Genomic DNA, 68066 nt, shown 5'->3' on the forward strand with positions numbered 1-68066 from the left:
GTCAGATGAGTGAGAAAGGAATAGCAGAATCCCTCACAGCAATTCAGTAGTACAAGGAGGAATCATCCCAGGAAAGACCAGGCAGATGGAAAATATCTGAGGCAGAAAAGTCAGAGAGATCCAGCCACTCCGTTTCCAGGTGGATGTTCTCCCATTGCTGCCAACCCTGAAGTAAATGGTTTTATTTTATTAGAAAAACAGTCATTTCTTCATAAAAGTAAACAAAACCAGCACACGACAAAATCTCTTAAGTGCCCTAAGAGAGGCACTAAATGCCATTAAGATTTAAAGGATTAAAAGCTTACATTCCATTGGACTGATTGGGAATCACTGCAATGAGATGGGTCTTGAGAAACCAAGCAAAGGAAACTAGCAAGTGAAAGATATGAAGGATTTCCAGTCACCATTCAAGCTTCCTGGTGTGGTGCTGTGGACTAGTGCATCAGGCTGCCGAGTCGTTTAAACTGCAAGGTCAGTGGGTCAAGCTCACCAGCTGCTCCTTGGAAACCCTATACAGGGTAGCTATGGGTCAGAACTGACTCAATGACACTTAACAACAAAAACCTCCCACAACCAGATTGAACTAGCTTGAAGTTTCTAAATGATAATGTTCCTATCTCCTCAGTAGACCATGTTTTCAGAGGACAAGCAACATTCTATTGCATCGTAAGTTTCAGGAACATTTGTTGTTAATGTTAGGTGCTGTTGAATTGATCCAAACTCATAACAACCCTGTATAGAGTTTCTGAGGAGTGACTGGTGAGGTTGAACCGCCAGCCTTGAGGTCAAGTGTTTAATCCTAAAGTGCCACACAGGACTCCTCAGGAGCATAATGGATTCAAAATGTTTGTCAGCTGACTGAAGCAATAAAGACGTGATTAAAAACATATGCAGTGCAGTGAGCTAGAATATCATCATGTAGAAGGGGGCTTCAAAAAGTTCATGGAAAAATTCCACTATCTTTTAATTCAAAATTTCCCTGAGCATTTTGAAACCCCCTCATATATCACATGTAAAAGGAAGAGTTACCATGAGAAGGTATCAAACACTTGAAGATAGATAAATCTAGAATTGGGAGACAGTATAAAAAATGCAATGGGGTTGGTGTCTGAGTTATCTAGGGCTGTTATGACAGATGTACCACAAATGGGTCGATTTAACAAATAGAAATTCATTCTCGCACAATTTCGAGAATATAGAAGTCCGAATTCAGAGTACTGACTATGGGAAAACATCTTTGTTTCTTTCAACATCTGTTGTTATTGTTGTTATTAAGTGTCATCAAGCCAGTACTAACTCATAACAATCCTTGCACAACAGAACAGAACAAAACACTGTCTGGTCCTGCACCAACCTCACAATCATTGCTACGTTTGAGCCCATTATGCCATCATTGTGCCCATCCATCTCATTGGGGTTTTCTACAACCCTCCACTTTACCAAACATGTTATCCTTTTCAAGGGACTGGTCCCTCCTGATAATATGTCCAAAGTATGAGAGACACAATCTGGCCATCCTGGCTTCCAAGGAGCACTCTGGCTGTACTTCTTCAAACACAGATTGGTTTGTGCTTTTGGCAGTCCATGGTGCTTTAAATATTCTCCTCCAACACCATAGCTCAAATGCATTAATTCTTCTATGGTCTTCTTTAGTCACTGTCCAACTTTCACATGCATATGAGGTTATAGAAAATATCATGGCTTGGATCAATTGCACCTTAGTCCTCAAACTGACATCTTTGCTCTGGAACACTTTAAAGAGTTCTTGTGCAGCAGATTTGCCTAATGCAATATCAAAGTTATAAAGGTCTACGAAGAACCTGATAGTTTCTCTCCTTGAACACAGTACCCAGATTATATTTGTGATAGCCCAGCGGCAGACAATATACTTGGGTTTCCTGTCTCATTTACAGATAGAGACGTCCACGTGAGGACATTCTGACCAATGAAATGTAAGTATCTGCCAGGGTTCTGAGAGGGCTTTTCCTTTTCCTGGTGAAAAAGGGAATTATGGCTGGTGTTTCACCCTCTCATTCTTCCTGCCTTGAGCAAGGATTTGATGGTTCTAGTTATAGTTGCCATCAGGCAAATCTAAGGCAGCAAGAATAGGGAAATGTCAAGAGAGTCACAAAAACACTGGTTCTGACATTGACTACCTGCTGAAAAAATGACAACAGCTCTTTATATGCAAAATTCTTACAATAAGCCGCAAAATCAATTGCAATATTGTTAAAGCCCCTATGAACCTTATAGACCTTATTTACAGTCAAATAAATTCTGGCACTGGATTGAGAAGCAAAAGACTGGTGATTCAAACCCACCAGCTGCTCCTCGGAAATCCTGTACAGGGTCACACTATGAGTTAAGATCGACTCCATGGCACTTAACAACAATAACAAAGAATCTTTTACATACCTTCAATCAATTTTCTCTTTGAATCAGCTTTACATTTTCCTCATGAGGTCAAGCATCCTCTTAAAATATATTTCCAGAGGCAAGGAATTCACTAGTAGTTGAAACAGATGAGATTATTATAGAGTGTTTCTCTTCTCAAAAACTCAATTCCCTACTCTCTCCTTGACCTAGCATTCAAGGGACTTTATAAACCCATCCTACCCTGCATTCTGAATAAGGAAGACTGTAGAAGGATTGATGCTTTTGAGTTACGGTGTTGGAGGAGCATATTAAAAGTGCTATGTATGGGCTGCCTAAAGAACCAACAGCTCTGTGTTGGAAGAAGTGCAGCCAGAGTGCTCCTTGGAAGGCATGATGGCCAAACTTCATCTCTCATAGTTCGGACATATTGTCAGGAGGGACCAGTTTCTGGAAAAGGATATCACGTGTGGTAGGGTGGAGGGTCACAGAAAAAGAAGAAGACCCCCAGCGAGATGGATTGGCAGCAACAATGGGCTCAAACATGGCAACGATTGTGAGCTTGGCCCAGAATTGGACAATATTTCGTTCTGTTATGCATAGGGTCGCTATGAGTTGGTACCGACTTGATGGCACCTAACAACAACAACAACCTTACATTTTATCTCTATTTCCCTCTATTTGCCAGCATGCATAATCTGTCTAAACCTAGCTACTCTTCTCCCTGGACCAAAATTGTCTAGTTAATATGAAAAGTTCACTTTCACCTCTGTGATTAATCTCTTACAATTATCCATTCCTGAATTATAAATTCTTTATGTTTTGCTTATAAAACCCTACCTACGTTTTATGGTTGAATATTGCGTCAATTCTTCTCCCAGTGTTCCTTAATTTTTCCATGTGTTTTTTTCAATTAACTTACTAGAAAGTAAATTCCATTATTTGCTGGTGGTCTAAGACACATTCTGCCCATATATTCTCTGCACAGCATCTAGTACAGCTAGATTTCAATAGAAATTATTGAAGAGAAGCTTTTAGAAAATACATATGTGTGATGGATTTAACAGTGTTCCCCACAAAAAATATACTGAAGTCCTATGATACACATCCACCCCACACACCCCATACCTGATCTTGACTTTATTTGAACTTGGGCCCTTTGAAGATGTTATCTGTTAGGTTCACATGTGGTCACACAGGAATAGAGTGGGTCCTAATCCAATAGGAATGATGTCCCCATGAAAGAGGAGGAGATACAAAGACATAGAGACACAGAGGGAAGACAGCCATGTGAACCCAGAAGCAAATACTAGAGTGATGTGTCTACAAGGCAAGGACCGCCAAGGATTGTCCAAAACCACCAGAGGTTAGGAAGAGGCAAGGAAGGCTTTTCCTGAAGATCCTTCAGAGAAAGAGAGCACATGATTCTGCTGACACTTTGAACTTCTGGCCTCCAAAAATGAGAGATAAGAAATTCCTATTTTTAAAGTTACCCAGTTTATGGTACTTTCTTATGGCAGTCCAAGAAAACTAATACAAGTGTACATAGTGTTCAGAATTGTTAACAAACGATCCTAATGTGGTAGTATAAGATAAGCACTGGACTGCTAAGTGCAAAGTCAAACCTACCAGTCACTCATCGAAAACCCTCTAATGGGTCGCTGTGAGATGGAACCAATTTGATGGCACTTAACAACAAGTGCTAACAAACGTATGCATTATACACACACACATTTTTTTTTTTTTAAATCCAAAAGTAGAGCTCAACTCAATGGAAACAAACAAACAAACCCAAACCATTGCCATCAAGTTAATTCCAACTCAAAGCAACGCTGTATAAAGATTCTGAGACTGTAAATATTTAGAGGAGCAGACCAAGCTACTCCTGTTGGAACTGCTGACCTTGCAATTAGCAATCTACAGAATTACTAGTGCTCCTTCAACTCAATAGTTTGGACTCCACTAAATTTCCAAATCTGTCTTCCCTGTTGCTTTCAATTATAGAATTTTTTTTAAATTTATTTTTTAATTCAAACTACGTCCTCTTGTTCTGTAGCTGACTGTAACAGTAACATTTACTTTCTAACAGAAAACTGGAAATTCCTATTATGAAGAAAATCTTCACAACTGGACCAAGATGTTGTTGTTATGTGCTGTTGAGTCGGTTTCAGCTCATAGTGAGTCTGTACAGGGTTTCCGAGGCTATAAATCTTTACAGGAGCAGAACATCTCAACTTTCTTCTGTGGAACAGCTGGTAGTTTCAAACTGCTGACCGTGAGATTAACAGCCCGATTTGTAACCACTACACTACCAGAGCTCCATACATCATGATAAACGAAGAAAATGAAAGTTGTCAAAGACTCCATTTTGCTTGGATCCACAGTCAACATTCATGGAAGCAGCAGTCAAGAAATCAAAGGACACACTGCATTAGGCACATATGTTGTGAAAGATTTCTTTGAAGTATTAAGAAACAAAGATGACAATTTGACTACGGGTGCTTCTGATCCAAGCCAAGGTATTTTCAGTCACCTCTTATGCATGTGAAAGTTGGACAACAAATAAAGAAGACTGGGATAAAAATGGATATGCAATAGAATTATGATGTTGATGAAGAATATTGAAAGTACCATGGACTGGCAGAAGAACAGACAAATCTACAGGGACTAAGCACAATCATAAAGCTCCTTAGAAGCAAGGGTGGCAAGACTTGGTCTTCATATACTTTGAGCATGTTGTCAGGAGGGACCAGTCCTTGAAGAAGGACATCATGCTGGGTAAAGTGGTGAGTCAGCAGAAAAGCTGAAGTTCTCCCTTCCAAAAAGATTGGCACAGTAGCAGGCAATGGATTCAAAAATAACAATTGTGAAGATGGTTTAGGAACAAGCTGTGTTTGGTTCTGTTGTGCAGAGTCACTGTGAGACAGAACCCATAATGATGGCACCTAACATTTTTTAAGAAAAATACAATTTTATTAATTGTGGTGCTGCAGATGAATGTGCTAGACGGCAAGGTCGGTGGTTCAAGCTCACCTGTTGTTCCTAGGAAAACCTATACAGAGTTGCTATTAGTAGGAACCGACTCGATGGCACTTAAGAACAACAGCAATTAATTAATTTGACTCAATTGAGAAATCAGATACAAGGCACTTATAGCAACATAGTCAGCTCTGCTGTTCCTCTGAGTAGCTGCAAATTATTAAGGAAGTAAATTGTTCAGCCAAATTTATAAATCCTAATATACTTCTTTACTGGGAAGGCATCTGAAGGTGCCAGCAATTTCTGAAATAATATATTTCACCCATGTCTGTGATTCTGTGGCCTCTGATTAAACAACAACAACAACACTGTTTTACTTTCTTCAGGCATAGCAAGATGACATCTCCATGTATTATGAGGGAACATTAAGAGGAAATGGCATAGGTGCCATTTATTTGTCACTACTGGAACTCTTCTGCTTCCACTTTCATCTTTGCTCCATTTTCCTGGGTGTAGGTCAGTTGCAAAGGAAACATTTTAGGCCCCAGATTTGCCCCCTATAAGTATTCTCCTATTTGCTGGCTTCTATTTAGACTTTGGCACTGGGGGTTAATGAGCCAGACTGCAAAGCCATTTGAACTGCAAGGTCGGCAGTTCAAGCTCACCAGCTGCTCCTTGAAAACCCTATACAGGGTCGCTATGGGTCAGAATTGACTCGATGACATTTAACAACAATAACAACAACATTTAGACTTTGTTCCCATCCTGCAATGACAAATGAGAGACTCTGCCAGGTAATATCCAACAGTTGGTTACTTTGAATTTTTTCTGAACATACTGGCTAGATACGAAATACAAAGCTGAGTCTGTATTGACCTCTGCTTTGGCTAAAAACACAACCTCTCTAAGAGTTGGTTCTTTATAAACATTTACTATACTCTTCTAAGGCCTGTTATGGTGCTATAGGATAAGCAATGGACTATTAAACACAAAGTTGTTGTTGCTAGGTGCCATCGAGTCAGTTCGGACTCATAGCGACCCTATGCACAACAGAATGAAACACGGCCCGATCCTGGGCCAACCTCACTATCGTTGCCACACTTGAGCCCATTGATGCTGCCATTTTGCCAATCCATCTTACTGGAGGTCTTCTCTTTTTCTCTGACCTTCCACCTTACCAAACATGACATCCTTCTTCAGCAACTGGTCCCTCCTGACTATATGTCCGAAGTACAAGAGGCGAAGTTTGGCCATCTGGTCTCCAAGGAGCACTAAGTCATCAGCTGCTCCTTGGAAACCCATACAGGTCTGCTTTGAGTCGGAACATCTTGACAACACTTAACAACAACATATCTTTTCTAGGTCTAGCTCTCTGCCAATGCACCTTATATGCAACCACCACCCAGTTGTTAGCGGAGGCATATGTGTTGCTATAACTCAGAACAGCTTCCAGCACAGCTCCATTTCAAATCAGATGAGGAAGAAAAGCTTCATGAACTACTTCCAAAAATCAGTCAACGAAAGTCTTATGGATCACAGTGGTCTGACCTGCAATTGATCATGGGAATGGCATAGGACTGGGCAGTATTTCATTCCCTGTGCATGGGTCCTACTCCATGGCAGTTAATGGGATCATTGTGTTATTCCCTTACCAGGGACTATACAGTTATTCCTTACAGGAGCCCTGTGAAACAGAAACTAATATTTGCCATTGGGGGTTGAATAAGAATACAGAGGCATGTAGAAGGAAAGCACACACAGCTCAGGAGAGGTGAAAGCAGGCATTGAACATATGTGATCCACTCCAACACCTGCACTATGGCCTTCCTACCCTGAAGATTCATGTTGAATACAGTATGGTAGATATTGCAACCATCAGAGACAAGCACTGGAGCTAAGTGGGAGGCAGATCTGAAAGGGGAAAGGGTGAGTGTTTTGCAAGGAGGGCTGGAACTGAAAGAGAGATCACAATTTATACTTAGAAACCAGAGGTGATCGCCAAAATATTAGTTGTAAAGAAGCTTTTCCTGCTCTATTTGGTGGTGTACCAAAGCAGAGCATCAATTTAGGAGAACCATTAGAGGTAGGCCTAGAAAGAGAAGGCAGCTCACAGAACTGAGAAAAGGGCAAAACAAACAAACAAACAACAACAACAAAAGCAACAGGGGTTGGTGGGAAGCAGGGAGATGGGGAGCATAAAGAACAAAAGATTCACAGGGAAAAATCAAAGAGGGAGAGGGTTTGCAGGGCCTATTGAATTATGCAATTAGGTCTTCATTATTAATCACAAAAGCTATTATGTTCTTTATGCCAGGCAAAGATCACACACATGATCTCATTTAATCCTCACAACCACCCTTGTAGTATGTGTTATTTATCTACAGAACAGATCCTGGGATTGCTAAGGGCAAAATCCAAACCCACAGTGGGTTGAGAAGTGACTTAGTAGGAAGAATGTAGTCTGCATTTAGGAACAAGGGATTGAGCCCCAACTAAAGGCTAGCATGAGTGTGCATCTGTAATTTTAGCCCTGTTGTTTTTATGTTTTAAATTTCATCCAAATAAATTCTAAAAGGAATGTGTTGTTATTCACCTTCAAAGAAGAAATGGAAATCTGGAGACTCAGTAAGACCTAAGGCCAAGCAGAGGGGACAGACAGACCTTAACTTAGCATTTTCAGGCACCTGGCTAAGCACATTTACAGACATTGTCGCATTTAAGCATCAGAATTCGGGTAACAGAGTGGATTACAAACTGGGTTGCTAACTGTAAGGTCAGCAGTTCAAATCTACTAGTGGCTCTGTGGAAGAAAGATAAGGCCTTCTGCTCCTACAGAGATTTACCTTGGAAACCCTATGGAGGGTCACTATGAGTCAGAACTAATTCCAAGACATTTAACAGCAATAAATATAGTCATTAAGGGCCTGGGTCCAGGAGTCAGATTTCTTGAGTTTGTAGGTCAGCTCAGCCACTTCCTTTGTATCCTTTTACCTCACTTTCTTAATCTGTAAAATGGTGTTTGTTGTAAAGATTTTTAAAAAACTGATACATGTGAAAAATAAAGGAGTGTTCATGGAATGACAAGTGTGGGATAAAATGTCAGCTAGTAAAATCTCCATTTTACAGGCAAGAAAAAAGAAGTAAGTGTTGGAGGAGAATATTAGAAGGACCGTGGATAAACCTGTGTTGGAAGAAGTATAGCCAGAATACTCCTTAGAAGCCAGGATGGTGAGGCTTCCTCATTCATAATTCAGACATATTATCAGGAGGGACCAATTCCTAGAGAAAGACATCATGCTAGGTAAAGTGGAGGGTTCTGCAAAAAAGAGGAAAAACCCAACAAGATGCATTGGCACAGTGGCAGTAGCAATAGGCTCAAACATGACAAAGATTGTGAGAATGGAGCTGGACAGGCAGTGGTTCCTTTTGTTGTTCATAACGTCGCTATGAGTGGGTACTGACTCAATGGTACCTAAGAACAACAAGCGTCTCATAGCTAACAACTGTAAGAGCCTCCTCTGGACTCTAGGGTCTCTGACATAGAAGTCCTTATGTTTCATCACCACTGCACCATCCTGCGAGAAGCCTCTTGAGAGACCATGAGAGAGAAAGGGCGAGAAGGAGATGTGTTTATTGGTGTGTTTGCTTTCTTATTTGTTTCTTGGACAGTAGAAATCTATACATATTTTTATTCCTGACGAAGATGAATAGGGACAAACAAATACTTCAGAAGAGAGGGAAGTGAGATGGGACCATCTCTGAGAGGTAGGAAGAATGGAAACAGTACAGGTGCACTGGTAGGCAGCTTTTGTCAGAAGTTTCAGATAAGACTCTGGAATTCCGAGGGTGGTGGAGGAGGCCAGAGGGCCCAGCAAGAAGAAAAAAAAGCTCTTATTTTCCTTTGGCCAAGTGGCAGCATCCACGGACTCAAGCGTGGCAACGATAGTGAGGTTGGCCCAGGATCCGGCAGTGTTTCATTCTGCTGTGCATAAGATCTCTATGAGTCTGTACCAACTCGATGGCACCTAACAACAACAACAACTTGCTAAACACAGTTTTTGAAGGGATTAAGAACAAATACTCTCCAATCCTTTCTTTCTTTCTGGAAATTCTCCTTTCCCCAGCCACCCTTTCCTCTACTTCTTCTTTCCCTGCCCCTGCTGGTTCCTAGGTTACGTCCCTCTTAGCTTCGCTCCACCTATAGCCTGTCCCAGCTGCCTGCCAAGGCCAGGGGCAGACTGGCTGCAGGCTGTACAGATCAGTCAGAAAACTAGAACGAAGTCTCAGCCACTCTCTCTCGCTCAGCTTCTGCTTCTGAGTCTCTCTCTCCTTTCTCTCTCTCTCTCCTCGCTCGCTCGCGCGCGCGCGCGCGCGTACACACACACACACACACACACACTCACAGACAGACGCACGCACACACAAGCGTACACTCAAAACTCGGACAGGCAGTGCTGTGCGTCTTCCAATCCCTGGAAAAGGCGAGCGAGCGTCTCCCGGACCACTGCGCACACCCTGGCTCAAGCACTGAGCCCTACCCAGTGCTAGTCCTCGTCCCCAGCGTGGCAGCTCCAGCCGGGTGTTCCAGAAAATAAAAGGGGGAGGGAGGGTAAAGAAAGATCCTGAAAACACCCGGGCCACACACGCCGCGACCCTCAGCTCTCTCTCAGCGTCCAAGTGGAGAAGGCGCCTGCACCATCACGCGCCAGCGAGGTCAGCGCCACAGCCGGAAAGAGCCCACCTGCAGGTCAGGGCTCCACCAGCGCCAAAAGTGGGGCTTGTCATTTTTCTGCTCATTTCGTGTCCCGGGTTCCGGAAGCTTATGCCCTAGTTGATTTAGGGTGCAATCCTTGGCTCTGTCGCGGGCCCCAAAACTCTTCCAGAATATCACCCCCGAAACGCGGGGAGTGGACGCGCCGCACCGGGACCTCGCCATGGCAGGGGCGCGCAGGCTGCTCTATCTGTGGCTGGGCTGCTTCTGCGTGAGCCTAGCGCCGGGAGAGAAACTCAAACAGCATTTCCCAGAGCTTCGCGATCCTGTGCCTGGCGACCGCAAGGCAGGTGGTGGCTCCAGTCCGGAGCTGCAGCCGCGCGACAAGGTGTCTGAGCACATGCTGCGGCTCTATGACAGGTATAGCGGCGGCGGAAGGACCCAAGCGGCGCGGATGCTGGGCTCCACGGTACGGAGCTCCCGGTCCCAGCGTCCCCAACCTCTGCCAGAAGGCAATACAGTTCGAAGTTACAGAGCGGGAGCAGCAGGTGAGTGCTGGGGGGACCCCTCTTCTCCCGGTCCCGACCCCGCTGTCTATAGACCCTCCTCAGCGATCTTGTCAGCCCTCCAGTACTGCCTAGGCGCACCTTTTCCCACCTTCAGAAGCTACTCTCCCTAGACCCTAAATCACACCCGCATTGCCTCAGCTGTTTCCCTGGTAAGCCCTGTTTTAGAGTCCATAGTGAGAGGGAGAAATAGAAGTAGGGAACCATGGAAGGAGTTGTTTGGAGTATCTGCTTGGGGAAAGAAAAGAGGCGACACCACCTGCCCAACGGAGCCCCCACCCCACCCCCCATGCCTAGCGGAGCCCTCCTGCCGAGGGGGTCTTGAGCACCCTTTACAGATGATTCTGATGTCGGGTGACCTGAGCTTTAGTCATGATTATCCAGTGCCAGATGCCATTTAATGCCAACCCCTCTGCTCCCAAAGAGAGAAGTTACCCTTGCCCTCCCTGCTTTTAGATAGCTACTTCTCCAGATCTTGGAGCCGCTGTGTGTTACTAGGTTTCTATAAAACATTCTACTTGATGATCCTTTGGTGGGAAACACACAAACAAAACTTGTTGCTTGAGTGTTATTATTTAAAACCTATATAGACAGAGGTTATGCCATTCACCCTAGGAGGATTTGTTAACGGGGGTGGGGTGGATGTAAACATCTCTTGGAATCCCTGATGAAAAGCTGTTCATCTCGTTTTTCAACACAGATCATGGCAGATTTAAATTCATGGCTTAACAAGGTTTCTGCTAGCCTCTATGGTGAAGCTTATAATTTATGTTAACAGCCTCTCTCTCTTGTGCTAACAGCTTAAGGGAAAGTTTCCTGGACATTAACTCTGTTTATATGCTTTGAGGATGCACACTGCTTTTTACTTCTCTACATTCATGATAAAGGGAGGTGTAATTGTAAAGCCTGTCTTCAGTGAAATTTTGAAAAATAGCCAAGAATCTTCAAGTAAGGCACTGACCCTTGCTGCTCTATCAATTTTGTCAGAAACACTAAAAAGAAATCTCCCAAAGCTTTGATATGTAGGATTCCTGGAGGAAAAAAGGAAAACTAAAGCATCCATCAAGGAAAACCCTAGGTTGACACTGTAAATACACTCTAGAGCTCATAGGCATGGTGACATTTACAATAAACGTGAGTTATGGTTTCTAAGGCACAAGTCTGTAGCTAGAGTCTGAGCTAATCCAGATTTCATTTTCTTCTTGAAACCATGATGATGATCTGTGAGGACCCAGTCTCCACTAAGGAAATATAAACCTGCTTTGAGCTAGCTATCCTAGCATCCCAGTCACTTGATGAGGCTGCCTGACAGCTAATCACACCAGCTAATGTTCTGTTTACTTTAATGTAACTTTGAAGGCACAGTGTGGAAGTAAGGATTGGAGGGAAGTTGGATAGGCAAAGCAGGTGGCAAGAGTGAAAAATACTTAAATCACTCTTACCTTAACATTCATTTTCTCAGAAATATTACAAGGTAGTAACTGGGACATCCAAGAAACTAACCGTTTTTTTGTTTTGTTTTTGTTTTCTGTATCAACAAGTTTTATTTTTAGTATGAATCACGTGGTTTGGAGGTAGAATTTGAGCTTTCTTTTATCCACTGCATTGTATAAATGTTTTTTTTGGGGGCTGAGTGAACTATAAGTGAGAGGTTGATAAGGATGTGAATAACTTAGGTATCATATCCTATTGGCTTCAACTCATTCACTGCCTTAAAATTTCAGTGTCCCTATCAGCCTCACTGTATAGTCTTTTGCCATCTAATGATAAACTCTGATGTGGAGGGGGAAAGTGCCCTTGAAATGATGAATTTCAGCTGAGAAGTATGTATAAGGCTGTATGCCCTAATAAGAAAAGTGTAATCCTAAAGACTATTCTGATTGGCAAACAGCAAAACAAATAGTAAGATATGTTCCAAAGTCCCATTATATTACTCTCTGTGTTTTACAAAGACTTAATGACTTATTCATCAACCATAGACTCTGGTTTTTGTGGAAGCTTAAGTGTCGCGTTACCACATTGGAGACTCCTGGAGAGGTGGTTCGTGTTGGACCCCTTCCAAGAGTGTTTAGTTACTAATACACTAAAAAGACCTTATTATAAGGAAGTTCTGGCTCTAATAAGGCAGGTCTCCAGGAAGGTGCTTAAGCTTTCATGTTAGTCTCTCTAGCTTCACCCATATCAGCATTTCCATAACACCCTTCACCTTATGACATATGTTTTGATGTAGGTGAAAAATGCTGTCTTCATTAATAAATGAATAAATGTTTTCTAGCTCTAAGTGTTTAGGTTCACAACATATGGGCTTTTTGGTACCAAAGATGTTACAGATTATAATGGCAGGTCTAGTGGTGTGCTTTAGATCCGGGTGACTGCTGATCCGGCAGACTTCCGGAGTGTTTATCCAGACTGAGATATAGCCTTACAGCCCCATTTGCTCCTTAGAACATACCTGATTAAAATTATTTATTATTCTAACCTAGAATATCTTTGGTTGAAATTTAGCTGCTGTGGTCTCCCTCTGATTACTTTCTACTTAAACCATTACTTGATGGTGGGTGGCATTCATCCTAAATACACTTTTTGCTAACCCCTTTTCTCCTCCCTCAACGCTACTCAGTTGGTGTGCCAAAACCATAAGTTTGGAATACTTATATGTTTTTATGTGTATATGTGTGTGTGATGTGTATGGCTCACATAAAGATAGGTTTTAGCTTTCCCTTTGTAAAAGATAATTTACAAAAATATTGATGACAGAGTATTCCAGTTTTATAAAAACACTACATCTTGGAGGAAAACAGAATGGATATAAAATCAGCATTTATTTTAATCTTGGTTTATGAAGTTATTTTTGGCTATGTGATTTAGTAAAAGAATAATAGTTTGCATAGGTTGTCTCCTATCCTGATCCTTTAAGATACACGAGTTATGTTATTACATTTTCATCATTACCATGCTCACTTATATTTTCTTAATCATAAAATGCACCTCTTTAGGAAAAGGGATAAAAATAAGTGTGTTCTTATAAGGAAATGATCACTATTTTTATCTATGACATATAACTACCGAAAGACTACATTTAAGTACCAATGCATTGGCTTAAAAAATCACACAGACTTCATAGATAAAAGGAAAGAAAATGAAGTAATCCAAACTATTTTCTTACAATACAGAAAGGTAGATTCTCTCCTATCATGACTGGAAGGGGGGAAAAATTATGATTTGACATGTTTATAAAGTACAAGGCTTATATATAAGGCTTTGGGAAAGATAATATGCAATTAAGTTCTGAAAGATCAGCCAATAGGAACCATGGGTCAGTGGACAATCATCATTTTTTATGAGTTTGTGGGTAAGGGGATATAATAGCTTTATGAAGACAGAATCACCTTGAAATGCTTGGCATCTATAAACTAGGTTTGAAACGAAAGAGTACGTGGATTATCTGCTGGGTTTGTTGTTGTTGTTTAAAGGGCAAGAGTACATCTGGAGAGGGAGCGCTGGATGAGCAGCTGCATTGAATTATACACCACTTTGAATACAAGATAGCCCTTAATGAAGTTTTTACTATAATAGGCAAGACAACTTTATAATCTCTGACATTTAAAAATTCATAATGCCATGGATTCTTGATTATTCATGCTAATGGAATGGAGAAAGAGAATAAATTATATTTAAAAAATAATTGAAATGTATCTTTGTTGTATAGTTAGACATACTCAGACCAAGAGATCATTGGGGTCAATGAAAAAACAAACAAACCCCTAAGCAGATATTTCACTTAGGGAATATGTGTACCTATAATATAATTAAGAATAGTTTAAAGACTTATATACATTGTATCTAGGCAATGGAGTTCCATAAAGCACTTGATTGACTGGGTTCAGAAAATTAAATAGAGACATGAATGTCAAAACTGCTTTTAAGCATTTTAGAATTGTAGGGGTTTTGTTTTGTTTTTGTTGTTGTATTTTGAGATGCTTTAAACAAAGCAAGCCCAACCCCTTCCTTTCATGGAAAGAGAAATGGACATCATAATGTATTATTCAGACAATTTTTCAAACATACTGAGAGCTCATGTCTAAACATATTACAGTTGACCCTTGAACAACATAGGTTTGAACTCCTTGGATCAACTTATATGTGGATTTAAAAAAAAAAAAAAAATTCCTGTGTGATGCTCATCACCTCCCTGTGAGCAGTTTGTCTCTCCAGTAAATTGCATTTCACAGCTTAAAAAGTGGTCTCTTGTGGTTCTCGCTTATTTTTCATCATGTGTAGTGCAATACCACAAACCTTGAGTAACACCATGGGACCAGTACAAAGTGCCACTATTGAGACTGGAAGTGCTGCCAAGAAGCAGAGAAAAGTCACGGGACTACAGAAAAGATTAAAATGTTTGATATGTACTATAGATTGAGGTCTCCAACTGCGATTGCTTGCCATTTCAAGATCAATGAATTCAGCATCCCAAGTAAGGACCACTATGAAAAAAGAAAAGGAAATTTGAGCAGCTCTTATTGCCACAATACCAATAGGCAAGAAAACTATATACGCTGTGTGAAATGTGTTTTTTCATAGAAAATTCAGCTTTTCTGTGGGTGCAGTATGCAATACATATAGCACACAAATGAAGTGTTTGTTAGTGTGGTGCTGTGGGATAATGCGTTAGACTGCAAGGTCGGTTTAAACTGCAAGGTCTGTGGTTCAAGCTCACCAGCCACTCCTTAGAAACCTTATACAGGGTTGCTATGAGTTGGAACTGACTCGATGGCAGTTAACAACAACATTAATGTTATTAGTAAGGCTTCCAGTCTATTGTTGTTGTTATTAAGTGCTGTCCAGTTGGTTCCAACTCATAACAACCTTGGACAGGGTTTCCAAGGAACAGCTGTTGGGTTTGAACTGCTGACCTTATGGTCAAGCACTACAGTGCCACACCAAGACTCCAGTCTATAATAGGCTATTAATAGTTAAGTTTTGGAGAAGTTAAAACTTATATGTGGATTTTCAATTGTGCAGGGAAGGGGTAGACACCCTTAACCCTAGCATTGTTCAAAGGTCAGTTGTGCTTCTGATAGATTGATCTAACTTGCTAGGAGAAACTTTCACAAAAGAAGTTTGGGAAAATGTTAACAGGTGTTACTTAAAATTGTGTTTCAAGGCCAAATAAGTTTGGAAATAGCTGAGCTATAATGAAATGATTTGTTTTCTTTGCTATAGAATCTTTTATGGTCTTTAAAGGCCAGTGAAAACTCTTTTAAGAACTAAGACTGTTCTTGTAGTAATCAGTCGGATTGCTATTATTGTTTTGTACTTTTCCTGTTGGGTTTTCTTTCAAGAAGACTCTTCTATTCTTCTAGTTGCTCCAGGCTGGTCTGCTTGTCCTTTCAAGTAGAAATTTTCCACCTCAGAAGATTCTGGATGTGGTTCAGGATTCCACCTGTGGTCTTACGTAATGCAGAGGCTCCACAGGAAGCCTCCTTCACTGGGCACATTGTAGTTCTGTTTTAGGTATTCCTTCCAATAGCAACTTGGTTTTGCTTTTTTTTTTTTTTTTCTTTTCTTTTCTTAATGGGGGAAGGATTCTTATTGTAATGATTGGTTTAATAAACTATGATATATTAAAAAAAAAAAAGATTATTTTAGAGGATTATGTTCCAGGATGTCTATTTAGGGATACACTGGCTTAGAGCCTCCCTAAATTAGCAAGATGTCAAGGTCCTATGTCGGGTTCTAGCCTCGACAAGGAAGTGTGGAAGTGTGGGTGTCACGAAGAAGAGAGATCTGGGGGTGAAAGGGATAGAGACAGACAGAGATGAAATATATACAAAAAAGACAGACACACAGATATGATGCAAGCTGGTAGGTAGACAGATCTGCAAACATATTGTCTAGCTTTGCACAGCATTGCACAGCATTGCATGCAGAACTCACTCTATCTACCTCAGCCTTTTATTCTCTTTTTTAGGGAGGGATTTATTACAAAGGAAGGATGTAATTCACAAAGGGAGGATGTCACAAAGGGAGGATGTGATTAAGACAGGATACGGAACTGAAATGTGATTAATCATTCAAAACAGTACATAATGATTCACAGGAACAACTTTTAAGATATTTTCATAGTTTTTTCTTAACAATCTTAACATTCTTATTTTTACAGAAAAAAGGTTCAATCAAGCTGTTATATATTAACTTTTAGGCTTAAATGATCTAGAGTAGCGATGTGAGGTTTCTTAAGGATACTTAGCATAAAGCAAGGTTCCTGAAAGGAGCCAAGCTGTCTCTGTACACTTTGCAAACTTTTGTTTGTGAGCAAGATCTCAGGCACCGGGCTTCATTTATCGATACCTAAAATGCTACATTGTTCTTAATTATCACATTCCTATATACTTTCAGGAGGAAGGAGAGCATCTGGGTTAAACTGATTATATTCAGAGGTGGTTCAATGGGGCTGCCCCTAATCATCCCAGGGTCTGCATATGCTGTCCCCAGCAGCAAGATATGCAACATTAAGAGTAAATATCTATGTTTTCTTCAAAATTAATACTTTGGTGTCTTAGAACTTTGGAAGAGAGTCATGTTCTACCATGTTGAGAAGACTGTAAAATAAGAGTATATAGAAGACTATGCAATCTAATTACAGACTAGGTGATTTGAAAAACTTATGGAAATAATTATCATGGTGAATCTTAATTCTAAATACACAACTAAATATCGTATCTTTTCTTATTTTACATTTAGTACTTAGAGTCTCTCTGTTACTAAATTTTATTTTCTGTGTATCTTTATGAATTCTCCTTCATTATCACAGGATTGTTGTATGCCTGAAAGTGGATTCTAACTCACAGTAACCCTAAGATTTCCAAGGCTGTAGTGTTGCTGTAGGATAAGCCCTGATCTGCTAACCACAGGTCGGTGGTTCAAAACTACTTACTGCTCCTCGGAAACTCTATACAGAGTTGCTATGAGTCAGAACTAATCAGATTGCACTTAACACCACCAACAACAATCTTTGCAAAAGGATTCCTGGTGGCACAGTGATAAAAGTGCTCAGCAGCGAACCAAAAGGCAGATGGTTTTAACCTACCAGTTGCTCTTTGGAAGAAAAGACGTGGCAGTCTGCATACATAAAGGTTTACAATTTTGAAAAACCTACGAAGCTATTCTATTCCGTCCTATTGAATCACTATGAGTTTGAATTAAATTTCACAGTAGTGAGTGGAAATTCTTACAGGAGGTGATCACCAAGTCTTTTATCCCAGGGAGGAGCTAGGGACTCCAACCACTGACTTTTGGTTAGCAGCCAAGTGCTTAAGCACTATGCCATTAGAGATCCTTTTTATGTGCTATTGATCTTATGGAGGACTCCTGGTGTGGTGCTGTAGAATAAGAACTGAACTGCTAACCACAAGGTTGGAGGTTCAAACCCATCAGTTGCTCTTCAGATCCTGTACAGGATCGTTGTAACTTGGGACCAACTCAACGGCACTTAACAACAATCAAATAAAACTATTTTATTTGAAGAAAGGTTAATAGAGATCATACACATCACTTTGTTAATGTTTTTGTCACTATTAATAACTTGATGAAAGGCATTACTAAAGACATCGATCAAATCATTTTTATAATGTCCATTCGAGTCCTGGTGTGGCACTACAGAATAATGTCCTTGGCTGACAGAACAAGTTGAGCCACAAGGTCAGCAATTCAAACCCACTAGCCATTCCTCCCAAACCCTATACAGAGTTACTATGGCTTGGAACCAACTCAATAGCACTTAACAACAACAACATTTGTTGTATTTAATAATTACTATTAAAACAATATTTATTCTGCTTACATTCTCTATTGGCTATTCAGAATTTAGGAGTCCTGGTGTGGCACTGTGGGATAAAGCATTGGACCTCAAGGTCAGTTTGAATCACGAGGTCAGCAGTTCAAACTCACCAGTCGCTCCTTGGAAACCCTACACAGGGTCGCTATGAGTTGGAATTGACTCCATGGCACTTAACAACAACAACATTCAGGATTTAAAGAGGTTCTGATTGCTCTGTAGGATAAGCACTGGACTGCTAATTGCAAGGTCAGCACTTCAAACTCAGCAGTCATTCTACTGGAGAAAAATGAGGTTTTCTATTCCTGTAAACATTTGCAGCCTCAGAAATCCTATACAGGGTTCCTCTGAGTTGGAATTGACTCAGTGGCAGTGAGTGATTCAGAATTTTTGTACTGCAACATCAGAACTTTGTCACCCAACTTTTTTATGGTTTCCCTGACTATTCGATGTGTGTAACCTAGTAATCAGATGTTGTTGTTGTTAGGTGCCATTGAGTTGGTACTGATTCACAACGACCTTAGCAACAGCAGAATGAAACACTGCCCGATCCTGGGCCAACCTAAGTATCATTGCCATGCTTGAGCCCACTTATGCTGCCACTTTGCCAATCCATCTTGCTGGGGGTCTTTCTCTGACCCTCCACCCTACCAAACATGATATCCTTCTCCAGTGACTGATCCCGCCTGACAATATGTCCAAAGTATAAGAGACACAGTTTGGCCATCCTGGCCTCCAAGGAGCACTCTGGCTGCACTTCTTCCAACAGAGAACGGTTGGTTCTTTTGGCAGCCCATGGCACTTTCAATATTCTCCTCCAACACCAAAACTCAAATGCATCAATTCTTCTAAGGTTTCCCTTATTCACTGTCCAGCTTTTGCATGCATATGAGGTTATTGAAAATACCATGGCTTGGGTCAGGCGCATCTTAGTCCTCAAGCTGTCATCTTTGCTCTTCAACACTTTAAAAGGGTCTTGTGCAGTAGATTTGCCTAATGCAATACGTCGTTTGATTTCTTGACTGCTGCTTCCATGAATGTTGATAGTTGATCCAAGAAGAATGAAGTCCTTGACAACCTCAGTCTTTTCTCTCTGTTTCAGATAGTAATCAGATAGTATCTTGTTAACTTTATTTTGGTGGTAGTAATGGAAAGAAGTTTAATTTTTATTATTGTGTTATAAGCCCATAAAAATAAAATCTTACAATGGACTCAATCAACTCATAGCAACCCTATATAGGATTTCAGAGGAGTAGTTACTGGGTTTGAACTGCTGATATTGTGGTCAACAGTCCAGTGCGTATCCGATAGCACCAGACTAGGACTCCACAGTAATATTTAGTAGTTCATAAAATGCTGGTTTATTCAGATGTTGCGGAGCTCTGGTGCAGTGGTTAAGCTCAGTTGCTAACGTAAAGGTTAGTGGTTCTAGATTACCAACTGCTCTGTGAGAGAAAGATGTGTCAGTCTGCTTCCATAAAGTTTACAACCTTGGAAACCCTATGAAGCAGTTTACCTTGGGCCTGTGTGGTTACTGTGCATTGGAATCCGTTCGATGGCAACGGCAGTGGTTGTGTCCTAGCTTATTGGTAAAGTAGTTCTCCTTGTAAGTAATATCTGGTCACTCTACAAGCAAGGTAAGCATGGGCTTACTTTTACTTAGACATCTGTCTTTCTCCTAATGCAACAGCATCTTCTGACAGAATTAAAGCCTCTTTTAAATTTACAATCCCTGATAGGGACAAAGTATCCAGTAAGCAAGGTAAGCAAGGGTTGAATTGTGCTTACTTCCTAATCTGTAGTGAACGGTTTGGCGTGTTCTTCATCACATCATAGTATAACTCAGGTGAAACGTCACTATAGATTAGTTGTTGTTGTTGAGTGCCATCGAATCAGTTCCGACCCATAGTGACCCTGTGTAAGGTTTCATAGGAGTGACTGGTGAACTTCAACCACCAACTTTGCAGTCCAGCACATTAACCCACAGAGCACAATTTCAGGGATGATGTTTTTAAAGACATAGATGTCCCTGTTTTTTAACGTCTTTTTATTTATGTAAAACATCAGGGTGTAGGTAAGAGACTCAAATGACTATCACCAATGACTTCTTCAGTGAGCTGCCATTCTGATCCATCTTCTCATGGCAGCATTGTCTTCATTGCGTTTGGGCAGCACTGAATCAAAGTGTGTAGACAAATTGATCCCAGTATACGATCAGCTTCAGTTAGTTCTTACTTTATTAGGGAGGTTCTGTTAACTATTTCTTGTATATACCAGTTATATCCAACCGTTTTTAGAAAAGCACCAAAACACTCTTCTTACTTGCTTTTCCTTCAAATTATGTGGTACGTCATTTAATGACATAGAATTAATCTAATACTCATTTGAATTGAGTATAACTACTGCACTTAGATGTCAGTTAAGGTAGATGATTTTCCAGTAGAGAAAATATTGCTAAAATTTTTATTTTTCTATTTTCTAAGCTAAGAATTAAGAGTTGGAGGATCAGTGAAAAAAGGAAGCTCCTCAATGCGATGGGTTCACACAGGCAACAGCAATGAGCTTAAATGTAACAACAGTTGTGAGGCTGACTCAGGACCAAACAAGTTTTTGTTCTATTGTACATAGTGTTGCTTTGAGTTAGCACTGACTCAACGGCACCTAACAACAGTAAGCTATGAGTTGTTAGTTGTCATGTGGTCAGTTATGACTCATGGTACCCTGGTGAATTACAGAGTAAAAGTGCTCCATAGGGAATTTTCTTGACCTTTAATGGGGAGTCCTGGTGTGACACCATAGGGTAAATGCTGGACTGCAGAGTTGGTTTGAACCACTAGTTTGGCTGTTCAAACTCACCAGCCACCCCTTAGATCCTTATATAGGGTTGCTAAGAGTCAGAACCGACTCCACAACACTTAACAACAGCAACAATCTAAATGGAGTCCTGGTGTGGTGCTGTAGGATAAGCACTCAATTGCAAGGAAGATTTGAACCAAAAGGTAGGCCCTTCAAATTCACCAGCTCTCCTTGGAAACCCTATACAAGGTTCCTTCTCTGGATTTGGACATAGCAGCATCACGGAAGAGAAGACATGGCTTTCTGCTTCCTTGCTGTTAAGTGCTGTCTTGTATAGGGTTCCCAATGAGCAGCTCTTGAGTTGGAACCACCAGCCTTGTAGTTCAAACCAACCTTTCAGTCCAGACATTTAACTTACAGGGCCACACCAGGACTCCATAGAAATGGGGCATCACCAAGAACCTGTAAAAACTAAGCTAAATCCATTATTCTAGAGTTGAGGCTGACTCTTAGCTACCCTATAGAACAGAGTAGAACTAGAACTGCCCATAGGAGTTTCTAAGACTGCAAATCATTACAGAACAGCCAACCTTTGGGTAAGCAGCCAAGCACATAACCACCAGTGCTCCTGAGAAACCTTTTAGGAGATATAAATTCTAATCTTGGCAGAAATGTTAACTAATAAAGTCAACTGACATTGCTATCCTCTGTTTCTTCATCTATCCAGTGAATTTACTCATACCTACTGTGTCTGTCTCACAGAAACACAAATGAGAAAATGATTGAGAAAACCTATTAAAACCTTAGAAGCCCACAATACATGATATACTTTTAATGTTCTCGGAAACCCTGTACAGGGTCGCTATGAGTTGGAACTGACTCCATGGCACATAACCACCACCACCAATATATTGAGAAATCATCTCCCTACCTAAACTGTTGAAATTATGGTCTGTAGTACAAAAGATTTATTTGTGATTTCTAGAAGTCTCAATGTGTGGTCCCTGTAATAGCAACATCAGCATCACTTAAGAACTTGTAAGAAATAAAAACCTTCCAAGCCACCTCAGCCCTTCTGAATCAAACTGTGGGGATGGAACCCAAAATCTGTGTTTTAACAAGCCCTTCAAGTGATTCAGATGCATACTCCAGTTTAGGAAACACTTCTTTACATTCATATCCTTCGTGTTTTGAAGATTTTCTATCATGACCAGTATCTGAAATGTAGACTTGATTGTTGGTGCCATTTCTGGTCTTGTTTGGTCCTTTTAGTGAGCCATTCCATACACAAATGATTTATTACCTCATATAAGGGAAAGCTTCTTATACTTTGGAAGGTATATTATTCTCTTATGACACATTTTCCACTGGAGAAAGCTTCAAAAATGAACTAATCAAGAGTTGTTACCCTTCTCTCATATCTCTGAGAATCTGGGACTTAAATCAGTTTGTTAACAGGAGGATGGTCTACAAAGAAAGTCTTTGGAAGACAGGGAGCATGTCTCATTCATCCTTCTTTTCTGAGGGTCTGTCATAAACTTGTTGCATAGTAGACAGTAAATATCTCAGTTTAATGGAATTAAATGTCCAAGCTGCTAGCAAATGAAAAAAAAAAAATAGTAGAAAGGATCCTTAAAATTAAACAAAATAACAACTACAAAACTCTCCATGAAAGAACCTCCCACTTTTAAATGGCGATACTATTCTCTTTTATATGCACCTGTTCTAATAATCCTTTCTCCCCCAATGAAATGGAACAAAACTCCAACAGCACTTATGCCTAAGAAGGGCTTTTGCTGACTTTAGAAATGTGAACCTATTTGTAAATTTATTCACTTTGGTGTTAAGTAGGGAGCACTTTAAAACTTGATAAATGTACACACTTATTCATTCAACAAATTTAACAGATATTTTCCAGGTTATAAATGCTCCAGATTGGGCAGGGTACTAGGAATATGAAGATTTATAGGACATGGGTCTGCCCTCCGAGAGCTCACAGTCTAGGAATGCCTGTGGGTGGAGGCTAAGAGATGATAAACTGATTAATGAGCATTTTGCTCTTCTAGAAAAACATACATTATATCATCTTTGGACATGTTTTAGACTTTGGATATAGACAGTGGTTGTTTTGAGATCCTACAAAACTCAGTCATTTGACTGGCACTCTGCAAGAAAAACAAAATCCTATGGCTTTTTGGTTTTCACCTTGCCTTTTCCTGAAAATGAAAAGCAGCAGATAGAAACAATACGCATCCAATATTCAGCCAGTGACACTGCAGCCTATGTGCCTCAGTCCTAGGCACCCTGACATTTCTAGCAGCTGTACTAAGTGGGAAAAAGAAATGGAAAAAAGTTGTTCTCAGTTACATATTTTCTTCATGACTAAAATGTTTTTCCTGCTTCCTGGGGATTTAACTAATCATCAAGATTTCATTTAGTCTATTTGTTTTAAAATCAGACTTTGCATAAAAAGCTTTCCATTGTATGTTCTAATTCACTTTGAAAACATTCTGTGTGGGCCCGCACTGAGGTGAACTTCCACTTCCCACTCCCTGGGCACCCACCTCAGCTACTCCATGAGAGGAGTTCAACTGTTACAATAGCACCGGCTGGTCTTAAGTCAGAGCCAAGGTTCCAGAGACGAGCCCCCTTGGTTTCATCCAGTGCAGGTGCTTTCTTTGCAAATGAGAGCAGAAATAAATGTTCTGTCTGTAACAACCAAGTTCCTTAAAAATCTATATTGTTCATAGATTATCCAGGTTCAGTTCTAAAATCAGTTCCCAACTAGGTGACGAATTTTTATAGCCTTTCACTTCTGCATATGTATGAGTAAGTTGGACTAAATGTGTTTATTCATAAAAGAAGCATTTATTGAGCCCACTTAAGAGTGAAGCCCTATGCTAAAGACTGAAGATTCTGATAGAATACAAGGCCTTGTCTTTTATTTTGTGGTCTTAGAAAGGAGCAATAGTTTGATGAAAATTGTAATAGAGGGAGGGTCCTAGAGAAAAGCTTGTCAGGGCAAGCGTGCCTCAAGGAGTGGTGCCTCTGCTTTGTCGTAAAATAATCTGGGTTATCAAGAAGAAAAAGGGTGGGTAAGGGCATTCTAGAAAGAAACAGTTGCGGGTGCAAAGTCCTAATAAGTGTGTAAAAGAAAGTCTGTCCACCTTAGAAACACACCTGAGTTCTAAGCCTGCTTTCTATTCTCTGATATTATTATCTAGACAATTTAAAATTAAATGTTAATGCCAATGCCAATGCCAAAAGCTAAACTGCTGTGTGTGTAAAAATCTATTATCCCAACAAGGAAAATCTGGGTTTGTGCTAGTGCCAGCAAACAGTAAGAAAAGAGCACCACCTATTGGTCGTGATATTATCGCATCTAAAACATTTTCTTAGCAAGAATTGGAACAGACCGCTTGTTGTAGTTTCATTCAAGGGATTTGAGAGATTATGTAGGTCACCTTTCAAACCTTCCGTTATCATAAAGAAATATTCCTGTAATAACCATGAATTATGACAGTCTTGTGGTGATGTTGGATAAGCGCTCGACTGCGAAACCATAAGGTCGGTAATTCAAACCCACCAGCTGTTCATCAAAAACCCTGTACAGGGTCTCTGAGTTGGAATCGACTAACAGCATTTAAAAACAACAACAACAACATCTATTGTTTAAACAACATTGGTGATGCCGTGGCAAAGTGCTCAGCTGAGAAGTGCAAAGTTAGTTTGAACCCACCAACTGCTCCAGGGGAAGATGGGGCAATCTGCTTCCATAGCTAATTGGAGATCTTATGGGACAGTTCTACTCTGTCTTGTAGGATCACTATGAGTCAAAATCAACTCCATGGCAGTGAGTTTGGTTTGGTATCATCTGTTTGTACAGTCCTACAGATGGAGCACTCTAAGAAAAGCTGGACAAAATATAAGTAGAAAGTCATCACTTAACATTCCGTTTAAACTTGCTTCCATTCAACCATCACCTTTAGATGTCAGTCTCATCTTTAACATGAAAAAAGGAAAGACCCTGTTCTCCATGCAACTACTTAAGTATTTAAAAACAATTCTCATGCCATTGCTAAAACTTTTATTTTCTTACTCCAACTCATGTATTTTCTACGTATATAATTCAAGTTTATAAAACATAATTCTGACACCCTCCAGCATGTTGGTTATTCTCCTAGATGCTTTGTTCTATATAAATAAACTGCTTAACATGAGGGCATCCAAAATTTAATATGGAACTCTAGATACAATTTAATTGATGTGGCATGTAGTTTATATTTCCTAGTTCCTGAACACTATCTGCAACCTGAAAATCCACAAACTTTATTATCTGGTAACCTGATAAAACCCACCTTTTTTACACTATCATTATATAGAGTCCTGGTGTGGTGCTGTGGGTTAATGTGACAAACTGCAAAGCCGTTTGAATTGCAAGGTTGGCGGTTCAAGCTCACAGCTGCTCCTCGGAAACCCTATACAGGGTCGCTATGGGTCGGAATCGACTCGACGGCACTTAACAACAACAACAAATCATTATATCAGTTTGATCTTTGTAATTATACTGTATACCTGTTGTAAACATCTCAGTTTTCTCAGGCAACTGTTAAAAAATACCTAAATAATTGGATATTTCAGAAGAATAGAAAAAGTAAACACTGAAGCATTTTTCATTCTTTCATTCAGCTGATATTAGAATATAGCTATTTGTGTATGTAGCTAAATCTACACTATCACCCATGAGAAAACAATTCCATTAGAGCTAAAATACTACCTTGAGTATACTGCTGCTGCTATTATGTGCCTGGAGTCGGTTCCAACTCATAGCGACCCTGTACAGGGTTTCCGAGGCTGTAAATCTTTACGGGAGCAGAAAGCTTCATCTTTCTCCCGCGAAACAGCTGGTAGTTTCGAACAGCTGACCTTGCGGTTCGCAGCCCGATTCGTAACCACTACGCTACCCGCCTGAATTTAGAGATCATCTCAAAGACCAAAGTTGACGCATTAGGCACTAATGACTGAAGGCCAGAGGAATTGTGTGGGTAACATTATGAGCATCATAGGTCAGTAAAGCAAAAGGTCATTGAAAAGACGGGAAATAAACAAAAGACGGAAATAAGCAAAAGTCAGAAAAGACTGAATTTTGCTCGTGAACATAGAGAAGCTAAAGCAGTTAGAAGAAATGATGAAGTGAAAGTGCTGAAGAGAAAATTTAAAAGGACAACTTGGTAAGACAAAGTAAAGTAGTATAATAAAGTATACAAAGCCCTTGGGTCAGAAGAACACACTCAGCATTTCTCAAGCTGAAAGAACGGAAGAAAAAAATTCAAGCTCCGAGTTTCGATATTGAAGGATCCTAAATGTGTCCGACTGCAAATTCGTTTGAACTGCAAGGTCAGTGGTTCAAGCTCACCAGCTGCACCTTGGAAACCCTACACAGGGTCACTATGGGTGGGAATCGGCTCAACAGCACTTAACAACAACAACAAATTGGCAAAATATTGAATAATGCAGGAAGAATCAAAGGAAAATGGAAGGAATGCAGTGGCACTGCACCAAAAATAATTGTTCAATGCTAACTCATTTCAAGAGGTATCATATGATCAAGAACTGATTACACTGAAAGAAAAAGTTCATGCTGCACTGAAGGCATTGGAAAATGCCAAGGCTTTAAGAATTGAGGGAATACAAATGGAAATGTTTCAGTAAATGGATCCAGCCCAAGGGACAAGATAGATACATGTATCTATGTCAAGAATTTTAGTTGGATCTTAACAAATGATTGAAAGAGACCCATATTTATGACCATTCCAAAGAAAGGTGACCCAACAGGATGTGGAAATCATATAACAATATCATTAACATCACATGCATATAAAATTTGTTGCAGATTTTTCAAATACAGCAACAACAGTACATCAACAGGGAGCTGCAAGAATTCAAGTCATATTCAGAAGAGGACGTAAAATGTGGTACATCATTGCTGATGCCAAATAGATCTGGCTGAAAGCAGGGAATACCTGAAAGATGTTTACTTATGCCTTCTTATGTAAAGGGATTTGAGTGTGGGTATTGTAACAAACTATGGGCAACATTGTGAAGAATGGGGATTCCAGAACATTTCATTATTCTTATTAGGAATCTGTACATAGACCAAGAAGTAGTCTTTTGAACAGAATAAGGGAGAACTAAATGGTTTTAAATCAGAAAAGGTATACTTGAAGGTTATATACTTTTACCATGTTTATTCTGTTTGCATGCTGAGCAAATAATTTGAGAAGAAAATAATCCGAGAGGGCATGGCATTAGAACTATAGGACTCATTAACAACCTGTGACAGGCAGATGACACAGCCTTACTTGCTAGAAGTGAAGAGGACTTGGAATATACTTACTGATGAAAATCAAAGACTATAGCCTTCAGTATACATTGCATCTCAAGGTTTAAAAAAAAAAAAATTAAAAGCCTTACAAGTGGACCAATAAATTACATCATGATAATTGTAGAAAATATTAAAGTTGTCAAAGATTTCGTTTTGCTTCTATCCACACCAATGCTCATGAAACCCAACTACTATTGCATTAGGGAAATCTGCTCCAAAATACCTCATTAAACTGTCAAAAGGCAAAGATGTCATTTTAAGGAGTAAGTTGTACCCGACCAAAGCCATGGTATTTTCAATCACCTCATATGCATGCAAAAGCTGAACAATAAATAAGAAAGATTGAAGATTGCAGAAGAATCTGTGTATTTGAATTATGGTGTTAATGAAGAACATTGCATGGACTACCAGAGAATGAACAAATTTGTTTTGGAAGAAGTACGGCCAGATTACTCCTTCAAAGTAATGATGGTGTGACATCTTTCATACTTTGGACATGTTGTCAGGAATGACTGGTCTCTGGAGAAGGACATCATGTTGGTAAAGTGGAAGGTCAATGAAAAAGAGGAAGACCCCAAAGAGATGGATTGGCACAGTGGCAACAATAATGGACTCAAATATAACAACAGTTGTGAGGATGGTTCAGGATCAGGCAGTGTTTTCTTCTATGGTGCATAAGGTCACTATGATTTGGAATTGATTCAAAGGCATCCAAGAAAAACAACAACAGAACCCCTGAGGTGGAGAAAGAAATCTAATGCAAATCCCCATTCTAAAGTATGGAAATGTCTATTTATAAATTTTTAAGAAATGAAACTAATTGAATAGATATTACTGTCACATAGTTCCACTTGCAGGGTGTCACTTATCTCGTTCTCCCTTATCCCTCACAAGTCCAGGAAACTCTCTTATTACTGTTTTTGTTCATTGTAAATACAGACAGTCCTGGGTTATGAACTGTCCACTTATGTACAACCCATAGTTACAAATTAACCCTTGTAAATCCTATTATATCAAAAATTTGAGGTGCATACAGTAGTCCATAATAAAAAATGGCACTACTTTGTGATATGCATCAAAGCATTATTATTATATTATTATGTTAAAGATAGTTTACTATTCCTAGAGGTGTTTCTTTTAATATTTCTATGCATAGAATGGTACATGCATTTGACTAACTGATGTTAGATACAAACCGAAATGAACTCTTCTGAGTTCAAACAATTTCGAATTAAAGACAGACTTAGGAATGGAATTCGTTCATAAGGCAAGGACTGCCAGTCCTCAGTAAGTATTTTTTTGGTAGCTCTGGTGGGAAAAAACATTGGCTTGCTCAGAAAATAAAAATGTTCAGGGCAAGAAAGGAAAAATGAAGTATGGATTAGCGATAGCATACTTGTGGAATGATTGAAACTTTAGCTTGTTCAATAATGAGGTAGTCTAGAATAGGCAGAGATAGTGTGTCTTCCTGGCCCAAGCATGAGTGTAAAGAACAAGCAGGTGAGGTCCTGGATATAATGTTACTCCTTTGGTTAGGGTCTAAAGGTGAATTGGCCATTCTTTTCTAAATTTTAAGTAGATTAGATATCTGTTAAAACTTAAAATAACTAGATTAACTTAGAATTTTTTTTTATATAAGTTTCTTATTTGAAACATTGGGAGTAGTGTTTATGTAAGAGTTTGGGGAAGAGCTGAAGTGAGTTCAAATCCACCTAGGTACTCTGCAGGAGAAAGACCTTGCAATCTGCTTTCCTAAAGACTACTTCAAAGAAGACACTAAGGGCGGTAGTTCACCTCTGTCGTATAGAATCACAAAAATGACTCAAAAAAATACCTAACAAGATGATGAAAGAATTGAAGAAAAAATGCAAGTCTAGAGTTGCAGTATTGAAGGACTAGGGAAATAAGGTTGAATAATACAGGAAACATCTATAGAAGATGGAATGAATACATATAATCATGGTACCAAAAATAATCAGTCAACATTCAACCATTTTAGGAGGTTGCATATAACCAAGAACTGATGGTATTAAAGGAAAAATCCAGTTGCACTGAAGGGTTAGTGAAAAACAAGGTTTCAGGATTTGATGGAATCCTAATGAAAATGTTTCAGCATATCAATGAAGCATTGGAAGTACTGACTTGACTCTGCCAATGAATTTGGAAGATTATCTGGTGTATCGATTGAAATATTTGAACCCAATCCCAAAAAAAGATGATCCAACAGAAGGAGGAAATTATCCAAAAAATAGCATTAATATCACAGTATGTACAGTTTTGCTTAAGATAATTTTTTAAATGGTTACAGCAGTTATCAGTAGGGAACTATCAGAAATCCAAGCTGGATTCAGAACAGGATGTGAAAATTGGGATATCATTGCTCATGTCAGATGGACCTTGGCTAAAAGCAGTGGACACCAGAAATATGTCTACCTGTGTTTCATTCACTATGCAAAGGCATTCAAGTGTGTAAATCATATGAAATTATGGATAGCATTGTGAAGAATGGGATTTCCAGAATGCTTATTTAAGCTCATGTGGAACATGTAAATAGACAAAGAGGAAGTCATTCAAACAGAACAAGAGGAAGCTTCTTGATTTAAAATCAGGAAAGGTACGTGTCTGGGTTATATCCTTGTATATATATTCAGTCTGTATGCTGAGCAAATAGTTTGAAAGGGTGGAATCATTAATAACCTGTGATACGCTGCAACTATTTTTAAAATTATCTTAAGCAAAACTTATGCAGATGACAAAATCTTGCTTGAGGAAAGAAAAGAGAACTTAAAGCATTTATTGATGAAGAACAAAGCTACAGCCTTCAATATAGATTGCTACTGTTGTTGTTAAGTGCCATAAAGTCAGTTTTAACTCATAGAGACCGTGTATAGGATTTCCAAGGAGCAGCTGATGATATTGAACTGCTGACCTTGCGTTTCCAACAGGCTTTGCAGTCCAGTGCATTACTTCACAGCACCACATCAGGACTCCTCAATATGAATTACACCTCAACAGAAAGAAAACAGAAGTCCTCACATTTTTATTCATAAGCAACATCATGATAAATAGAGAAAAGATCAAAATTGTCAAGGATTTCATTTTACTTGGATCCACTATCAACACCCATAGAAATTGTTGTTGTTGTTAAGTGTCGTCAAATCTGTCCCAACCCATAGAGACCCTGTATAGGGTTTCTGAGGAGCGGCTGGTAAGCTTGAACCGCCAACCTGCCGTTTAAATGGCTTTAAAGTCTGGCACATTAACCCACAGCACCACACCAGGACTTCATGGAAGTTGTTGTTGTTGTTAGGTGCCATCGAGTCGGTACCGACCCACAGTGACCTATGCACAGCAGAACGAAACACTGCCCTATCCTGGGCCAGCCTCAATATTGTTGCCACGCTTGAGTCCATCGATGCTGCCACTTGGCCAATCCATCTCGTTGGGGGTCTTCCTCTTTTCCTCTGACCCTCCACCTTACCAAACATGATATCCTTTTCCAGTGACTGGTCCCTCCTGACAATATGTCCAAAGTATGAGAGACAAAGTTTGGTCATCTTGGCTTCTAAGGAGCACTCTGGCTGCACTTCTTCCAAAATGGATCTATTGGTTCTTTTGGCAGCCTATGGCACTTTCAATATTCTCCTCCAACACCATAACTCAAAGGCATCAATTCTTCTACGGTCTTCCTTATTCACTGTCCAGCTTTCACATGCATATGATGTTATTGAAAATACCATGGCTTGGGTCAGGCGCACCTTAGTCCTCAAACTGACATCTTTTCTCTTCAACACTTTAAAAAGGTCTTGTGCAACAGATTTGCCTAATGTGATACGTCATTTGATCTCTTGACTGCTGCTTCTGTAAGTGTTGATAGTTGATCCAAGAAGAATGAAGTCCTTGACAACTTCAATCTTTTCTCCGTTAATAAGAATATTGTTTACGGATGCAGTGGTTAGGATTTTTGTTTTCTTGACATTGAGATGTAAGCCATACCTAAGGCTGTGCTCTTTGATCTTCATCAGTAAATGTTTTAAGTCCTCTTCACTTTCAGCAAGCAAGTTGCATCATCTGCATATCTCAGGTTGTTAATGAGTCTTCCACCAATCCTGATGGCATGTTTTTCTTCATAGAACCCAGCTTCTCGGATTATTTGCTCAGCATACAGGTTGAATAAGTATGGTGAAAGAATACAACCTTATCGCACACCTTTCTTAATTTTAAACCATTCAGTGTCCCCATGTTCTGTTTGAACAACTGCGTCTTGGTCCAGGTACAGATTCCTCATGAGCACAATTAAGTGTTCTGGAATACTCATACTTTGCAATGTTGTCCATAGCTTGTCATAATCCACACAATCGAAAACCTTTGCGTAGTCAATAAAGCACAGGTAAACATCTTTCTGATATTCTCTGCTTTGAGCCAAGCTCCATCAGGCATCAGCAATGATATTCCTCATTCCACGGCCTCTTCTGAATCCATCTTGAGCTTCTGGAAGTTCTCTGTCAATGTATGATTGTAGCCATTTCTGTATTACCTTTAGCAAAACTTTACTTGCATGAGATATCAAAGAGATTGTCCCATGATTTCCTTGTATAAATATATTTGATAAGTATTTAATATTTCTTGAACAAATATATGTTTGAAGAAGTGCAGTCAGAATGCTTCTTGGAAGAGAGAATGGCAAGAATTCATCTCTCTTTTTTTGGACATAGTCTCATGAGGGACCAGTCCCTGAAGAAGGACCTCATGCTTAGAAAAGTGGAGGATTAGTGAAAAAGAGGAAGACCCTCAACAATATGGATTGACACCGTGGCAGCAACAATGGGCTCAAAAAAGAGCAACAATTGTGAGGCTGGTATAGGACTGGGCAGTTTTTCATTCTGTTGTACATAATAGGGTTGCTATGAGTTGGAACCCACTCAAGGGCACATAACCACAACAACACGTGCCTTACCTGCTCTCTTCCAATTAATTGCCAACAACAACTCTGTAGTTGGCATTCTTAGGTTTATTTTACAGATGAGCAAACTCAGACTTAAAGAGATTAGCTTGTTTGCTTGAGGTCCATCAACTGTTGGGAGTAATGTGATTGGGCATAGAGAACTGATTTCAAATAACATACTGATTCAAAATTAAAACCATCCAGAGAGACAGTATGGCAGATTTTGAAGCTTTTATGAAAAGATGTAGATGATTATACACAGGGGTGGGTGCAAGTTAACAACAAGTTAAAAAGTGTCTAGAAACATGTTTGAAAGAAAGAAACATTTTGAAGTAAATGTGGGGGATAGGGGTAGGATTAGTTTATTCATTAAGACACTGCCACCCATATCCCTCAGAGTTCATTTATTCTCTGTCAGTATGTTTGTTTGACCATCAATTGATTGCCCCATACTTAGAAAATAGTGACTTTTCTGTCTCACATTTTAACCTTCCATCTGTTACAAGACTTTTAGGTAAAAGTATATGCCATGGTGACTGGTATGAATTAAGGCTCCAGTCTCTGAACAACCTTGATGCCATTATCTTTGTTATAAAGGTCTGTAAAATATTACCCTGGTGTCATGGATTATACAAATGGCAGTTTCCTCCTTTTCCTTCACACAATGTTAAAAATGAGTAAAAGATGTTTCCTATTGCACTTCCCTTGAGCTTAGGGACTCAATGAACTCATTTTTAAGTTTCCATGTCTTTATAAAAATGTTTTGTTTTTACTGAAATATGTTTCTGATCAAGAACATAATTTCATGATTGCGTGTGTGTTTCTGAAGCAAATATGTATATGGAACAAGTGCACAGAGAAGGGAATGGACTTGGGTGACTGATCCCAGGACTGAGGCTGCTTGAGTTCTAACATCAGACTTAAGACTAACTCATTAGATGAACTTAGAAGATGGAACCAAAATCTACCTCACTGCCTCTTGATAATAAGTGTATTTTCTTATTGTTTTTCATTTCTGGATTTATATAAAACCAAACATTGCCATCAAGTTGGATTACAATTCATAGCAGTCCTACAGGGCAAGATAGAACTGCCCCATATGGTTTCCAAAGTTATAAGTCTTTTTGGAAGCAGACTGCCACATCTTTCTTCCACAGAACAGTTGGTGAGTTTGAACTACTGACCTTTCAGTTAGCAGCAAAGCACCTTAATCACTGTGCCACCAGGCTTCACAGATTTGTACAATGAAAAATACAATCAGTAGCTTCAATAATGTTTATTGAAAATTAACAGATTGTTGATAATCTTTGTTATGCAGAAGAGATTCATCACAAAATCATGGAAAGTCATCAACATAAGCTCCATTGTAAGCATTCATTGTTTTTTAAATAAAACTCTGAACATGTGCCTCATTTTTTCAGGAAACACAAAATATTGACATACACTGTCTTTCTTGCCTAAATTCATCCTGCACCCTAAATTTTGTGAGACATATAGATGTTGTTGTTAGGTGACATCAAGTAGGTTCTGACTCACAGCAACTCAATGCACAAAAGAATGAAATACTGCTCAGTCCTGGGCCATCCTAATAGTTGTTGTTATGTTTGAGTCCAATGATGCTGCCACTGTGTCAATCCATTTCCTTGGAGGTCTTCCTCTTTTTCCTTGATGCTACATTCTACCAAGCATAACGTCTTTATCAAGGGACAGATCCCTCTTGATAATGTCCAAAGAACTAGAAACGAAGTCTCACCATCCTTGCTCCAAAGAAGCATTATTTCATCCAAGGCAGATTTGATTGTTCTTCTGACATTCCATATTACTCCAATATTTTTCACCAACATCACAATTCAAATGCATTTATTCTTCTCAGGGCTTCCTTATTCATTGTCCAACTTTCACACACCTATGAGTTGATTGAAAACACCATGGCTTGGGTTAGGTGCACATTAGTCCTCAAACTAGTATCTTTGATCTTTAATACTTTACAGAGGTCTTTTGCAGAAGATTTGCTTAACGCAAGCCATCGTTTGATTTCTTGACTGCTGGCTCCATGAATGTTGATTATAGTTCCTAACAAAATGAAATCTTTGATAACTTCAATCTTTTCTCCATTCTTTATAATTTGGAACAGTTGCTCACTGTTCCATTTGTAAGATTTTTTGTGTGTTCTTTACATTGAGGTGCAGTCCATACTAAAGGAAGTCATCTTAGGAGAAGAAGATATAATCCCTATGATAAAGTTAATAATTTGTCGTTGTTGTTAGGTGCCATGAGTCAGTACCAACTCATTGCGATCTTATGCACAACAAATGAAACACTGTCTGGTCCTGTGCCAATCTCACCATCGTTGCTATGTTTGAGCACATTATTGCTGCCACTGTGCCAATCCATTTACTTGAGGGGTCTTCCTTTTTTTCTCTGACCCTCCACCTTACCAAACATGAAATCCTTCTCCAGTGATTGGTTTCTGACAATGTGTCTGAAGTATGAGAGATGAAGTCTGACCATCATGGCTTCCAAGTAGCATTCTGATTGTACTTCTTCCAACACAGATTGCTTTGTTCTTTCGGTAGTCCATGGTACTTTTAATATTCTTCTCCAACACTATAGCTCAAATACATAAATTCTTCTATGGTCTGTCTTATTTGCTGTCGAACTTTCACATGTATATGAAGCTATTGAAAATACCATGGCTTGGGTCAGGCACACCAAAGTCCCCAAACTGGCATATTTGCTATTCAACACTTTAAAGAGATTTTGTGCAGCAGATTTGCCAAATGCAATACGTCATTTAATTTCTTGACTGCTGCTTCCATAAGTGTTGATTGATCTGGGCAAAATGAAGTCTTTGACAACTTCAATCTTTTCTCCATTTATATGGATGTTGTTTATTGGTCCAGTGATGAGGAGTTTTGTTTTCTTTTCATTGAGATGCAAACCATACCGAAGGCTGTGGTCTTTGATCTTCATCAGTAAGTATTTTAAGTCCTCTTCACTTTCAGCAAGCAAGGTTGTATCATCTGCATATTGCAAGTTCTTAATGAGTCTTCCTCCAGTCATGATGCCACATTTTTGTTCATATAATCCAGCCTCTTGGATTATGTGCTCAGCATACTTATGGTGAAAGAAAACAACCCTAGAACACACCTTTGCTAATTTTAAACCATTCAGTGTCCCCTTGTTCTGTTTGAACCACTGCCTCTTGGTCTATGTACAGGTTCCTCATGAACACACTTTAGTGTTACAGAATACTCATTCTTTCATATGTTGTCCATAACTTGTAATGATCCACACAATCAAAAACCTTTGAATACTCAATAAAGCACAGGTAACCATCTTTCTGCTATTCTCTGCTTTCAGCCAAGATCCATCAGATATCAGCAATATCTCTCATTTCACATCTTCTTCTGAACCCAGCTTGAACCCCTGGAAGTTTTCTGTCAATTTATGTTTGTAGCCATATTTGCAAATCTTTAGCAAAATTTTACTCGTATGAAAAAATATGATCCGATGACTTAAAAATTCCATTGGGTCACCTCTCTTTGGAATGGGCACAGCTACGGATCTCTTCCAATCAGTTGGCCAGGTAGTTGTCTTTAAAATTTCTTGGCAGAGTGAGTGAATGCCAGCAGTGCTTCATTAGTTTGTTGAAAGATTTCAATTTGTATTCTATTTGGCTGATGACATGGTGATTTTCCATTGTTTCTGTCTTAAGATATAGTCAATATGATTTCTGTGTATTCCATCTGGTAAGGTCCATGTGTACAGTCATCATTTATGTTGTTTAATAAAGGTATTTGCAGTGAAGAAATCAGTGGTCTTACAAAATTCAATCATACATTCTCCAGCATAATTTCTGTGAACACGGCCTTATTTTCCAACTATTGAACCTTTCTCTTTGTTTCCAACATTAGCATTCCAGTCACCAGTAATGATCAATAAATCCTGATTGCATGTTTGATCAATTTCAGATTTAAGATGTTGTAGAATTCTTTAATTTCATCCTCACTGGCTTTTGTGGTTGGTGTGTGAATTTAAGTAATTAACTGGTTTTCCTTGTAGGCATATGAATATTTTCCTATCACAGATAGCATTGTAGTTCAAGACAGATCTTGATGTGTACATTTTGATAATGAGTGTGAGGCCATTCCTCTTCAATTTGTCATTCCTCGCATAGTAAACCATGTGTCAGATTCAAAATGGCCAATTCCAATAAATTTCAGCTCACTAGGATATTGATGTTTATGCATTACATTTCATTTTTGATAATATCCAGTTTTCCTAGATTCATACTTTATATATTCCATGTTCTGATTATTAATGGATGTATAGAGCTATTTCTCTTTATTTTTGAATTGTGTCCCATCAGCAAATGAAGTTCCCTAAGGCTTTACTACAAGGTGGTCTGGTAGCGACGTGGTTATGAGTCGAGCTGCTAACCTTAAGGTCAACAGTTCTTAATAACAGCCAGTCCACGGGAGAAATGTCAGGCTTTCTGCTCCCATAAAGATTTACAGCCTCAGAAACCCTATGCAGAGTCGCTATGAATCAGAACCAACTCCACGGCACACTACCACCACCACCACCACCACCACCAAGTCTTTACTCCATTCGTGCCATCATGGTCAACTCTATTTTGAGAAGGCAACTCTTCCCCAGTTGTATTTTGAGTCTCTTCCAACCTGAGGGGCTCATCTTCTGACACTATATTTGACAACATTCTGGTGCTCTTCATTATGTTTCAATAATCAATATTCTGGTGCTGACAGTGTTCCAGTACGACAAACTGACAGACTAATGGTGGAAGTTAATACTAACACTTATGATAAACATTTGCATTCAGTTATCATTTATGGATTATTTGTAAAAATCATTCCTGTTGTTTTTGTTGTTAGGTGCTGACTCATAGAAACCCTATGTACAACAGAATGAAGCAGTGCCCAGTTCTGTGTCATCCTCATAAATATTTTATATTTGAGTCCATTATTGTGCCACTGTATCAGTCTATCTTTTGAGGGGTCTTCCTCTTCATTGACTCTCCACTTTACAAAGAAGAATATTCCTTGCCAGGGACTGGTTCCTCCTGACATTTCCAAACGAGAGTTGAATTCTTGCCATTCTGGCTTCTAAGGAGCATTCTGGCTGTACTTCTTCCAAGACAGATTTGTTTGTTCTTCTGGAAAACTGTGATATTTTTAATATTCTTAGCCAACGCCACAATTCAAATGCATTGATTCTTCTACAGTCTTCCCTGTTCATTGCCCAGCTTTCGCATTCATATGAGGTGATTGAAAACAACATGACTTGGCCTCAGACATACCTTAGTCCTTAGTCTTAGTAAAAAGACACATTTTTTTTTCACTTTAACATTATAAAGAGGTCTTTTGCACCAGATTTGCCTAATGCTTTATACACACCTCATTTAATTCTGAAGATATAAGAGAGATAATTAGTTATATGTGTTTCATGAATGAGAACACTACCTTGCTTAAATCTATATAGTTAATAGGTGATTGAGCCAGGCCTTGAATCGTCAGACTGCAGAATCCTTTGAACTGCAAGGTCAATGGTTCAAGCTCACCAGCTGCTCCTTGGAAACTCTATACAGGGTCGCTATGGGTCAGAATTGACTTGATGGCACTGAAAAACAACAACTTGTTGAACAGTAGGCTATGCATTGTGTCAGGAAAGAACGTATTATAGTACTTTGCAAGATGGATATAAGTCTCGATATCACAGAGTTAAAAGCCAAAGTTCTCAACTCTCAGACTCCCCAGTTTACTGTTACTTTCAACATTAATGGTGTGTCAGTAAAGGGAAGAGCAAATTAGTAAAATGACCGATCTTTGATCTTTTTCTGACCTTTAATATTGCTTTTGCTTACTCTCTTCTTTTTTTGCCTCCTAGGAACCCTGGGAAACAAGGGACTGCATATTTTCAACCTAACCTCTCTAACCAAGTCTGAAAACATTTTGTCTGCCACACTGTATTTCTATATCGGTGAGCTAATAAACATCAGTCTGGGTTGTCCATCATCCCCAGGATGCTCATACCACACTCAGAGGAAACACATTCAGATTGATCTCTCTGCATGGATCCTCCACTCCAACAGAAATCAAAGTCGACTTCTAGGTCACCTTTCCATAAATGTAGCCAAACCTCATCGAGATATCATGACGTGGCTATCTAAAGATATCACTCAATTCTTAAGGAAAATCAAGGAGAATGAAGAGTTTCTAATAGGATTTAATATAACTTCCAGAGGACACCAGCTTTCAAAGGGGATGTCACCCCTCCCTGAGCCTTATATCTTGGTGTATGCCAATGATGCTGCCATTTCTGAGCCAGAGAGTGTAGTATCGAGCTTACAGGGACACCGGAGTTTTCCCACCAGGGCTTTGCCCCAACTGGATAGCCACATTAAGGCTGCTCTTTCAATACAACGGAGGAAGAAACGTTCCACTGGGGTCTTGCTGCCTCTGCAGAACAATGAGCTTCCTGGTGCAGAATATCAGTATAAGGAGGATGGGGTCTGGGAGGAGAGAAAGCCTTACAAAACCCTTCAGACTCAGCCTCCTGAGAAGAGTAAGACCAAAAAGAAACAGAGAAAGGGACCTCACCAGAAAAGTCAGACACTCCAGTTTGATGAGCAGACTCTGAAGAAGGCAAGAAGAAAGCAATGGATTGAACCTCGGAATTGTGCCAGGCGATACCTTAAAGTCGACTTTGCAGATATTGGCTGGAGTGAGTGGATTATCTCTCCCAAGTCATTTGATGCTTATTATTGTTCTGGAGCATGCCAGTTCCCCATGCCAAAGGTATCAGTTGTTCCTTGTACTTTGATTGCTTCCTATTTCCATAGGGTAGAACAACATTGCCTAAGATGTGGGTGTAAATGTGTGTTTTCAATATATAAAATCCATCTGTTCTCCTTCTTACTGCATTCTGAAGTGTAATAGGTAATATAGTTATGCTTCATTTTTCTTTAATGGTTGTTAAAGTAATATGAAGTCAGTATTGATATGAAGAAGGATATGAGGGGAAGGAAATGTTTGTGGAAAACATGGGTTTTTGCATTGCTTCCAAACATGATGCATATTCAGCTGTGTGGTCATGTTTGAATTCCCACTTGTAATAAGGAACAAGCCCTGGATGGTAGAAGGCTGATCTGTGAGATGTTTAGGGAGAAAGGGAACATCAAGGGAGTTCTTCAGATTAATGTCCTGAATGCAGAACATACTTTGATAAATAGTCTGCTGTGCGAGGTCAGGATCAGGGGTGGGCCAGGTAAACTGGTCTTTTGAACCCTGCCAGATGCTAATTTAGCTTGCTTTCCTGATAAGCATCTAAAAGGAAGCCAGAATAGAGTATGACAAACTTCTTCCAAGATCTGTTTCAACCTGTCAGAGCTTGCCTGGGTCTCTTCGAAAATCAGTAGGGACTGATTTTGTAAATCTTTATTGTATCAGTCATCGGTATCCTGACAAATATGTTCTTGGCAGCCTCCCTGACACTCACCTCTCTCTTGCACAGCTAGTCTAAGTAACTGTTCTTTTTGAGTTTAGGGTTAGTAAAATAGAATGGTGCCCTTTGACCTTCAGTTAAGTGTATAGCTGTACTTCCATTCTCAGCTTGTAACAGTTTGAATCTTAATTATACTATGAAAAGTGCCCTCAGAGGGAGAATAGAGTTGTTTTGCAACATTTTAGGTCAATTAGTTTTTCCTGCTGTAAGATAATGGAAGGGAAACAAATGTTTGCCTCAGTAAGTGAACAGCTTCTGTATTAATGTGTTTAGCATTTTCACGTCTCAGCACTATGATTGTTTGGATACCTAGTTTACTAACACACACAGAAATCAGAGAACCAAGTTCATAAAGCTTGATCATGCAGGAACTTAACTGATTTCCCATGTTCTTGTCAAATTGTTTCAGAGGGATTACCTTTCTATTCTATCATGTTGCCTTTTTAAGGACTTTAGCTGGTTCCATGAGCTCTGGTAGCATATTGGTTATGAGTTGGTTTGCCAACCTCAAGGTCAGTAGTTCAAAACTACCAGCAGTTCCACAGGAGAATGATGAGGTGTTCTGCTCCTGTAAAGATTTACAGCCTTGGAAACCCTGTGCAGGGTCACTATGAGTCAGAGCCGACTTCATGGTACTTAACAACAACAACGTTTTGTATATCTAAGCACATAACAAATATGGACATTTGCAAGTATATATGAGTTCCTGGATGGTACAAATAATTAACATGATAGGCTGCCAACCAAAAGGTTAACTAACATTTGGGTCCATGCTGATGGACCTTGGAAGATAGTCCTAGAGATCTACTTTTAAAAAAACGGTCATTGTAATCTATGTGGAACACAGTTCTTCTGTCACACACAGGGGTTGCCGTGAGTTGAAGTTGACTCAGTGGCAACTGGAAAGAGGACAATTACATAAAGACCTTTGTCATGCTATGTTGTCATAAAGGTTATTCTACTGATCCAAGAAAACGTCAAGCTGTACAAAAATTTAAAAATGTACAGTGATAGATCTGTACTTTACAGTGTGCCTTGTTTATGATACTGAAAGACAGAAATAAATTCAAAATTGTTCTGTAACCAGGGTGAGTCATTTTAAGTGTATCCCTTTTAGTTTTCCAAATAATCTTTCTTATTTTCATAAATTGTAATTTGTCCTTAGTAGCCTAGGAAGAGAGTGAGTTTTTCTCTGCCCTTTTTACTCACAATTTTCAGACTCAGAGATCCATGATAATGCGAGGATATTCAGTTAGCTTTTCAATCCATGTCTCAGGAAACTAAACCTGATCTCCGGCCCTCCATAATTATCCCCATTGTCCCAGGTTACCCTTCCCAACACAAGTTACTTCTGCCTGTTTTACTGTTAAAAAATCTTGTTCTTGCTTTAGTCGCGCTTCACCATAGCTCTCAATCACCTAAATGATAACAAAAATGTAAACATTGATGAGGAGTAACTAAAGAATGCCGACATAGTTTTAGTGAGAAGAGTATGTTAGCACAGTATACGTCGTCATCAGCAATAGTGGAGTCCTAGTGTGATGTTGAAGGCTAAGCACTAGACTGCTAACCATAAGGCCATCAGTTCAAACCCACCAGCCACTCCTCGGAAACCCTATACAGGGTCACTACGAGTTGGAACCACCTGGACGATACTTAACAACACAGTAGAACTTCTTCAAGTTTTTTTTATTTAAAATATACTTTGTATTTATTCCAGTCTCTCTTTTTAACTATTTTATTATGCTTAAGGTGAAAGGACATAGTAAATTGTTTTTCCCATCGATCATTGCTGCACAGATTGTTGTGTGAGACTGGTTGCAATCCTAGCAGTATGTCAGCACGCTCCCATTTTCTTTCCTTTGCTTTTGGTTTCCCTGTCCCTTCCTGCCTTCTCATCTTGCTTTTTTGTTTTGTTTTTTTAACTTTTATTGTGAATTGAGTGAAGGTTTACAGAGCAGATCATCAGTTTTACACTCAAAAATCATATGCTTTGCTTCATTACAATGATTGCAATCCCGTCCATGTACCAACAGTTAACAATATTTACCGCTATTCACTTTAGGATTGCATTCCTCCCTGTGTCTCCCACCACCTTCATCTTTTTTCTGCTAACCTCCCTCTTGTATATTAATTGCCCTGTCACCCATGTTAACATATGTCTACCCTCTAGTCTGTGAATAACTTTCCCTCCCAGCTTCCCCTGTAACCATCATAGATTATTTTCATCAAGAAAATTTTCTCTTAACTTTTTAAATTGACCTCATGTAATATTTGTCCTTTTGTGATTCACTAATTTCACTCAGCATAATGTCCTCAAAGGATATTATATCCTCCAAGGAGCTCTGGTAGCATAGTGGTTACGAATCAGACTGCGAACCTCAAGGTCAGTAGTTCAAAACTACCAGCTGTTCTGAGGGAGAAAGATGAGGGTTTCTGCTCATGTAAAGATTTACAGCCTCGGAAACCCTGTACAGGGTCTCTAGGAGACAGAACCGACTCCACGGCACATAACAACAACAATGTCCTCCAAAGGAGCTCTGGTAGCGTAGTGATTATGAGTCAGGTTGCGAACCTCACAGTCAGTAGTTCGAAACTACTAGCTGTTCTGAGGGAGAAAGATGAGGTTTTCTGCTCATGTAAAGATTTACAGCCTCAGAAATCTATGCAGGACAACGATGAGTTGGAACCGATTCCATGGCACACTACCACCACCAATGTCCTTAGGCTCATCCAATTGTGAGGTTTTTCACAGATCCATGGTTATTTTTCAACATAGTATTCCATTGTGTGTATATACCATAGCTTGTTTAACCATTCTTCTGTTGATGGATATCTCCATCATTTGATGTGCCTCTGTTATTGTTTTTATTAGGTGCAATAGAGTCAGTACTGACTCATAGTGACCTTATGCTCAGCAGAACGAAACATTGCCTGATCCTAGGCCAACCTCACTATCATTGCCACGCTTGATCCCATTGATGCTGCCACTTTGCCAATCCATCTCACTGGGGGTCTTCCTTTTTTCTCTGACCCTCCACCCTACCAAACGTGATATTCTCCAGCGACTGGTCCTTCCTGACAATATGTCCGAAGTATGAGAGACGAAGTTTGGCCATCCTGGCCTCCAAGAAGCACTCTGGCTGCACTTCTTCCAACACAGATCTAGTAGACAGCATATTGAAGGATTCTGTTTTCTTATCCATTCTGCTCCTTCTGTCTCTTTACTGGTACATTTAATCCATTTACATTCCATGTCATTCTCAGTAGGTATGAGTGCTATCATTTTGTTGTGTGTTTTTTTGTTGTGGTGTTGGTTTCTTTGTTCCACATAATTTTCTGCACTGAATTCTTTTTGTTTGTGTATTTTCTTTGTTTTTTCATTCCAATTATGTTAATGTTTACTAAATCTTTGTGATTTTCTTCTTTATTTATTTTGATGTGCATGTGTAGTCATTGTCTTTGAGATTACCTTATAATTGATTAATATTTTCCCCTATATAAAGAAGTCTAGTGGTAGTGTAGTGTTTATGAATTGGGCTGCTAACCTCAAGGTCAGCAGTTCAAAACTACCAGCTGTTCCATGGAGAAAGATGAGGCTTTCTGCTCCTGTAAAGATTTACAGCCTTGGAAACCCTGTGCAGGATCACTATGAGTCAGAACCGACTCCACGGTACTTAACAACAACAACAACAACAACAACAGTGAGTCCTGGTGTGGTGCTGTGGGTTAATGCCCTGGACTGCAAAGTCACATTGAACCATAAGGTTGGCAGTTCAAGCTCACCAGTCGCTCCTCGGAAACCCTATACAGGGTTGCTATGGGTCAGAATTGAATCAACAGCACTTCAAACAACAACAACCACCATTGTATCTTGAAATCTACTGGGCTTCCTTGTCTTTTGGAAATTCTGTATCTGTATTATTCATTCCTTTTGCTTTGTTGTTGACTTCATTTTAAATTGAAATCTCTGGTTCCCTGTTTTCAATCTTATAGGTTTCTGTCAGACAAGTAAGTCTAGTGTTTTGTTTGATTTTTATCTGAATTTTGCTCTACATCTTTTACCATTCTAACTAGGATCTTCTATTGTAGTGTTGACCAGAGTGGTCAGTAGTGGCAGCTGTGTACCATCTAGTAGTTCTGGTCTCAGGATAGAGGAAGTTGTGGTTCATGTGAGCCATTAGTCCATTGGACTAATTACTTCATTGAGTCTTTGTTTTTCTTCACTCTCCTTTACTCTGGGTGTCAATAGACAAATAGTTTGCTTCTTATATGGCTGCTTGCAAAGAAACCCTAGATACTACTCACTAGAATATAATGCAGAACATTTTATTTATGAACTGTGTTTTGCTAGATGTCCAAGATTATGATCCTTCAAGATTATTGTCTTCAAGCCCAGGACTTCAGTTTTGAAGTATAAGTAATTCCATAACTGTGCCCTGAATGTGCACTATTATATATATATAATTATATATATGATTATACATTATATATAATTGATATCATATATATGATTACACATTATACATATATATGATTATATATATGATTATACATATATATGATTATACATGAAACATTTATACATTTGTATGTAGAGATTTACACAACCATACCTGTATGTGTAGGTAGGTGTAGACTGACATACATTTAGCATACATATTTATCTATGTATCTACTCATGTGTCATTAAAGTTGTTGCTAGATTGTACATGATATAGCATTTATCATGGTTCACTTTTATCTTTGTATAACTCCTGGTATATCCCTATGTTTTGGTCATGTGTTGACTTTCCTCGTATTGTGTATTGCCTTTCTTTTCACAGCAGTTAACATTTGTGTACTATCTAGTTAGTGATTTTCCTTTCCTGCCCTTCCATCCATGAAAGAATGTTTATTTTTGTGTGTGACCTATTCTTGACTTTTTATAATAGTGGTCTCAAGCAACATTTGTCTTTTGTTATTGACTTAATTTCACTCAGCGTAATGTCCTCCAGATTTATCTTTGTTGTGCACTGTTCCACAAATTCACCAATCTTTACCATTGCATAATATTCCTTGTATGTATGTACCATAGTTTATACATTCATCCATTGGTGGACACTTACATTGTTTTCATCTTTTGGCTATTATGCATAATCTATGGTGAATATTGATGGGCATACATCTATTCATAGCATGACTCTTATTCCTCTATGATATATACTTAGGAGTGGACTTGCTGGATTGTATAGTATTCTTATCTATAGCTTTTTGTGGAAGAGTCATACCGTTTTCCATAATGGATGTATGATTTTTCAGTCTCACCAGCAGTGTATAAGAGTTCCAACCACCTCACATTCTCACCAGCATTTGGAGTCCTTTGATGTTTTTGATCACTGCCATTATTCTAGAATGTAATGATATTATAGTTTGGATTTGCATCATTCTAGTGGAGTCCTGTTGTAGCATTATAGGATAAGCACTGGACTGATAACCACAAGACAGGAGATTCAAACCCACCAGCCACTCCTCAGAAACCGTATACAGTTTGAGTTGCAAACAGTTGGACAGCACTTAACAATAGCTAATGATTCCAAGCATCCTTTCATGGATTTGTTAGCCACATGGATATCTTCTTTATGGTGTAGAGACTGTTCATGTCCTTTGTCCACTTTTAAAAATTGGGTTGTTTGTCTTTTTGTTGTTCAGGTATTGAAGTTTTCTATAAATTTTAGAGCTAAACCTCTTGTTGTATATGTCTTTGCCATTTTTTTTCCTATTCAATAGATTCCCCCCCCCCTTAATTTTAATGTAGTCGAATTTACCAATCTTCTACTTTATGATTAGCATTTTGTATTTTGTTTAAGAAATCTCCTTTTTTTTTTTTTTACTCTTAGAGAAGTCTTTTGATGATCACAAGTAATTTTTAGGAGATCCCATTTATTTATTTCATATTCTGATGTTTTGCATTTTTAGTTATACTTGATATTCTATGTATGCCATTAGAGTCCCAAGCATTGTACCTGTTTTATCCTCCATGATCTTCACAGCTTTAGGTTTGTATTTAGGCCTTTGAGCTATTTTGTGAACCCATTGATGTATGGGTTAGGTTTCCTGTTTCTTCCCCACTTAATGCTATTCAACATTTTGTCAACTATTAGTTGTCCATTGTTGTTGCTGTTAGGTGCCATCAAGTTGGTTCTGACTCATAGCAACCCTGTGTAGGGTTTCTGAGGAGCAGCTGGTGGGTTTGAACTACCCACCTGGTGGTTCACATTCCAGTGTTGATCCTACAGCACCACACCAGGAGTCCTAAATGTCCATAGGTGGATGGATTTACTTCTAGGTTCTTAATGCTGTCCCATGGATCTAGGTGTCTATTATTGTACCAGTACTACTGTGGCTGTACGGTAAGTTCTGAGATAAGGAAGTATAAGGCCTTCAACTCTGTTCTTCTTCTTCTATAATATTTATCTAGAGCCTCTTTCTTTACATATAAAATAGATAATACATTTTTCCATCTCAATAAATCATGTTGCTGGAATTTGGATCAGGATTGCATATATTGATAGACCACTTTGGGTCATATTGACATTTTCAAAATGTTAAGTCCTTCTATCCATGAGCATAGTATGTTTTTCTATTTATGTATGTTTCTCTTATTAGTGTTTTGTAGTTTTCTTTGTATAAGCCTTTTATATCTCTAGTTAGATCATTTTTAAGTAGGCTATTGTAAATGGCATTGCTTTCCTCATTTCCTTTTCAAAGTTTTCTTTGTTAGTATAGAGGCATCCAACTGATATTTTATGTTGATCTTGTACCTTGCCACTTTGTTGAATCCTTGAATTAGTTCCAGTAGCTTCCTTGTGGAATCTTTGAGATTTTTAAATATATAGTGTGATGCTGTAGCACTGGACCATAAACTGCAAAGTTGGTGGTTCAAACCTACCAGGCACTTGTTGGAAACCCTATAGAAGGTTGTTGTGATACAACAGTGTCAGTCATCTATGAATAGGGATACTTTTACCAAGTTGAATGCCCTTTATGTACCTTTCATGGTTTATTTCTCTAAGGAGAACCCCCAGTATAATATTGAATAAGAATGGTAATAGAAGGCATCCTGATTTGGTTCCTATTTTTAAGGGAAATGCATTTGCATTCACTATCTCTCTGTTGAGTACAATGCTGGCTGTTGATTCCTATTTTATTGGGAAAGGGTCTTGGATTTTATCAAAGGCCTTTTCTTCACCTTTTGAGATGATTGTGTGATTGTTTTTCTAATGTTAAACCATCCTTGCATACCATATATGATATGAATTCCACTTGGTCATGATGCTTTATTAATTATTCTATATGTTGTTGAATCCTGTTTGCTAAAATTCTGTTGAATTTTTTTGCATTTGTATTAATGAGGGATATTGGTGTTTACATTTTTCTTTTTTTGTGATGTTTTTGCCTGTCTGTGGTATCAGGGTTATGCTGAGTACATAGAATTAATTCAGAAATATTCCTTCCTTTGGAATAGAAAGAAAATTTAGAGTAGAGTTGATATCAATTCTGTTCTCAGTGTTTGGGAGAATTCTCCAGTGAAGCCATCTGGGTTGGGTTATTTGTTGTGAGATTTTTTATGACCTCTTCAATTTCTTCTTTTGTTATATTATGTAGTGAAGTGCAATTGAGTCAGTTCTGACTCATAGTGACCAAGTATTGGGTTACTGAGGAGTGACTGATAAGTTTGAATCACCAACATTGTGATTCAAACTGACTTTGTAGTCCTGTGCTTATCCTATAGCATCGTACAGATCTGTTCAAATTTTCGATCTCACTTTGTGTTAGGTTAGGTAAGCAATTTATTTCTACAATTATGTTCATTTCTTCTAGGTTTTAGCTTTTTTTTAAGTACAGTTTTTCCAAATACTCTTTTATAATAACTTTTTATCTCAGTTGGTTCTGTTGTACAGAGCTCTGGTGGTACAGTGGTTAAATGCTATGGTGTTAAAAAAAAAGGTGAGTGACTCATACCCACCAGCTACTCCATAGGAGAATGATGTGGGAGTCTGTCTTATGGGACAATGCTACTCTGTCTTACAGGGTCATTTGTTGTTGTTAGGTGCCATCGAGTCAGTACTGACTCATAGCAACCCTATGCACAACAGAACAAAACACTGCCTGATCCTGGCCCAACCTCACAATCGCTACATTTGAGCCCATTGATGCTGCTACAGTCCTTCTTGTTGGGGGTCTTACTCTTTGTCTCTGACCCTTCACTTTACCAAACATGATATCCTTCTCCAGTGACTGGTCCCTCCTGACAATATGCCCAGGTATGACAGACAAAATCTGGCCATTCTGGCTTCTAAGGAGCATTCTGGCAGTACTTCTTCCAACACAGATCTGTTTGTTCTTTTGGCAGCCCATGATGCTTTCAATATTCTCCTCCAATACCATAATTCAAATGCATCAATTCTTCTACGGTCTTCCTTATTCACCATCCAACTTTTGCATGCATATAAGGTTATTGAAAATATGGCTTGCGTCAGGTACATATTAGTCCTTAAACTGACATCTTTGATCTTCAACATTTTAAAGAGGTCTTGTGCAGCAGATTTGTCCAATGCAATACATTCTTTGATTTCTTGACTGCTGCTTCCATGAGTGTTGACAGGGTCACTATCAGTGTTCAGCAAGAGTGGGTGAATATACTGTAATGTCACACATCTCATTTCTTATTTTGATAATTTGTAATTTTTCATTTATTTTCCTTTGTCAATTTGACTAGTGGTTTGTTGACTATCTTTTCAAAGAATTTTCTAGTCATATTGCTTCTTTCTATTGGTTTTCTGTTTCATTTCTTTCTGCTCTAATCTTTATTATTTCTGTTCTTATGGTAACTGTGGATTTATGTTGTTGCTCTTTTCTATTTGTTTGCGTTGTAGATTTAAGATATTGATTTTGTCTTTTGCATATTTTTGGCTGTGTGCTTTTATTGTTATAAATTGACCTCTAAATACTGTTTTAACTGTGCCCCAAAGGTTTTAATATATTGTGCTTCCATTCTTTTTTGAATTTTATTTCAAAGTTTCCAATTACCCAGTAGTTTTTAAGTAGAGTTTTTATTCAATTTCCACATATCAGATTTTTTTCCTTGCTCCTCCTGTCATTGACTTCGAATTTTATAGCATGTACTCAGAGAATACATGTTTTGCATTATTTTGATGTTTTGGGGTTATTTAGGTTTACTTTGTGATCTAAAATATAATCAATTCTGGAGAATGCTCCATGTACATTGGAAAAGAAGGTGAAAGTGTTGTTTTGAGGTCTACATCTATTAGATCAAGTTAATTAATTACATTGCTTAAAATTTTGGTGTCTTTGTTGAGTTTCTTTCTAGTTGTTTATCAAAAGTGTTCCTTTACCAAAGGTTGTTGCTGTTGTTATGTGCTGTGGATTTGGTTCCGACTCGTAGCTACCCTGTACATGGTTTCTGAGGCTGTAATTCTTTAAGGGAGCAGAAAGTCTCATCTTTCTCCTGTGGAATAGCTGGTAGTTTCAAACTGTTGACCATGAGATTAGTAGCCCGATTTGTAACCACTACACTACCAGAGCTCCTTTTACCAAAGGTGGTGTGTTAAAATGTCCTACTTTTAGTGTGCAACTGTATCATTTGGTGTGTGAATAATTATTATGTTATATCCTCTTGGTGAACTGAGTCTTTAATATTATATAATGGCCTTCTATGTCTTTTGTGGACTCTTGGCGTGGTGCTGCAGGATCAATACTGGACTGCGAACCAGAAGGCCATCAGTTCAAATCCACCAGCTGTTCCTTGGAAACCATGTACAGGTTTGCTATTAGTTCTAACCAACAGTACTTAACAACAATGTGTTTTGTTGTGAATTTTGCCTTACATACTATTTTATCAGAAATTAGTATTTCCATTCCTGTTGTTTTTTGGTTATTGGTTGTTTGATTTATTTTTTCCCATCCTTTGATTTTGTGTCCAAGGTGTGTCTCTTGTAGGCAACACATTGATAGTTCATGTTTTTTATCCTTTGTGCAACTTTCTTTCTTAAGGGGTATGTTTAAACTATTTACATCCAGTGTGATTATGGGTGATGTTATTGTTGAGTGCTGTATAGGGTTTTGAGGAACAGCTGGGGGTTTTGAACTGGTGACTTTGTGGTTCACAATCCAGAGCATATCATACAGTGCCACACCCAGTGTCATTATTTTTTGTTGTTGTTAGGTGCCATTGAATGTTGTAACTTCATTATTCTTTATATGTGGTGTTGATGATTTATTTTATTTTATTGCTTAAATATCTTTACCAAGTTCTTTTTGTTTGTGGATTTTCGTTTCATTTCCTTTGTTATTGTTGATTTTGTGTTTACTGAGTCTTTATAATTTTCTCCCTTTTTTTTTTTATTTTGGTAAGTAAGTTTGTAAATTTTCCTTGGGATTATCCTGAAATTTATCTTTCTAAGTTTAAAAGTCTTATTTCTTTATTTCACCTTGACAGCCTCATCATATTGAAATTCTATAACTACACCATTTATTCCTCCCTTTTGTTTTGAAGTTGTCTTCACTTACAGATCATTATCTCTAATTCCATTGTCAGTCTTTTGACTTTGTTTTTTGAGATTTCTTTATCTGAATTGGTATTTGACGACTACTCATATCTGTCTTAATCTCAGATTATTATCTAATGTTGTTGGTTCTCTGTCCAAAGGAATCCCTTTAATATTTCTTGGAAGGTTAGTTTTATAAATTTCTTTTTATCTGAAAATTTCCTAATTTTGGCATTATATTTGAGAGAAATTTTGATAGTTATATAATTCTTTGTTGAATATTTTTTTCTTTCAGGTTTTTTTTATATGTCATCCTATTAGCTTCTTGCCTATGTGGTTTCTGTAGAAAAATCAGAGCTTAGGAGTCCTGGTGTGGCGCTGTGGGATAATGCGTCAGACTGCAGAGTCCTTTGTACTTCAAGTTTGGTGGTTCAAGCTCACCAGCTGCTCCTTGGAAACCCTATACAGGGTCACTATGGGTTGGAATCGACTCAATGGCACTTAACAACAGCAACATTTTAATGTAATGTTTCATTTTTTGTGTTTGAGCTGCTCTCAGAATTCTTTCTGTTTGAAAATTTGATTATGGATATATATTGGTGATTTTCCTTTGGGATCTATTCTATATGGATTTTGTTGAGCTTTGATGAATATCTTTCTCATCTTCCATGATACTAGGGAAGTTTTCTGCCAGCAAATCTTAAAAAAAAATTCTCTCTCTTTTTGGTTTTCTTCTACTCTAGAATTATGACCACTCATAAATTATTTCTTGTGACAGAGCCCCACATAATTCAGGCTTTCTTTCTTTCTTTTTTTTTTCCTTTCTGTTTGTCTCTCAAATTAATGTCAAGAAAGTTTTCCTCTATTTCACTGATTTTATCTTCCACTGCTTCCGTTTTACTCTTATTTCCTTCCGTTGAGTTACCCATTTCTGAAATTTTATCTTTAATCTTCTGGGTTTATAGTTGCATTTGCATAGTCTTCAATTGTGTATTTTGTTATTTTGTTCTTGCAATATTGTTTTATTGATTTCTTTCATAGTTTTGTTGTATTTTTCTTGTTTTTTTATCTGTTTTCCTTGATATTTTCTTGATCTTTTGGAAGATTCTATATATAAATCTCTTGAATTCTTTATCAGATAGTTGTATTATTGCTTTCTTCCTTGGAAGGTTTTCTATCCCTTTATTTTGGTCTCTTGCTTGAGCCATTTTGTCTTGCTACTTTATAAGATTTTGTATTGTCTGTTGTTTTTGAAGCAATGAGGTCTTATTTGATTGGTTGATTGATTGATTGATTATGTTTTTGTTTGGTTTGTTCTGATTTTCGTTTTCATTGATATATCCAAGTAGGTGAGGTGGAGAGGAGAAGTGGGCTATGCTAGTCACTAATCTAGCAGTGCTGGAATGTTTCCACCTGTCTCCAGGTGGGTTGGACAACAGATGGCAGTATAGCATGGGTGTCTGTTGGTTGGTTATGTGGGACAGCTGAGGGCAGACTTGGTGGCTGTTGTTTGCCTTCTGTCCAGGAGTGTGGGAGTAGTGATGCTACTCATCTAGTGGACGGAGTGGCAGGTATGTTGGTGTGTCCGGTAAGTGGGGGAGGTGGGAGCAGGTTCTCATCTACTTTCTGGGCCAGCAGGTGTGGGTAGGTTGTATACATGCAGGTGCATGTGTGTGCACTTTCCCCTGCTCTCTGGGTCAGTGGTCAGGGAAGTAAGTCAGGAGCTTTCTCTACTACTTACCAAGTCACTTAGTGTAGGTGGATAGTGGACTAGGGAGGCACAGGAGTGTGCCCTCCCATAGTCTGTTTGGGGGCAATTGGCTGGCTTCCAAGAGCTGGTTGCTTCTGCTCACCAGGATGAGGGGTTAGGAGGTAGGTAAGCCAGTGTACAGGAATGCGAGTGATCACCACCACTCACTATGTCACCAGGGATGGGGTGGTGGGACACAGGTTAGTGAATGTATGACCCCTTTTCCTCTTGCATTCATCAGAGGGGTTGAAGCTCTCACCCACCCCTCTGTTCCCTGTCTTTACTCCTGCAATTATATATTCCCTGCCCACTTTCTCTCTCACTATGGCCCAGATGACTTAGTCTACTTTGCTAGCTCTAGATGCACTTCTCCATTGGTTACAAATCTATATAGCTTTTGTGCTACACACCCCAGGGATGCTTCATCCCCGGTCAAGTCCTGACCACCTTATCATTTCTTTCTAGGGTTGTTTGCACTTAATCTCTTTCAGCAGCTATGTTCTCTGTGGTTTCTTTCCTGTGTTCCTGACTCCAGTCTAGTTCTTCCTCTGATTAAGTTGGTGCTTGGTCTCTTTATTCAATGCTCCACTTATTGTTCTGGGATCCGTAGACATATTTTGTATCGCTTAGCTTATCGGGTCTTCGTTGCCATGGAGTTGGCCTGGTGTGTGTATCTGCAGCACCATATTGACCTAGAACTCCCAGGGTTTCTTAAACTTTCATGTGCCTATTGTTTGATCTAGTGGGTTTGGGGATAGAGCATGAGAGTCAGCATATCTAACAAGCTCTTACATGATGCTGATGCTACAAACCACACTTTGAATGGTGAAAATTGAGAGTCAACTCCTTTTGGCTTGACTCTTGGTTCCACCATTTGGCAATTAACTAACTCTATATCTTCGTTTGCTCATCTTTAAAATGGGTACTATAATAATAATAATAAATGTATACATAATGTTGTTGTTGAGTGCCATCGAGTCAGTTCCTACCCATAGCATCCCTGTATAGGGTTTCTGAGGAGCAGCTGGTGAGTTTGAACCACCAACCTTGCAGTTCAAATGGCTTTGCAGTCTGGCGCATTAAGCCACAGCGCCACACTAGAAAGTTTAAAAGTAATTGAGATAGTCGTGTATCAGACCCATTGTTGTTAAGTGTCATTGAGACCATAACCATAATTAGCACTTAATATGTGCTATTAATGGCCATTATTGAGACTGAGCAGAATAGAAAATTAAAGGTTGAATACCATGTAGGCAAAGTATCAAGAGATTAAATTTGTAAGACAATAATAGTATTCTCATTGTAGCTAGTCTTTTTCAAACATCACAAAGCCTAAAATAGGATTCTGCCTAAGGATTTAACAGCCGTGAGTTCTTCAGTAAGCTTTCTATAGAGAGTAATGGAATCAGGAGTGCATCCGTTGCAGCAACTGAACTCATCATAATATTTGTCAAAACTTGGAATGGCATCAGAACTCTAGGGAGACATACAGGGCTAAGTGTGGAGTTTTCTCTTTGAGCTTCAGATTTACATTTGCCAAGTTGAGAGTGGAAGTTTGGCTGTTACGTGGAGTTTTCAATCTCTCATCACCTTGTGTGGATCTGCTTAACCTTTAAAGCTTTCTAGTGGTTTCCCTTAAGTCTTCCAGGTTTGGGGTCTTTCAAATGACACACTAACTAAAAAAGATGGGATATATGAAGCAATATGACACAGATATATTAGGTAATTAATAATTATCATTGTATCACTACAGTGTCCCATCTAGTAAGCAAAATAACTATTTAAATGAAAATATAGTTGAAAAACAGAAGAAAATAGAGGTCTCCGACCAGATCACTACAAACACATGTGGAATAACTGAGATGCCAAAGAACTTTCAGACTTTAGATATACATTTTGCCCTAGAGAAAAGTTCTCCCAGGCTAGACTTCTCTGTTGGCCCTGCTTCACTTTGGCCTCCTGAGCAAAAGCCTGCTCTATGTGGCTGGGCTCTTCGTCTGCAAAACCCGACAACCTGTTCTGTAATTTAGAACAGCTGTGTTCTGCCTTTCCCAAATTCCAGGCTTTGCCCTTTCACTGATTTCAATTAGATCGTTTTCTGGGCTATCACACCCATGTGGGCTGAACTGGAATAGTGTGGAGCAAAACCCCATGGCCCGGGTCAGGAATGAAAGTTCTTAGCTGATGACATACTCTCCCTGCTAATGCATTTGTAATCAAATTCAACTTGAGGACATCATACACAGCTTGGCAGGTATGGGCCTGACCACTATGGATTTCCTTCACAGACACGGCAGTTTGGATTTTTCTGATTTCTAGCACTGATGGCCAATCTGTTCTCCCAGAGAGAGACCCCTTGGAATTTTGCCACGAGATGAAAAATACCCATATAACTATAGCTAAGTTCTGTGCCTTCCCCCCTCCGCCCCACTCACCATAGCAGAGATGGAAAACAGAGATTACAGAGGAAAATGATGCAGCCATTTTTGCTGATAGAGATCCAAGAGAATTAATAAGGATTAAATGAATGAAATTATTTCTGCAAGAATGGTGCAAAAGCTAGAAATAGCAAAGACAAAGAAGTATGCAGTAAAGAATCTAAATATAAGTATCCTGTGTAAAGCAGAAATCCATCCTTATAAATCCAACATGAAGCAACACCAATTTGTTTCCTAATTTCTAGTTCCAATTACTGGCCATGAAGTTGCTCTCTAAAAAGAACTGGATATTGATACACTAAATTCAAACCCAAAACACCATTGCTGTGGAGGTAATTCCAACTCATGGTGACCCCATGTATTACAGAATAGAACCACTGCATAGGGTTTTCTTGGCTACAACCTTTATTTAAGCATTCAGCCAGACATTTCTTCCATGGTACTTCTGGCTGAGTTTAAACCAACTTTGAGGTTAGTAGATAAACACAAACTGTTTGTACCAACCAGGGACCTTAATATACAGAGTTACCTAAGCATAAAATTACCTAAATTGATGTTGAAGTCACATTTCACCCTATATAAAAAGAGAGACAGCTGAGGGAAAAAGAAATACAAGTTTGCATTTATGATTGATGTATGTGTTGTACTATGTGAAGAAAATCATTAATAACAGGATTTGAGTCAAAAATAAATAAATTATGGATTGGACATATGTTTCAAACCAGTTAATTACTGCAAGGATCTTTTGTGCATGACATAATTTTTTCTGATAATGTCAACTTGATCAGAGGACTCCACTGTTGGGGGAAAAAAAAAGTGGGGGGAACTCCCTGTAAAACTGAGCGATCTCTGATAAAACACACCACCCCAGAATCAAGGGCTTGTGCCTGAATTCCTGTCAGGCCAACAGAGACTACTCATAGTTTCTGAATCTATCATTTCTGAGTTGGAGCTTTAAAAACAAAAAGGACAGGAATTTTCCTAGGAAACACCGTGAATAGTTTCCTATCTATGTTGGTCATTGGAACAGAACCTTCTATTTTTGTTGATGGGGAATTATTTCCACAGAAATAGGTAAAATGGATGCAATTTCTTATAATTATTTAATTATTCTAAAGTACATACACAGTGCCTAGCGTGTACACTGCTCTTGACTCCAGGAAATTCTAATGCATGGTAGTATTTATCACTTATGGCTTCATCTAATGAAATAGATCCTCTTTGTATAAAGTTTAATATTATGTTGTTATTGTTGAGTGCCGTCAAATGGACTGTGACTCATAGCAACCCTGTATAGGGTTTCCAATGAGTAGCTGGTAAGTTTGAACAGCTGACGTTGCAATTCAAACCAAACTTGTGGTGGAGTACTTATCCTACAGAACCACACTAAGACTCCAACAATTATTACTGTTGTTAAGTACCATTGAGTCAATTCTGACTCATAGTGACCTGGCATAAAGTTTCCAAGGAGCAGCTGGTAAGTTTGAACCTCCAACCTTGCGGTTCAAACCGATTCTGCAGTCCAACTCATCAACCCACAGTGCTACACCAATAGAAGAATTGTATTATAAAACCTATGATAAAAAAAAAAAAAAAAGAGGATCAGCACTGGACTTTGAACCACAAGGTCAGCAGTTCAAACCCACGAGCTACACCTCAGAAACCCTATGCAAGGTCGCTATGATTTGGAACTGACTCAACAGCACTTAACAACATTTTGGACAGTGCACTAAATTTCTTAGATTAATAAGTCTAGAGAATTATTTCAAATCAAAATAGAGAAATATTGAAAAAACTGAGAGTATTCATTAGAGAAAATTGAATGACCATAAAAACTTTCTTTAGAAATAAAATGTATTAACAAAACAACCAAAATAAAAGCAAAAACAAAGCAGAAAATCAGTTCCTGATTCTGATTCACAGTGTCTCCATGTGTAGCAGAATAGAAGTTCACTGCACAGGGTGTTTACAGCTGGGACATTTTTGGAAGTAGATTTCCAGGCTGTTCTTCCAAGGTGCCTTTGGGCCCAAACCTCCACCCAGGAACACTGATAAAATAATTGATGGGCTACTTTAGGCTCTATTTTACAATATTAATTGTAGTTAAATTGCACACATTTTATGGGTGGTATAGGACACATGCTTTGTAGACTAGACTTTCTTCCTGTAAGAGGAATATGCTCTACTTTACAAATTTAATTAATTGAAAGTTAAGTATTCCTTTTAGCAAATAAAGTATTTAAAATGAAAAAGTGAAAGCAGTTGTCAATCATTAAAACTAATTTTTGGTGATTTATGTCTATGACGAATAATGTTGAGGACTTACATATATATTTCTTTCACCTTCTCTTTCAATTTTGGTGAAATGACATGTCATTTCACCAAAATTGAAAGAGAAGGTGAAAGAAATCAAGTTTGCCTCCCTTCTCCTGTTTATTTCTAAGAAGAAATTCAAGTTTCTATATCCTTGTCTTCTCCCTTGGCTCCTTGGTTTACATGTACTTTTTCCAGTTTCTGATGCTAGGAGTTTTAGAAGTAGAAAATTAAAATACCAATTTTGGGGGGCAGGGGTGCCTCGGTCATCACAAATACGTCTCCACAACTTGAAATTGAACAAGTTTTAGCCTAAATCCCACCGTTGAAGTCACATGTGGATATCAAGGATGCTAATAATCTTCTGTGTTCTAGAGAAATTTAAACAAAACTGATTTCACCTGCTTGGAAGATACATTGCTGTTAAAAACCCACTCCATGGCACTTAACAATAACAACATATTTTAATGAGAGATACCATATGTTTCAATAGTTTTATTGCCGATATATCATTCAGGCTCTCTCTCTATATATGTATATACTATGTATAATATATATTATATATGTTGTTGTTAAGTGCTGTCGAATTGGTTACCAACTTTTAGCAATTCTTTTTAGGGTTTCTGAGGAACAGCTGTTGGGTTTGAACCACCAACCTTGCAGATCAAGCCAACCTTGTGGTCCAGTGCATTATATGTATATATGCCAACTTTTTGGTTTGAAGTCCACTGGTGACCCTACAGTGCTACACCAGGAGTCTCTATAGATGTATATATATATTGGGTGCATGGTGATGCTATACGATAAGCACTGAACTGTGAACTATGAGGTCCATGTTTCTAACCAGCCAGCCTCTCTGTGGGAGAAAGATGAGGCTTTCAACTTATGCTAAGATTTAAGGCTTCAGAAACCCTGTACGAGGTTGCTATGAGTTGGTATGGACAACACTTAACAACTATGAGTCCTTATCTACTCAATGGCACTTAACAATAACAACAAATTTTTTATTGTTGTTGTTGTTAAGTGCTGTCAAGTTGGTACTGATTCATAGGAACCCTGTATAGGGTTTCTGAGGAACAGCTAGTAAGTTTGAACTGCCCACCTTGGGGTTAGCAGGTTAGCATGATTAGCAGTCTAGTACTTATCCTACACTGCTAATAAGGGATATGTTGTCATGCTGTAGGACAAGTGCTAGACTACAAACCACAAGTTCAGCAGTTCAAACCCACCAACTGCACCTTGGAAACCCTATACAGAGTCTCTATGAGTGGGATCCAATTTTATGGCAGTTAACAACAGCAACAACATGTTCTTATCCCTGTTTGTTGTTGTTGTTTTTAGGTGCCATCAAGTCAGTACCGACTCATAGCAACCCTATGCACAACAGAACGAAACACTGCCGGATCCTGGGCCAACTTCACGATTGTTGCCTTGCTTGAGCCCAGTGATGCTGCCACTTTGCCAATCCATCTCTCTGGAGGTCTTCCTCTTTTTCTCTGACCCTCCACCTTACCAAACATGATATCCTTCTCCAGTGATTGGTTCCTCCTGACAATATGTCTGAAATATGAGAGATGAAGTCATCCTGGCCTCCAAGGAGCACTCTGGCTGCACTTCTTCCAACACAGATGTGTTGGTTCTTTTGGCAGCCCATGGCACTTTCAATATTTTCCTCCAACACCATAACTCAAAAGCATCAATTCTTCTACGGTCTTCCTTATTCACTGTCCAGCTTTTGCATGCATATGAGGCTTGGGTCAGGTGCACCTTAGTCCTCAAACTGACATCCCTGTTTGTAATACCTGAATATTCGGGGCTTGCAGTGCTTTTAGGTAGATCGGAGCTATGTAAGACTTTTTAAAATAAAACCATGTGTGTCACATGGATCTTAATGGTCCAGTTTGGCAATTTTTTTCCCCAAAATTTTACCCAGACTTCTTTGGTCAAACTTCTGACATTTGTGGAATAATCTTGGGCCCTTTAGGTTATTCCCAGGAGATTTGATCTACTCAGCACTAAATGCTACCAAGTTTAGTACAAACCCATGGAGCAATAGTGACCCCCAGTGGCCAATGGTGTGGTCTTCTTAACCTCAGTTTGCACTTCTGCATTAAATAATTACATAGTGGAAGAAACATCATCCAGTTCATCCCTTGGCAAATATTGAACAAATCAATACCCTCTGACCTACTTGATTTTTTTTAAATGACAAAACATAGCTATCACTATAACAACAGTATTCAAATACCTTCATTAACAGGGTGCCTTGCAATTAACAAGGAGCCCTGGTGGTGCTGTAAGATAATCAGTGGAATGTTAACCACAAGGTTAGCAGTTCAAACCCAACAGCTGCTCTTCAGGAGAAAGATAAGACTTTCTGGGCTGAGATTTACAGCCTTGGAAACCTTAGATGGGGCCTCTATGAGGCAGAAGTGAATCAATAGCAGTAAGTTTGGTTTAGGTTGTAGTTTTATAATTAATATAATTAATAGGGTCAAGAACAAATAATTTTCAACAATATCCTGTTATTGAAAACATTTAGGTTATATTAGTCCCCCTGATTAGTTCTGAATAAAATACATTGTTTGTAATTAAATTATTTCTTAGTAGAGACCTGAGTTCACATTTTTCACTCTGTTGCTTACTAGCTATTTGAACTTAGACATGTCACGGAAGTTTTTGAGTCCATTTCCTTACTTGTAAATTGTAAAGAGTGGTTATTTTGTCACAAGAATTTGGAGTACAACATGTAACATGCCTGGTGTACAGCCAGCATTTAAAAACAAACCATTTTGGTAGTCACAGAGTAGGAAACTAGGTTGACTATGTAACGGATGAAATGACTGATAAGTGTTTTTAACTAATTTATGACTTAAGTATTTTATGTATTGAAGGGTGAGGAGTAGAAATGTAGTTCCATTTAATATATATGTCCTTTTCCTGTTTCTGTTTCTAGTCTTTGAAGCCGTCAAATCATGCTACCATCCAGAGTATAGTGAGAGCTGTGGGTGTCGTTCCTGGGATTCCTGAGCCTTGCTGTGTGCCGGAAAAGATGTCCTCACTCAGTATCTTATTCTTTGATGAGAATAAGAATGTGGTGCTTAAAGTATATCCCAATATGACAGTAGAGTCTTGTGCTTGCAGATAACCTCTCCGAGAACTCATGTGAATGCTTAAATCAATCATTTTTATGGATTTTTTTTTTTTTTTTGCACTGCCAATGCATTTTGTTTCAAAAAAATTTTTTTTATATATAGTCAAAAGCAAATGAGAAATAGACTGAAGATTTCGACCAAGAAGAACTGGACTATACTTCTTATTTTTCTGAATGTAACTGAAAGCAAGATTTTACTAAATACGGATAATTATTTCTTTGTTTAAACACACACAAAAAAGTGATCACTTGAACTGATTTTAGAACTGCTAGAGAGCACACTGATTTATTTTTGTAATGGGCTTTGAAAACAGATCTGGAAAACAGCAATAGTTGATCCTTCGTCTCCAGTTATCCAACAACTAAAGGGAAATTAAAAGTAATTTCATATTTGGAAGTAGGCTGATTGCCTTAGATTCCTGAGCAATTAAGCAAGTGTTCAAAAATTCAATTGACTCGGATGTTGATCTTGAAAGTTTTGAGAATTTTGTTTAACCATCTTTTCCTCCACCTGTCAATGACTGATAGTTGAGCAGAGAATGTGTGCTGTGTGTTAAGTGTACATGTATGTGTATGCATGAGCCATGTGCTTATGCCCTCTCTAGGAAAGCTTGTTTAACATGGATTATGAATTCAATCTGCACAGGATTCATTTTTATTTCATTTCATGTGCTGGAAAGCACCATTAGATTATGAGAACTTTGCCAAAAGTGTCAGAGTGATTCAAGAGCCTATACAGAGAGTTACCATTCCACCCCCAGTATTATAATTGGGAATACAGTTGTTTACATTTCTTTCCCTCTCAGAAAAAAGAAACCAGCAATCCAATGTTCAAAATCCCAGGTGTAATTCCTCTCCTATACTTTTTTTTTTTTTAACCTACATGTACTTCCATTTGCTCTTCTAAGTTGAATCCAAAAATTCTTCCTGAGTCCATTAATGTTTCAATTCTCTTGGTATGACTTTACATCCTGTAAAGTTATCAATAACTGTCAAGTTTAAAAAATATCTGCTGGGATATTAGAGATTTCCTTAATTGACTAATTTAATCTCAGTCACATTCTTTAGCCACATTCAAGTCCATTTATTGTTTTCACATAAGTCAGGGCTTTTGAAATAGTCACAGAATCTAGACTTTAGAAAAACACATTGAAAATTATCCACCAGAAAACAGAACTAAATATAGAGACACACTTTTACTTTCCAATTTTGTTTGCATACATATTTTGATGCTCTCATTATGGTTAACCTCAATCTTAGCTCAGTTCCATCTGATGATTAAAGCCAACTATACCATTTCAGAGGCTGTAATGTACCAAAAGACAAGAGGTTGTGTCCTGTCTCTGTCTGTAACTATCTCTGGCAGTTCAGTCATTTAATAATATTTATTGAGTATTATTTTGTGAACGGCTCTGTGGTAACTGCCTTCACTGTCAAAATGAGGAGACTAAATTGAGCTCTAAGGCTTCTTCAGGCACTGAAAGTTTGGGTTAATAATACTAGTTTTTCTTATATAAACCTTCCTTAAAGCGGTGGTAGTGATAGATCTGAAAATGCTGCAAGTATCTCTGTTCATAAACCAAATGCAGGCACATCCAATATTGCAGTGCTTGGTATAAGAATACACCATTCACTGCAGTTTAATATGTATTTTTATAGTACTGAAAACTCCTCAAAAGAAGATTGAGCCTGGAAAAAAGTTATTAGATTGAGCCTGGAAAAAAGTTATTAACACACTTCCACAGTTTGGTGTGGAAGTGTGTTAATCCTGTAAATGAAAGGAAACATAATGCATTCTGTTCTGGTGACTGAGTTTTTGTTTTGTTTTGAAGTTTTTATTGTGAATTGAGTGAAAGTTTACAGGGCAGATCATCAGTTTTACATTCAACAAATCATATACTTTTTTTCATTACAATGATTATAATCCCCTCCATGTACCATCAGCTAACAGTATTTCTCTCTATTCATTTTAGCTCCTTTTTTTTTTTTTTTAAAACAATCAGGCATATATAATAATTTACACCAGTAAAGCACACATTCTGCAAGTCTGCCTCCTGGCCTCCCGCTCTCAGTCCCTCTCTTCCCATAAATCTAGAGTCCTCAGCTGCCCCCTCTCTCTAGTTCCCCATCTCTGCCTCCATCTCTGGTGTGGCTGCTTCTCTGGATAAGGTCCCACATTCCACTTGTGCTATTCTTCCTTGATGGTCCTAGGGTCCTCTGTTTCTGGATTAAAAGATTAACTACTCCACCATTTTTGTGGTGCCTGAGTCTTCATGGATTCTTATAGTTCACTTTTTTCCTGACAGCATAAAATTAAGGATTAAAATGAAGTGAATGATAAAATAATGCTTAAAAAATCTTATCAAAACTTTAAAACAAAAGTATGTAAGAGAAGCAGACAGAGCATAGCTACTGTATTCCGGTCATAGTGTATTTCAGTAACGCACACTTCTTTTTCATTAGTAGGTTTGATGACCATAATTAGGTTTTTGCTAAAGGTGGTTCAGTCATAACCTCTAGTATATCCAACAGTGAGTCTTAGTCTCATTAAAAGCTATTTCTTATCTTTCTTAATTTGAATCAATGCTCATTTACTATAGGTTAAATCCTACAATGATACCCAAAACCTCTAATAAAAAATGTCCCCATACCTCCTAATGAGGATTTTATTTTAAGTATGAATTGATATGATGAAATTGTAGCACAGTGAAAAAGCTTAGATAGTCTCTTAGCAATTGAAATGTTTTTTTTTTTTTAGCCAGTGGTTGTTTCTGGATGACCTTGTATCAGTCATTTCCTTACCACATTGAGGACATGGTGGTGGCGGTGGCTGTGTGCCATCAAGTAGGTTCCAACTCATAGCAACCCTGTATAGGGTTTCTGAGACTAAATCTTTATGGGAGCAGAAAGCCTCATCTTTCTCCTGAGAAGCTAATAATGGTAGATTAAAACTGCTGACCTTGTAGTTAGCAGTCTAGTTTTTGTAATCCACTACATAAATAAGAAAGGCTTTATTTCCAAAGGAAAAAGGAGTTGAAGTAAATGAGCTAACTTTCTAATCTGATAAATTTATTTTATATCATTAGAATATTGAATAAATGCCTATTTAATAATTCTGTAGGTGCTTGCCTCTATAATCCTTAGATATAAGTTCTAGAAGTCTCATGATATTAAACTTACACTGATGAGAAAAGAAACTACACATGTAATTGCTGTTTACTAAATCATGCATTTGTCTTTCTCCCACCTCTGCCCTCTATCCAGTCACCAGATGTGGGACCCCCAAAAGACAAAAAAAAAGCACAGTCATCATTTTAAAAGTGATTTTTTTTCCCAATACCTGTTCTCTTGAATTCAAATTCAGGGACTGCCAATATCAATACAGTATTTTTAATATGTTTTACTGTAACCTGTGTAAATACATAATTTACTAGATCTGGGGGTCATAAAACTTAAACTGGAAGCTTAGATTCCTCAGATCTCAGGACTACAATAAACCAGATACTTTTTTACATTCATCTAGCTTTATATTAACTAATAATCATTTATTCATTAAGATATCTTAATATTTCTGAATAAAGCTCATATTGGCCATTTAATATTTTCATAGGCAATCATATATGTGTAATGCTATTATTAGTCTGATTTATAAAATGTTTCTATATAATTACATTACTCAGTGTAGTTTTTCTGCTTTCACTTTTCTCTGTTCTAACAAGTAATTAATGTATGGACTTTGACTTCTTGATAAATCAAGTTTGGGTTAGACTATAGCCATGAACACCTGCTTTTGTAAAATTAAATAAGACATCTTGGATAGGTCTGATTTCTCTGTATAGATTTTATCCCATGAGAATTGTACTTTAATGTAACCTATAGATAAAGGATTCCTTTTATAAAAAACAAAAAACAAGGCTTTTCTTCAACTTTCTACTAGTTTCTGTAAATGTGTTAGTTGAGAATTTAATTCTTGTACAGTAAATGGCAATTAAAAAAATATATATTATATATGTATATGGAAAAACTTTAAAGATGCTTTTAATTTATTTAATGACTGTTGCCTTCCTGTAGTGGTAATAATTTTCATTCTTAGATGATATGAAACACTTCATTTTACTATAATTATTAGACACAAAATGAAATTTGGTTTTGAAATCAAATACACAAAAAGGGCATATCGCATTGAAACTGGAAGGACACTTCACTACTAATGTATAAGCTTTGCTGATTTTGTATTATTTCCTTCCAGTAATGGAAAACTTTTATTATACAGTCTGAAAATAAAATTTTTTAAATGCGTAAACATTTTCCACTCGTTTTTTACTTATCGTTGGCAGAGACTGCATTTTAGAACTGCTTAAATTGTACCGCATTTGAAGAGATGTAATAAAGTGTGGGCACATGTGAACATTTTCAAATAGAATCATGAATGGACCCTTATAACCATTAACATAAAATGACTAGTATTTTAGAATAAAAGGAGCTCTGGTAGCGTAGTGGTTATGAATCGGGCTGCTAACCTCAAGATTGGCAGTTCGAAACTACCAGCTGTTCCATGGGACAAAGATGAGGCTTTCTGCTCCTGTAAAGATTTGTAGCCTCGGAAACCCTGTGCAGGGACACTATGAGTCAGAACCAACTCCATGGTACTTAACAACAACAACAATTGTGAAATAATATTGAAATGCACCCATATAAGAAAAAATATATATACTGTTTCCTTACATTATGGACAATTGAGAAACTCAATATCTTTTTTCTTTTTCTTTTTAGCCACAAATTCCAAATCTTCTACTTAAAGATATGTTTTGTTTTCTGGGTTCACTCTTTTGACAGTAAGGTCATTTTATCAGTCATTATTACCATGTCTAGTCCATTTTTAAATAATAAAATTCTAATTTTAATTAATTTGATCATAGTGTTATATTTAGCTTTTTTATTTTTTATTTTTAATCAAGCTATAGCATTCTTTGTCAAAAGAGCATTTAAAGATCTGTCTTGAAGTACAATGTTGTCTGTATAGGATAATATTCATTCAACTTCTAGAAAACCAGTTAACAACACTATTATTCGTATTTGCTCATCATCCACTAAAGCCATTGCTGATGAAATTCAAGAATTCTACCAATTTCTTTAGAGTCTTGGTGTGGCACTGTAGGATAAGCACTAGATTACAAGTTCTGTTTGAACTCCAAGTTTGGTGGTTTGAACTCATCAGCAAGTCCTCAGAAATCCTATACATGGTCTGTATGAGTTGGAACCAACTCAGTGGCACTTAACAGCAACAACCACCAACTTCTTCAGTGTGAAATTGATCAAACATGCAATCAAGATGCGCTGATAATTACTGGTGTTTGGAATGCAAAACTGTGAAATGAAGAAGAAGGATGAGTAGTTGGAATATTTATATGGCCTTGGTAACAATGTTGAAGATCACATGATAGAATTCTGCAAGACCAATGACTTATTCATTACAAATATATTTTCTCAACAATATAAATGGTGAATTTTCACTTGGATCTTACTGGATGGAATATATAGAAATTAAATTGACTACATCTGTGGGTAAAGGATGGAGAAATTCAATATCATCAGCTAAAACATGGCTAGGAATACTGTGGAATGGACCATCAATTCCTCATATGCAAGTTCAGGCTGAAGTTGAATAAAATTAAAATGAGTCCACGAGAACCAAAATATGACCTTGAATATATCCCACCTAAATTTAGAGCCCATCTCAAGAACAGATTTGATGTATTAGACACTAATCAGAAAAAAATCAGAAGAGTTGTGGGATGGCATCAAGAACATCACACAAGAAGAAAACAGTTATTAAAAAGATGAAAGACTAAAATGGATGTCAGAAGAGACTCTAAAACTTAATCGTGCGTATAGGGAAGCTAAAGAAACAGAAATAAATGAGAAAGCAAAAGAGCTGAATAGAACATTTCAAAGGTCTGTAGGAGAAGACAAAATAAATTATTGTAAAGATATGTGCAAAGATCTAGAGTTAGAAAACCAAAAAGGAAAAATACATTAAGATTTTTCAAGCTGAAATAACAGAAGAAAAAAATGCAGGTTGAAATACTGAAGAATTCTGTGAACAAAATATTGGATAATGCAGGAGGCATCAAAAGAAGATTAAAGGAATACACAGTTACTTTAATAGAAAGAATTGGTAGATGCTTAACCATTTCAAGAAGTAGTATATGATTAAAAACCTATGATATTGAAGGAAGTCCAAGTTGTATTGAAGACTTTGGTGAAGAAGAAGGATCCAGTAGTTGCTGGAATACAAAGACAAACTGATGCAATGCCTTAGGATCCTCATTAATTTATGCCAAGAAATTTGGATGACAGTTATCTGGCCAACTGATTGGGCGAGTTCCATATTTATGCCCATTCCCAAGAAAGGTGACCTAATGGAATGTGAAAGTCATCAAACAATATCATTAATATCACATGCAGCTAAATTTTTGCTGAAGACAGTAGCAAAACACGGCACTACCCATGCCCACCAATGGAAGAATGGATAAACAAACTCTAGTATACACACAACGGAATACTATGCTAACTTGAAGAATAACTACAAAGCTGCAAAACACTGCATAACATGTATGACTCTTGAGGACATAATGCTGAATGAAATTGTTGTTGTTGTTAGGTGCCATTTGAGTCGGTACCGACTCATAGTGACCCTATGCACAACAGAACGAAATGCTGCCCAGTCCTAGGCCAACCTCACAATTGTTGCCACGCTTGACCCCATAGATGATGCTGCTTTTCCAATCTATCTCGCTGGGGATCTTCCTCTGTTTCTCCGACCTTACCAAACATGATCTCTCTCTCTAGTGACTGGTCCCTCCTGACAATATGTCTGAAGTATGAGAGATGAAGTTTGGCCATCCTGGCCTCCAAGAAGTACTCTGGCTGCACTCCTTCCAAAACACATTTGTTATTTGGGCAGCCTATGGTACTCTTCAATATTATCCTCCATCACCCTAACTCAAATGCATTAATTCTTTTATGATCTTCCTTATTCACTGTCCAGCTTTTGCATGCATGTGAGGTTATTGAAAATACCATAGCTTGGGTCAGGCTCACCTTAGTCCTCAAGATGATATCTTTGCTCTTTAACACTTTAAAAAGGCCTTGTGCAACAGATTTGCCTAATGCAAATTTGATTTCTTGACTGCTGCTTCCATGTGTGTTGATGGTTTATCCAAGAAGAATAAAGTCCTTGACAACTTCAATCTTTTCTCCATTGATAAGAATGATGTTTATTGGTTCAATGGTGAGAATGTTTGTTTTCTTTACATTGAGATGCAATCCATACTGAAGGCTGTGGTTTTGATCTTCATCAGTAAGTATTTTAGGTCCTCTTCACTTTCAGCAAGCAAGGTTGTGTCATCTATATATCGCAGATTGTTAATGCGTCTTCCTCCAATCCTGATGCAAGATTTTTCTTCATATAATCCAGCTTCTCAGATTGTTTGCTCAGCATACAGGTTGAATACAACTCCGTTGCACACCTTTCTTAATTTTAAACATTTCAGTGTTCCCATGTTCTGTTCAAACAATTGTCTCTTGGTCCTTGTACAGATTCCTCATGAGTACAATTAAGTGTTCCAGAATACTCTTGTCCATAGCTTGTCATTATCCATACGATTGAAAGCCTTTGTGTAGTCAATAAAGCACAGTCCTGGTGTGGCACTGTGGGTTAATGCGCCAGCCTGCAAAGC

General features: G+C 38.3%; 1 protein-coding gene across 1 annotated transcript; it reads left to right on the forward strand.

The window, feature by feature from the left end:
• Positions 1 to 10286: 10286 nt before the first annotated feature.
• BMP3 (bone morphogenetic protein 3) lies at positions 10287 to 60353 on the forward strand. Its single transcript, XM_006875067.1, has 3 exons — positions 10287 to 10611; positions 38503 to 39413; positions 60127 to 60353. The coding sequence occupies exons 1-3, from the start codon at positions 10287 to 10289 to the stop codon at positions 60316 to 60318; spliced, it is 1428 nt and encodes a 475-aa protein (XP_006875129.1). The 3' UTR covers positions 60319 to 60353.
• The last annotated feature ends 7713 nt before the right edge of the window (positions 60354 to 68066 follow it).

The sequence above is a fragment of the Chrysochloris asiatica genome, unplaced genomic scaffold, assembly GCF_000296735.1.
Source record: "Chrysochloris asiatica unplaced genomic scaffold, ChrAsi1.0 scaffold00311, whole genome shotgun sequence".
NCBI lineage: Eukaryota > Metazoa > Chordata > Mammalia > Afrosoricida > Chrysochloridae > Chrysochloris > Chrysochloris asiatica.

Coding starts and splice junctions, on each gene's coding strand:
- BMP3 (XM_006875067.1), top strand. CDS start 10,287: ATGGCAGGGGCGCGCAGGCTGCTCTATCTGTGGCTGGGCTGCTTCTGC. Junction 10,612..38,502: donor TTACAGAGCGGGAGCAGCAG/GTGAGTGCTGGG, acceptor TTTGCCTCCTAG/GAACCCTGGGAAACAAGGGA. Junction 39,414..60,126: donor GCCAGTTCCCCATGCCAAAG/GTATCAGTTGTT, acceptor TTCTGTTTCTAG/TCTTTGAAGCCGTCAAATCA.